This window comes from Humulus lupulus, chromosome 8 (genome assembly GCF_963169125.1).
Source record: "Humulus lupulus chromosome 8, drHumLupu1.1, whole genome shotgun sequence".
Classification (NCBI taxonomy): domain Eukaryota; kingdom Viridiplantae; phylum Streptophyta; class Magnoliopsida; order Rosales; family Cannabaceae; genus Humulus; species Humulus lupulus.
Genome location: NC_084800.1, coordinates 75780087 through 75852175, shown reverse-complemented (window position 1 = coordinate 75852175; position 72089 = coordinate 75780087). Strand labels below are relative to the sequence as shown.

The window sequence follows — 72089 nt, the reverse complement described above, 5'->3', positions numbered from 1 at the left end:
TAGGCTCAAGTATACCATAAGCATTCAAACCAAGCAACCTATCCCTTTAACTCAACTTCACATCCCATTGTTACTCTTTTTTTTTTTTCAAGATTGAGAAGAGTTGACTATTTATTCATCACACACATTTTTTTCAAACTACATTCCCCCAAACTTAGATTTTTCCGTAAATAACTTAAGGAATGTAGTTTATTCTGAATTTATAATTTCTTTTCTTCTTTTGTTTCTTTCTTCTTCAATCTTTTTTTTTAATTGCACTGAGTAACCACATATTTCTACATATGTCCCTTAAACATTCACTCCCCCTTCCAATCAAAAGATATGTTTTATGCTCATGGTATAGGACAAAGGGAATAATGAATATATGAATACAAGTATGGGCTCAAAACATGTGTTAAGCAATGAAAAAGGTCAATTGTAAGGCTCAAATAGGGTAACTAGGGATAAAAATATATAAGGGTTAGCTTGAAAGGCTCAAACGTTCCAAATATGGCCTATATCCTCTTCTTAAGTGTGTATTGTTTAGGATTTCGTCTCAAATAGCAAGCAAGCAAGTTCTAGAAAAATTTCAACTTGTACAATCCACAATCCAAATTCAACATGCATATACAAAGTTCAACTCCCACATTTACAACTATGAGCAATAGTTCAAACAAGTATCCAATTAACTACAGTGAAGTGACAAAGTATTTCAATCAAGCACACAGATTTTTTATATGCACAACTCTTCCTTCGGATTATACAACACAGCAATCATTCAATCTCATTGGCAAACAATTATCAAATTGGTTTACACTCTAACAACCCCGTGAAAACTAGACTCAAACACAATAACAACTAATACTAAACTTGAAAAACAACAAATAGCAACAAAGCTAAAAAAAAAAAAATCCCTTCGTCCAAACTTAAGACTAACATTGTCCCCAATGCTAAACTCAAATAAAAAGAAAAGACTTACCTGGAATGGGAGTCGTGCTAAAAAATTCTGATGGAAACCCTTAAATTGCGTTTCTAGGCCCAATTGGCGTCGCAGCGCTAGTGTTTAGAGCTGCGGCTCCAATTCAAATTTTCTGGCACTTCCCCTTCTGATCACATTAGAGTTGCAGCTCTAATTCAACTTTTGTGCTATTTTGCTGCTTTTTTTTTCACGTTTTTCACGGTTCTAATTACATAAAACATTAAAAAAAAACTAAACAAAAATAAAATAAAATAGAATTGTTCAACTAAAAAAAGAATAAAAATAAAAATAAACACGAAAACATAAACATAAACTTGAGATGCCTCTCAAGGGCGCTGTCGTTAACGTCATTTAGCCGGACGCTGACCACTTTCTTAAATTCAACTTGGATCCAAACCACCCCTCATGTCCTTAAGAGCCATAATATCATGAGAAGACGCTCGCTTCTTGATATTGCACATTTTTGGAACTTTCCATCGCTCATGAAACAATCGAGCTTTCTCACTAAAGATCTTTTTCATTTTATGACGAATTGTTCGCTTGCCACCTTCAACCATAGATTTCTTCTTAGTAAATTTCAGCTTATCACCCTTACTTTCCACCACATCAACTCTACAACAAGTTGGAACCTCCGTTGCTGCAAAAACATTAAATGTTACCTCTTCTTTTTGCACTCGCAATTTCAACTCACCTTTTTGCACATCTATTAAGGCCCTACCAGTTGCTAAAAATGGCCTTCCAAGAATAATTGGAATATTTTCATCTTCGTCCATATCAAGAATAATAAAATCTGCAGGAAAGATGAATCTATCGACCTTTACTAACACATCTTCTATGATCCCTCTTGGATGAGCGAGTGATCGATCCGCCATTTGCAAAGACACAGTAGTTGGCCGAGCTTCTCCCAATTTTAACTTTTGAAAAATAGATAGAGGCATTAGATTTATACTAGCCCCTAAATCACATAAAGCCTTTGTCACCATTGAACCCCCTATAGAGCATGGAATGTTGAAACTACCCGGATCTTTAAGCTTGGGAGGTAGCTTCTTTTGAAGTATCGCACTGCACTCCTCAGTAAGTGCCACCGTCTCATAATCCTCTAGTTTCCTTTTCTTAGTCAAAATTTCTTTCATAAACTTCACATAACTCGGCATCTGTTCAAGTGCTTCGGCAAAAGGAATGTTGATGTGTAGCTTTCGAAAGATATCCAAAAATTTAGAAAACTGCTTGTCAAGCTTATTCTTTTGAAGCCTCTGAGGATATGGGATCTTTATATGGTGATCTATGCTTATTTCTGGCTGCTTTGTCTCAAGGTTCTCATTAACTTCTTCAACTTTACCCCTTTTCTGCTTGTTCTCTGTGATAGGTGCCTGTTGATCCTGCTTCTGCTCAACTTTCTTCTCTATACTTGGTCCCTCATACACTGTTCCGCTCCTCAAGGTAATAGCTTGACACTGTTCATTAAGATTTCCCTTCGGATTCACTTCAGTAGTGCTTGGCAAGTTCCCTTGAGCTCGGTTTGCCATAAGCGTGGCCAACTGTCCAATCTGAGTTTCCAAGCTTCGAATAGATGCCCTCGTTTCTGTCATAAATTGAGTTAACACATCAGCCTGACCGTCTTGCTTTGCTTGCATCTGTTGCTGTGCAGGTCTTACTGGTTGCTGCTGATAAAACCCAGGAGGAGGTCGAGGATACTGTAGTTGATTTTGTTGAAACTGTTGCTGACTGCCCTGCCCAGTTGTCCACGAAAAGTTTGGGTGATTCCGCCACCCTGGATTGTAATTCATGGAATTTGGGTTGTTGGAAGGTCTTGGGAAGTTCCCTATTGCTTGCACTTGCTCCATAGGCATATTGTTAAAATCCATATTCGTGCATTGTTCAAATAAATGAGGCCCCCCACATAACTCACAAATTATCTGCATTTGCATCACTGGAGCCTGAGCATGAATGTTATTCTGCTGTAACTGTTTAGTTAATGTTGCTACTTGAGCGGACAACATTGAAATGGCATCCAATTCATGCACTCCAGCCACCTTCTTTTTGGTTTCTCTTTCTGATGGCCATTGATAGTTATTCATGGCCATTTCCTCCAACAGATCATAAGCTTAGTTAGCGCTTTTACTCATGAACGCTCCTCCAGACGCTGCATCTATGATTGTGCGAGTAGTACCACACAAACCATTGTAAAAAATATGGACTAGCATCCATTTTTTGATTCCATGATGGGGACATTTTCTCAACAGCTCCTTAAACCTCTCCCACGCATCATACAACGATTCACCATCTTTTTGGTGAAAATTGTTGATTTCACCTCTATACCTTGCAGAAGGCGATGGTGGGAAAAATTTCGCTAAATTTTTTTGAGTTAGCTCTTCCCATGTTGTTATAGAATTGGCTTCCAGAGAAATAAGCCAACTCTTTGCTCGGTCCCTCAGTGAAAACGGGAAAAGTCTCAATCTCACTGCATCATTTGTCACTCCATTCATCTTGAATGTGGTGCAGAGCTCTAGGAAATTAGCCAGATGTATGTTTGGGTCTTCCGTTGGCAATCCCCCAAACTGAACTGATGATTGTACCATTTGCAAAATAGCAGGCTTAATTTCAAAATTATTAGCCTCAACCGTTGGAGGTCTAATGCACGACTGTGCCCCCGTTACAGTAGGTAACACATAGTCCCGCAAACATCTTTGCATTGGTTGCTGAACTGGTGCAACTCCTATTCCTCCAACATTATCCGCTGCTATCCCAGCATTTCTATTCTCATCGTTACCATGGGCAATGTTGTCGACCCCTCCGTTACCTCTGTTCTGAGCCATTTTTTCTACCCTTTTCTGTTTCCGATTTCTTCTACAGGTTTTCTCAATTTCCGGATCAATAGGCACCCTTGACTCAGACCCCTGTCGTCGCATAAACTATATGAGTACCTGAAATCACAAAGTGCAACAGAAAACTAGAATGAGAATGGTAAGAAAGGTAACCAAATTAGAAAAAGAATTATTTTTTTGATATTAGTAAAAACAGTCCTCGGCAACGGCGCCAAAAACTTGTTCGTGTAAATTCGATACGCAAGTGCACGTAATCGTAACAAGTAATAAAGAGTAAGTGAAATCGTTCCCACGAGGACTGTATACTAAGTACCCAAACTTAATTCCTATTTCTATTTGGCTAACAATAATTGAGTCACAAGAATTAACTAAAATTGTAAAACAAAAATCTAAAATTAACTTTAATAACTGAAAATAAATAACGTTACGAAAATTCAATGGATTAAAGACTAGGGCAATTAATTTCATCAACCATCCTCTTTAATTTTCCTTAACACAAATCTTACTATTCAATTCTTCTCTTGTGATAGCAGGTCAACAATAATAACTTATATTCGTACTAGGATATATAAGTCTCAATCTTATGCAAATTTTCTACATCTCTGTGATAAATAAACATAAGATAGGTATTAAGATTAACAACCCTAAAACTACACAGACCACACAGGTACTCTCGTCCTAATATGAAATCTATGTTTATTCAATTACAGCATATTCAATTCTCATTTTTCAGATTTCGAATCAAAACCATATATTTCATGTTAATGGTGATCAATCATTCACAAGCATTATGTTCGAATTGAATAAATCACAAGATAAAATTGAAATCATAAAACTTGCATTAATTTAAAATAAAGGTTCAGGAGAATCCATTAACACCCTAGAAAATTAGTTTAGTTCATGATCAAATCCATAATAACCACAGAAGAAATAAAAGACATCCAAAATACAGAAAATCAAAGTAGAAAAGAAGAAAAACTGTGATGAGTTCTTCAATTCCGCGTGCAATCCTCTACAATGTGTCTTCAGCCGTCTCCTTAGGTTAATCTCCTCTAAAAACGTCATTAAGAAAGCTTTTATAATCCCTAATTAATTACGTGCGAAAGGACAAAATTGCCCTTGAAAAATGCCCTAACTTCGGCTTCCGTACGGACTGGCGCCGCGGCTCCACTTGATAGAGCCGCAGCTCTAGTGTATTTCGCAACCCGGATTTCCTCTCTGACTTCATGTAGCGCCGCAGCTCTACTTGATAGAGCCGCAGCTCTAATTCAGATTTTAATAGAGCCTCAGCTCTATCTGATAGAGCCTCAGCTCTAATGCTGACAGATTTGTTTTTCCTTCTCTGTAACTCATAGGGCCGCGGCTCTACACCATAGAGCCGCGGCTCTAATTCCAAATTTTCACCAAATCATCAATTTAACCCCCGGTTTCGCCTAGTTTCCATTCCTTAGCCCGTTTAACACCGTTTCTTCAAAAATTAAGCACTTTTCCTCCAATTTCAAGCTATTTCTTCCATAACCACACTTAATCCTGAAAACACAATAAACACCGGCATAATATCGCACAAAACCAAATAAAAGATTAAAATTGCATCTTAAAACACGCCATAAAAACATACCAAAACTAGTCCTAACAGTAATCATTCTTGAAATCTTCATGGTTCACTACATCCTTAACAATCTTCCACCTCAATATGGGCCTTTCAAAATTTCCTACAACACACATAAGGACAAATGGAGTATCAATGAACTCATAACCATGTGTGCTCAAGAAGAAGCAAGGCTCCTATAGGAACAAGGTGAAGATCTCACATGGCAAACCATCCAAGAAGGACAAGGTGAAAATTAAGTACCTCCCCAAGGAAAAATAAAGTGCCTATATGGTCAATTCAGTGCTAATGTGTTGACCACTTTATTTTCTTTAACACGTTCTCTCACGGCTAAGTACTTTATGTCAATGTGCTTGCTTCGACTACCACTTTTGTTGTTCTTAGCCATGAATACAACAACTGAATTTTCACAAAACATTCTCAATGGCCTAGATATATAATCTACAACTCTAAGGCCTCAAAAGAAACTCTTTAGCCAAAAACCATGCGATGTAGCCTCAAAACATGAAACGAACTCGGCTACATAGTAGAAGTAGCAGTCAAGGTCTGTTTGTTACTCCTCCATGATATAGCTCCACCAGCGAAATAAAGTGCCTATATGGTCATAAATACTTCATCTCCTTCATAGATGATTATTCATGTTACATGTATATCTACTTACTTCATAACAAAAGTGAAGGGTTAGATGCCTTTAAGATATTTACAGCTGAAGTAGAGAAACAATGCAAAAAGCAAATTAAGATGGTGAGATTAGATAGAGGTGGAGAATATTATGGTGGATACACCGAAGATGGACAAGCACCTGGCCCTTTTGCAAAGTTTCTTCAAGAAAATGAGATAATTGCCCAATATACCATGCCAGGTACACCCGAGAAAAATAGTGTTGCAGAAAGGAGAAACCAAACATTGATGGACATGGTGTGGAGTATGCTTAGCAGCAACCTTAATCTTCCTAAATCCTCATGGACTGAAGCTCTAAAGACATCTGTATACATATTAAACTGAGTTCCAACCAAGGCAGTCTCAAAAACTCCTTTTGAATTATGGAAAGGTTGGAAACCGAGTTTGCAACATGTACGCATTTGGGGATGCCCATCTGAAGTTAGGATATACAATCCACAAGAGAAGAAACTGGACTCAAGGGCCATAAGTGGATACTTTATTCGATATGCTGAAAGGTCTAAATGTTACAATTTTTATTGTCCATCTCATAGAGCTAGGATTGTGGAATCAAGGAATGCAAAATTTCTTGAAAATGCCTTGATTGGTGGGAGTGATCAATCAAAGGACTTAGGTTCTTCGAAAGATCCTTTATAACCCTCCACCTCAAGAGCAAGATTGATTGTGGTTCATAATACCCCTGAAGGCTGAATGGATGTTGAACCACCACAACCAATTGTTGAAGATCCACAAGTCAATGATGAAGTTCAAATGGATCAAATTGTTCGGGAGTTGCCTATAATTGCTGAACAACAAGCTGAACCACCCACTCCCCACAAGCCTTCTGGTGTAGCCTTAAGAAGATCCACTAGGGCAAAAAAATTGGCGATACCTAATGACTACATTGTGTATTTGCAAGAATCTTACTACAATATTGGAGCCGAAAATGATCCAAAAACATTTTCACAAGCTATGAATAACAAAGAATCGAAACTGTGGTACAATGCCATGAATGAAGAAATGAATTCTATGAAGAGCAATGGAGTCTAGGATCTTGTTGAGTTGCCTAATGGGGCGAGGGCTATTGGGTGTAAATGGGTCTTCAAAACAAAGAAAGACTCATTAGGCAACATTGAGAGACACAAAGCAAGACTCGTTGCTAAGGGATTTACTAAAAAAATAAGGAATTGACTACACGGAGACTGTAATGCCCCGAAATCCCTAATGCGGTTTAGTGGCTAGATTAGTAGACTGGGAGGGCCATAACTGTTTAATTATGCCATTAAATGATTATGTGCATGTTTATGTGAATTATATTATAATATGATGTTAAATGCATGCATGTGGGTCCACATTTAATTTCAGGGGTGTTTTGGTAATTTGGCCCGTTGAGGCTGTAATTGTATATTTGTATGCATGTTGGTGATATATTGTTGAGACCACATTATAATGTGGGTTTGTTCGAGCTATTTGGCATGAGACGATCTTGGAATATTGATTAGCGGTCTAGTTATAACAGGTTTAAGTTCGGGTCTCGGGGTGAGTCTCGGGGTGATTTTAATGATTAGAGTGTTGCCAGGAATTAAAGGGTAATGTGATATGAATTATTGATGTTTGAGATTATCGAGAATAGCGGGAATTGGAGAGCGTTAATTATGATTAATGAGATAAGTGGGAAATACCAATTTTGCCCTTGATAGCCTTTAGAAACCCTTAATTGACCTAGGGGTATTTTGGTCTTTTCACCCCTAGGATAGATATAAGCCATTAAGGTTGTAGAAGGTAGAGGAAAACAAAGTATCATTTGAAGCTTCTCCCGTACCTTTTCTCCTTCAGTTTTCTTTGTGATTTTTGAGCCATTCTTGAGGATTCAAGCTTCGGAAGTAAGTCTTGGGAGTTTGGGAGTGTGTTCCATCATTGAAGAGCATCATAATCTGAGCTTGAGGTAAGTTTCTAGCCATTAAAATCCTTGCTTTGCTCTGTTTTAGTTCTGATTTTCAGTTGGGATTTCTAGGTTGAATGAATGGTTTTGTTGGGAGTTTTGGCTAGGGTTCTTGTGGTTGTATGCTTGGGGTATGTGAGGATGGTTTTGAGTTCATTTGGCACCAAAAATGGGATTTGGAAGCATTGGAATCGAGTTAGAATTGAAGGAGTCGAAGAAGGAGGTTTCAGGGGAGATCTGTTCTGGGGGTAGCGCTACATCGCCCATCAGAGGGCGGTATAGCGCTACACAAGATTGCTGTTGGGCGGTTTGGGGTTCTGAGTACAGCGCTATAGCGCTACTCTGTTCCTTTAGAATCCCATTTTGAGTGTTTTAAGGGGTTTCTGGCTCGGGGTTTCAATCCTTAAGGCCCAGGATCGAATCTACTCACCGTGTGGGCATGTTTCGAGGTCCCGAGAGTGGGGTTTAGGTTAAGACCCTTTCATTGTTGATTTTCATTAATGGAGGTTATAATTGGTTGTGATTAGGTAACCACTAAGGAATCAAAAGGTCAATCGTTCTCAGGAGTTGTTCTTATTATTTTTCTCGCTCGAACCAGAGGTAAGAGAACTACACCACATATATGACATGCATGGTTGTTCATGAAGCATGTTGAATGTGTAAATGTGTAAATGTGGACATGGATTGATTATTGAATGCTTAGAAAATCTTGCTCACTTGTGCATGGTATTGATTAATTAGTCAGAATTGGCAAAGGTGTTAGTATCAATTGTGAAGCTGTGACTTATTAGTCAAGTTCGGCGGTGGTACTGAGCACTGGTCACATAGTGCTGACTTATAAGTCAGGAACGGCCTTAGTGTGTTCAACTCAAGCCAATAAAGATTAGATCTAATCGATATCTGCATTAAATGACTCAAAAGAGCGTTAATTCCAGACCGACCTCAAGTTCGATGAAAACTAAAAGCGCTTGTGTGACTTACCCATCAGTCACTCATCTGTTAAGTTAGAGACTTATGCATCAGTCTCTCATTTGTTAAGTTGGTGACTTACCCATCAGTCACTCATCTGTTAAGGCTAGTGACTTACCCAGCAGTCACTCATCTGCTTAAATTAGTGACTTGCTTGTCAGTCACTCAGTAGGGTTTACCAGAACCTCAAGTGTTGAATCACTCATCTGTTTAAGAGCTATAAGCTCTATGTGATTATAATAATAATCAGTTGTTAATATTTATATGCATTACTGTGTTTTCTTGCTGGGCTTTGGCTCATGGGTGCTGTGTGGTGCAGGTAAAGGGAAAGAAAAGCTCACCCAGCCTTAGGTGGTGATGTGTACATATGCGGCCGCTTGACCACCACGGCCAATGAGTTCTCAGAGGAACTAGGGGTTTACCCTATTTTTGCTGCTTAGGTCGGCGGGTTTGTAATTTTGAACAGTAATGACCGTTTTGAGTTGTAAATAACTTGTAAATGTTTTTTTTATGGGCCCATGAACAATTTTATGTATTAAATAAAATATATCTTTTCATTTTGATTGGTTTTCCACCTTAGCCTATTAATAACACTTAGATGCACGTTTTTAACCAAAGGACTCAGGTAGCGGGTCAAATTTCTGGTTCACCGTACCTGTTTTGGGGTAACCAGGGCGTTACAGAGACCTTTTCTTCAGTATCTAAGAAAGATTCCCTCAGATTTATCCTAGCATTAGTTGTTCATTTTGTTTTAGAGCTGTAGCAGATGGATGTGAAGACTACTTTCTTGAATGGTGACCTAGAGGATGAAGTATACATGAAACAACCAGAAAGATTCTCCTTTAGTGATGGTGAGCATTTGGTGTGCAAGCTTAAGAAGTCTATTTATGGTTTAAAACAAGCGTCCCACAAATGGTATTTAAAATTCCATGATGTTATCTCTTCTTTTGGATTTTAAGAGAATGTCACTGATCAATGTGTACACCAGAAGGTCAGTAGGAGTAAGATTTGTGTTCTTGTTTTATATGTGGACGATATTCTTCTTCCAACCAATGATAAGGGCATGCTATATGATGTGAAGTAATTTCTCGCAAAGAACTTTGAGATGAAGGATATGGGTGATGCGTCTTATGTCATTGGCATTAAGATCCATCAAGATGGATTCAAAGGTTTCTTAGGTCTATCTCAAGAAGCCTACATTAACAAATTTTTAGAGAGATTTCAGATGGAAAATTGGTCACCAAGTGTTGCTCCTATTGTTAAGGATGATAAATTAAATTTGAGTCAGTGTCGAAAGAATGATTTTGAAAATGATGAAATGGAGAACATCCCATATGCTTCTGCTGTTAGAAGCTTAATGTATGCTCAGGTGTGCACAAGACCTGACATTGCCTTTCTTGTCGAAGTGTTAGGAAGATTTCAGAGTAACCCGGGTTTAGACCATTGGAAAGCTGCAAAGAAATTTATGAGGTACATTCAGGGTACTAAGGATTGCAAACTCATGTTCAGACAAACCAACAACCTGGAAGTAATTGGCTACTCAGATTTAGACTTTGCTGGCTGTATTGATTCATGTAATTCAACCTCTGGTTACATGTTTATGTTTACTGGTGGAGCTATATCATGGAGGAGTAACAAACAGACCTTAACTGCTACTTCTACTATGGAAGCCGAGTTCGTTTCATGTTTTGAGGCTACATTGATTGGTGTATGGCTAAAGAGTTTAATTTCAGGCCTTAGAGTTGTAGATTCCATATCTAGGCCATTTATAATGTTCTGTGACAATTCAGCTGCTCTATTCATGGCTAAGAACAACAAAAGTGGTAGTCGAAGCAAGCACATTGACATAAAGTACTTAGCCGTGAGAGAACGTATTATAGAAAATAAAGTGGTCATTCAACACATTAGCACTGAATTGATGATTGCTGATCCTATGACGAAAGGCTTGCCACCTCATAAATTCAAGGATCATGTAGTGAGCATGAGACTTGGTTCCCTTATGTAAATTTATTGTACAAACTGAAGTTATTATCAATGAAACTCTTATTTTGACGTTTTCTCATATTTATGCGCATTTTAATTTTATTTGAGAAAATTTTATTTTCATAGGACTTGAATAAACATAGGGTTTATTCGTTTAAGTACAAAGCCACATAAATTACATTATTATGTAATAAATATATTGTAATACATGGAATATAATACTCGCCATAAACGAGGACCTTTCGCCATGATTCATGTATTTATAATCTAACATGGATAATCGTTGGTCTTAAATTATACATTAATTAAATGCTGACCAAGTGGGAGACTGTTAGAATATTTTTTAGGATATATTAAGAATCAATTTGTTACAACTATTTGATTTTATTCATTTTATATTTATCAAAGTTAATGGTCAACATTTGTTTGTTAAACCCAATTTGAATTTCCTAATTAAATGGAGGTTATATCTCTGTGCGCCCTGATTTTCCCACGGGCTGATTAGCGGGCTGAGATACGGCCTAATCATGACTACCACGTGGACAGTTTGGTGCTTTCATTGAGAGCAAGTTCGATTGGTGCCGTCGCAGACATCCAACTATGGTGACTACTCCATCCAGACACGGTAACGAGACAGAACAACATGATGTGCAGGAGGCTCATTATGTCGCCATCCCCGATGAACAAGTTCCTGAAGTCCAGCAGCGGCCGGGCAAGCAGCCGGTGGGCCATGATGACACTGGAAGTTCGGCACCCGGGCCACCTAATCCAAACCCAGGTTATTACACTGCGGTGGAGATGGAGAATGCTCAGCTGAGGAGCCAGCTAGCAACGGCAAATCAGCAGATCAAGGATGTGTTGGCCCGACTACCCCCTCTTACAACCGACGCTAACGTCGGAAAGAGGCAAGGCGAGACTCATAAGTCCCGCCGGGGTAATCGGTCCAGGCATAGCCGCTCAGACAAACTTCCGACAGCCAACTCTATTCCTTCATCGCACCATCGAGAGGCAAACTTCGGAGAAATGCCTAGAGCCGAACAACAACAGTACAGCCGTTCGGTCAGAACTTCAACTCCCAGCTCCCAACCAGCCTCGAGCGCGCCCAGGAGAGCTCGAGGAAATTCCAGAAGGAGATCTGGGGAGGGCTCACAGCATCAGCCCATCCCCAACAGCCGTCCTACGCCTCGTCCAGATCGCCAGGCGCGGGACCCGCAGGTTGCCAGGGCTGAAAGGCCCCCACCTAACTTGATCCGTCCTGACAGAACCAGGATCGCCTCCCCAGTCAGGCATCCTCCGTCTCCTATAAGATATCCATCTCCTCCTCAGCCCATCCGAGATATTCCAGCCTACGGAAGTAGCAGGAGAAACCCACCATCGGCCGGGCCTTCTCGACGTAGCAGGGCGCCAAGAGAAAGCCCGGATCCTCACCACCAAAGGCGGACTCCGAGCCTCTCTAACAGGAGCTACTGGACCGGCAGTCACCGGAGTGACCTTTCTGGCGGAGACCTGCGTCAGTGTTTAAGTTCGGCACAAAGTCCTCAAACCACCCAGGGGGGCGACCTACGAGATCGCCTTAACTCCCATAGAGGGGAGCCAGTAGGAGGTGACAGCCATGCTCGCTTAGGGGGAGCCCTGTCCGAAGTACATAACGGCGGGAATGCCCCAAATAACCTATCTCAAGATAGGAGGGGCAATAACCCACCAAATATGTACAATGGATCCGGAGCTGTTGAACAGCCCCGGAATAACCAAGGAATTCAGGACAAAACCCTCGACCGCCTGGCTCAGATAGAGGAGTTGATGAGGAAGCTCCTGTCGGAGAAAGAGAAAGATGAATATGATTCAGGGGACGAGATGGAGCTCTTCGCCCCCAGAATAGCAGCAACGGCTTACCCACCCGGTTTCCGTATGCCGCACCTTTCCAAATTCAATGGAGATGGAGATCCGTCGGATCATCTGGGGATGTTCAACACCCTGATGATGGCCCACAACATCGGCCCCGAGCTGAGGTGTTTGATATTTCCTTCCACACTGACTGGACCAGCCAGGCAGTGGTTCAAGCAAGGCAAAAGACAGTCAATCAGCTCCTGGAAAACTTTATCAGCTGACTTCAAAAGGGCATTCCGAGCCTCCCAGGCTGCCCGCGTCAAGGCCGACTCTCTGGCTAACGTGAGGCAGCAGCCCGACGAAACTCTGAAGGCTTACCTGAGCAGGTTCGCGAACGTCGCTGCTCGGGCCAGAGACGCGGATGACAGCTCCAAGCTCATGGCCATGAGAACCGGAATCCTCGTCGGAGGGGAACTCTAGAAAGATATACAAAGAAAGGAAGTTAGCTTGGTGAATGAATTCCTTAATAGAGCCCAGGAATGGATCAACTTGGAGGAGGCCGAAGCCTCAGCTGTAGGGACCAGCCAGGTCCCTGAACAGCCCGCTGGAGTGGGGACGGAGGTCGTGGCAGCAACCCAAAACGTCACACAGAACAACCAGCTCGGTGGGGGCAAACGAAAGGGGAACAGCGAGGGAAGCCAGCACGGCCCAAAAAAGAATAAGTCCGTAGACAAGTTCAAGCCCGTCTACACGACTTATGCAGAGCTCACCCAGTCTAGGGAGAATATCTTCCTAGCCAACTCTACTCGCTTCCCCTGGAAGAGGCCGGAGCCGTTGAAGCACCAAAAGGGGAAGAGAGACAATTCCAAGTTTTGCCGTTTTCACAACGATATTGGCCATAATACCGATGATTGTAGGCATTTGAAAGATGAGATCGCGACTCTCATCCAAGCCAGCCCCTTGGCCCAGTACGCGCGGAACAGGGTTCCAGCAAGTCGACCTGCTCCAGAAGTCCCGGTCAGTCAGCCTGGGTCTCAGGTAGATCAGGACGTCCCTCCTCTCGTGATAGGAGGAGAGATATCCACCATCTTTGGAGGTCTGCATATGGCTGGCACGAGCAGGGGTGCCCAGAAGAGGTACGTGAACGAACTCAAGGTGCAACAGTACTATCTCTTGGATGTAAATGTCTGCGTATTGGTCTGCTGTGTAAGAAGTCATAACAGGCAGGAAATGAGCCGACTTGGTTAGTCTATCTATTACTATCCAAGCGGAATCATGCTGCTTATTCGTCTTTGGCAGACCCGTCATGAAGTCCATGGCTATATCGTCCCACTTCCATTCTGGTATGCTAAGCGGTTGCAATAAACCTGCAGGCCGCTGATGCTCTGCTTTCACTTGCTGGCATATAAGACACTTAGATACATACTCTGCTATGTCCTTCTTCATCCCTGGCCACCAATAGATTGCCTTGACGTCATGAGTCATCTTGGTAGACCCTGGGTGAACTGAGTACGGGGTACTGTGCGCTTCTTCTAGAATCGTCTTCTTAATACTTTGATCATTTGGCACGCATACCCGATCCTTATATCTCAATAAGCCTTGGCTAGATATTGAGAAATCTGTAGTCTTGCCTTCTCCGACTGCATCGATATGAGTTGCCAGCGTGTCATCATGTCTCTGACCAATCCGTATGTCCTCTAGCAGATTTGATTGGATAGACAAGTTAGCCAGCTTGCCTATAACTACTTCTATTCCAGCACTGATCAGATCCTGTTGTAGCGGCTTTTCTATTCTGGCTAAAGCTGCTAAATTCCCATAACTTTTCCTGCTAAGTGCATCGGCAACTACGTTCGCCTTCCCCGGGTGGTATAGGATTTCGCAGTCGTAATCCTTTACTAACTCCAACCACCTGCGCGCCCTCATGTTGAGCTCCTTTTGAGTAAAGAAGTACTTTAAACTCATGTGGTCCGTATAAATCTCGTACCGTTCTCCGTAATGACAATGGCGCCAAATTTTTAACGCAAAGACCACCGCTGCCAACTCCATATCGTGAGTTGGATAGCGCTGTTCGTACTCCTTTAATTGTCGTGAGGCATAGGCTATCACTTTGTCATTTTGCATTAGTACTCAATCCAATCCTTGCTTCGATGCATCACAGTAGACAACGAACTTATCGTTGGGTGTTGGTACACTGAGTACTGGTGTTGAGCAAAGCTTATCCTTAAGCAACTGGAAGCTTTCTTCACACTTATCATTCCAGTTAAACTTTTGTCGCTTCCGGGTCAGGTTGGTGAGCGGAGTGGCTATTTTTGAAAAGCCCTCTACAAACTTCCTATAATAACCTGCTAGCCCTAGGAAGCTTCTTACTTCAGATGCATTCTTTGGTCTGGGCCAATCCTTCACGGCCTCTACCTTTGATGGGTTTACTGCAACTCCATCTTTCGATATAATGTGCCCTAGGAACGCCACTTGCGAAAGCCAAAATTCGCATTTCTTGAACTTGGCGTAGAGTTGATGTTCCTTCAATCGCGTCAAAATCAACCTCAAATGTTCCTCGTGCTCTACTTCACCCTTGGAGTATATCAAAATGTCATCGATGAACACAACGACGAACTTATCTAGGTAATCCTTGAAGACCATATTCATTAAGTCCATAAACGCGGCTGGTGTGTTAGTAAGACCAAATGACATAACCAAGAACTCGTAATGTCCATAACGAGTCCTAAAGGCTGTCTTAGGAATATCTTCTCCCTTTACTTTGAGCTGATGATACCCGGACCATAAATCGATCTTTGAAAATACAATCGCGCCTCGAAGTTGATCAAACAAATCATCAATCTGAGGTAGCGGGTACTTGTTCTTAATCGTTACTTTGTTCAACTCACGATAGTCTATGCACATCTGCATACTTCCGTCCTTCTTCTTCACGAATAGTAACGGAGCTCCCCATGGTGAATGGCTTGGCCTAATAAAACCCAAGTCTAGGAGTTCTTGTAGCTGCGTCTTTAACTCCTTGAGTTCCGTAGGTGCCATCCGGTATGGTGCCTTAGAGATAGGCTCGGTGCCTGGTACTAATTCTATCATGAAGTCTATTTCTCGAGTTGGCGGCAATCCTGGCAAGTCATCGGGAAATACCTCTGGAAATTCTTGTATAACACGGACGTCTCCAACCTTAAGTGGCGTCTCCCTTTCCACGTTCGTGATGCTGGCTAAGAATGCTTGACATCCTTTCTCCATAATTCTCTGAGCTTTGAGAGATGACACTAACGGGGTGCGTAACCCTGCAGCTTGTCCCATGAAGCATAGTCTCTGGCTGTCAGGAGTCTCGAACATCCCCTTCTTGCGTTTACAGTCGATGGTTGCGCCGTGCCGTGCTAGTCAATCCATGCCTAGTATCACATCAAAGTCCTTGATCACCAGTTCTATCAGGTCTCCTTCTAGTTCTATGTCCTCAATCTTGATCGGTACGCCTCGTACTATCCACGATGATAGAACTACTTTGCCCGAAGGCAACTCGGTTACAAACCTAGTTCTAAATCGTTCACAAGGTTTGCCTAGTTTTTCTATCATTCCTAACGAGATATACGAATGAGTGGCTCCCGAATCAAATAATATATAACGTAAGTTATTGAGGATAGAAACCTGACCTGTGACCACCTTGTTGCTAGCATCAACCTCTCATTGGGTTAAGGCAAAAACCCTAGTAGGAACCATCTTTTTGTCCTTCTTCCCATCTGGCTTCTGCTGAGGACAATCTCTTTTATGATGCCCTTCCTGACCACAGTTAAAGCATTCCTTGGTTTTTGCACGACATTCTCCAGGATGTTTTTTCTGACACTTAGCCCATGGCGGGTATTCTACATAGCCCGGCCTATTTCCTCCATTATTCATACGTGCCTTCTTATCACTGTCGAACTTCTTGTTATCCGAATGCCGTCTTTTCTGGCCGTTACCGTTGTTGCTGCACTGATTGTTGCCATTATGGTTGTTGCTCCGACTGGTCTGCGGTTGATTATGCTGTCTTGGTTCAGGCTTACTGGCTTCTTCTTTGCTTACATTGGCCTGCAACCTTTCTACTTCGATTGCCGTCTCAAGAATGTCGGCATGTGTAGTGTTTCCCGGGTTTGCTAGCTTAACCCCCATCTCGATCTTCGGTCGAAGTCCTCTAACAAACTTGTTCACCTTCAAAAAATCGGTTGGAACCATCTCGAAGGCGAACTTGGCTAAGCGGTCAAACTGACGAGCATATTCTACCACTGTAAATTACCTTGCTTCAAGTTGGCAAACTCCTCAACTCTTGAAGCGAGTACAGCTGAGTTGTAGTACTTTTTGTGGAAGAGCTCCACAAATCGGGTCCATGTCATGGTGGCAGCATCATGAGATTTCTGGACCAAGTCCCACCATATCCTGGCATCCTTCCTGAGTAAAGACGAGACACAGGATATGCTGTCCGCATTACTGAGGTTCATGTGCGTCAGAATTGGCTCCACATTCCTTAGCCACTCTTCTGCCTCAAAGGGGTCTGTAGTCCCTTCGAAGTTTGGAGCGTGTTGCTTGCGGAACCTCTCATACACTGGCTCCATGTTCAGTACTGGACACGGCGCGTAATTCTTCATTGGCCATCCCCCATATGGACCAACTTGTTGGGGTGCTGGGGCCATTTTTTGTGGCTGCGGTTGCTGCGAAGGCTGAGGTTGAGTTTGAGCCTGTTGGCGTTGTTGCTGCAGAAGTTCCTCGACTTGCTGCTGCAGTCTGGCGATCTCCGCCGTGTTGTCAGCTGGTGGTGCCGGCGTGTTGCGGTGGGTGGTAGCACGCACTCCCCTTCGGCGAACTGGAGGGACTTCATTGGTTGCTGGGACGACGTTGGAGGCATTTTCGTTTGTGCGTGCAAATCTTCGGAGCGACATCGTAGCAGAGTTCTAACAGTTGAAAGGAACATGTTAGAACTTTACCTAATAGGCTCTAAGGCAAAAACTTATTCTAAAACAAACATATCTCGGACTTATTTATTATGACTTCTTATGAAAAGTTATATAAGTCTTTATTTATTATTTAGAGTGGGTTTCTATACTTAGAAAAACAAGTCATCTTTATTTTCTAAGTGTGTTTCTAATCATCCTTTATGACTTAATTCTCAGGCTCGAAACTTATCTTTGTTCCAAAGTTAACCATATTGAGGGAGGGCTGGGATCAGTAAAATCGTTCCCACTACTATGGCCCCCTAACTCTCAATAAGGAAACTTGGTTCATTGATTTGTATCCACCCTCACCGAACTTAGTCATTATTCATTTTATTTATTACTTATTATGATTGCGAAAATAAAATCAAACTCATACATTGTAACGACCCAAATTTGCTAATATGGCTTAAGGGCCTTGATTAGTGTGCCTGGAAGGCATAATGGGCAGTATGTGTGAATTTAATGATTAAGATGCATGATTAAGATTTAAAGCATGTTATATGACTATTTGAGTATTTGAGATGCGTGACTATGTGTATTATGTTATGTGATAATTTTAGCCCGTTGAGGGCATAAACGTGATAATTATGTTATGTAATTTGTACCACGTGGGTGTGGTGATGTCGATGTGATGCACGTGCCGAGACGGTCCTAGAGAGCTAGATAACTCGAAAGTCACAACGGGATTTTATACCCTGCTCGGGAGGAGTTTAGGGGTATTTTGGGGATTTTGTAATTTAGCTCTTGTTAGATAATGGTAATTGGTAATTTGGTAACCTGTGTAACTGTTAGTAACCATAGAGAGTAACAGGTTTAGATGGAGAAATGGTAGAATTGTAAGGAAGTAGGAATGACAAAAAGGGCCTTGAGGTTTAGTTGGAATGGGAAATAGATGGAAGGGTAAAAGGGTCATTAGGCAAGGATTAGGATTACTTCAGCTGAAGGAGAAGGGAATACGTACTACACTTGATCACATTTTGGTTTATGCTGAATTTGGAAGAAAGAGCTAGAAAGAAAGGGGAAATGAAGAAGGGGCTGAACTTGTGACCTAGGAGGAGATTCAAAGGAGTTTGAGGCAACCAAAACTAGATTTAAGCTAGGATTGCTCAAAGGTAAGAATTGTGCTCTGTTTAAAGTTGAATTTAAGTCTGAATTTTCAGAGATTGAGTGGGAAAACTTAAAGGGAATATGGCTGGTTTTATTTGGAAATTCAATTAGGATAATCAAGAGGAAAGAGGTTGGGAGCTGGAATTGGGAGGAGTTTAAGCTGAGTTTGATTGAGGTAAGAATCTTTAGCATGTTTAATTTTTGTAATTGGTGTGGTTTAAGACTTTTAAGGCATGAATTATATTTTTGGAAGCCATGGTTAAAGTTTTAGGAATTTGAAACTCAAGATAAGATCTTGGGGTGTGCTTGTGTGATTGGGGTTGTTTATGACGTTTATGGGTCGTTAGAGGGTTCATTTGGGGTTCTGAATTGATTTTTGGGCTTAGGTATTTGTTTGGAATGATTTGGAATGGTTTAGGCTCGGGAAAAACGCAAGGAAAAACCCAGATTTCTGGGCTCGCGAAGGAGCACCGCGGCGCGAGGCTGTTTCTGGGCAGAGCAAGCTCTCTGACTTGCTGGGTGCCACGGCCCTATAGGGCAGAGCTGCGGCGCTAGGCCAATTTCAGAACATGGGATTTTGCAATTTTGAGCCTTTGCTCCGGGGGTTCGAGGGATGTCTTCGGTGCATTGTTTTAGGGATTTAGGGGTTCCGAGAGTGTGGGATTGGTTCCGGGAAGTAGTTTTGGATTGGTTGGTGATAAAGGATGTTTCATTTGTGTTGTGACTAGGTCTTTGGAGAGGCTCGGGATAGAGGACCGTGCTCGCGGCTTTGGGGCATCGGAAGCTCAGGATACAGGTAAGAAAGCTGCACCTGATTATGTGGCTAGGTTGGGACTAAGTGTTCCCTATGTTTGTATGCACTGTTATGTGAATGTGATTAACCATGTGGACACGATGGGACTAAGAGCTCCCTACATTTGTATATCCTGTCATGAGATGGTATTATTATGCCATGGGACATGCGATAACCGGCCTAAGAGTGTTGGAATCAATATTTGCGCACAGGGCGCGGCTCGGCCACTGGTAGCTGAGGCAGCTTATTTATCACTGAGCTCGGTTAATCTGGCCGGAGTCAGTGAGTATTACACTGGGGGCGGCCCTAGAGAGCCGAAGACAGTGTATTAAATAGAGGGTGCGACTAAGGGCGCTGACCCTGAGTATCAATTAATGATGTGATAAACTGTTGATTGTGAGCGTGAATATTGTGTTGTGAACGTGATTTGTTGGCTGTTTGGATGACAAACTGTTATTCTGTTGTGAGTTATTACTGATTGAATAAATGTTATGAAATGTTGAATTCCTGGTTGAACATTGTGAAATTTTTTATAAGTGTTGTTGATCTTGCTATGTTATCATGCTTTCTTGCTGGGCCTTGGCTCACAGGTGCTACGTGGTGCAGGTAAAGGCAAGGGTAGGTTGAATCAACCATGAGTTGGAGAGCTCTGGGGGCGAGGTGTACATTGCCAGCTGCTCGGCCGCCACGGTCGATAAATTGTACAGGAACAGAAACCTAAAATGTATATTTTGCCATTAGAGTGGCTTGAAATATTTGTAACTCTTGGAATTTGTTGTAACTAAGACGTCTAAATCCTGTTTTGAGTTTCCATGTATTAAACCATCATTTTTAATGAAAATAGCCTGTTTGTGACCAAAATCTTTTATTCCTACTCTGATGATGGTATAGAGTTCACACTTTGTTTAAATGACTTGATTTGCAAGTCTTGCACTATTTTAAACACACAGTGTAACGGTCTTGGTTATCCAGGGCGTTACATACATGATAATAAAATAGCATGTTATTCATTTGGAAAAAAAAAATTCACTTATTACAATCATAAAATAAAGAAAGAAATAAAACAAACAAAAACTACTATTCTAAAAATCGGGATCTTCTACATCCGATCCTTCATCTAGCATATCGTCATCTATCTCCTTATAATCATCATTGTCATGTGCATCAAAATGTCCTCTAGGAAGGTTTGTGAGAATCCTATGTTTTTGCTCATTTGTGAACTGAAACTCGAATTTTGCAGTGAACCTAACTAAGAGGAAATAATATCTCATCACTAATGGCAGTTCGTCCTCATCATTCATTGTTTCCCATATTTCTTCTAAGGCTATTATTATAGGATGGAAATCTTTAAATAGTCTAATTATTAATACATATTGTTCCGTTGATCTCAACATTATTTGCTTAGACTCTTGAAGGTGACCTATCTCTTGGTGGAACAAGAGCAATCTTCGAGTGATTCTTTCTAGTGCTCCTACAGTGTTTCTTGGCTCCCTTATTCTTTTTAAAGCCTTAATGGCTCGGATATCTTGATAGGTTAAAGCTCCGTTCATACTTAACTGAAAACATAAACACTAAAGTTGTTAGCTATACATATAAGCAAAATAACCATAACTTAAATACTTACTTGGCGGTCAGATTCGGAGCTTTTGAGTGTGTGTATCGAGGAGAACTTCATGCGAAGGAACCGTTGCTCTGATACCAACTGTAATGACCCAACTACTCTAGACTTTGGACCATTAACAAAAAATATACATAGACCCTAATCTTTAATAGAACTTACAAGTGAAAAAGATCATACTTTATTAAAAACTTGAAAAAACCAATGTTGAAATTTACATAACTCAAAGCAGGATATGGGATCCCATTGTTTTAAAAAGAAAACATATCTTAATTGAAATGAAAAGAGATTACATAAATAGGTGCGGAAAAATTACACATAAACCATAAATAAAAGACTACATCCTCGAAATCGAACTCTCGACTCCTTGAATCCATTCATCACCGATACACATTCCCCTAGCATCCACGAATCTTACCCGCCACTATAGCTATTTTCCTGCACATATAAACAAAAAGGAATGAGCCTAATGCCCAGCAAGGAAAATCTTTCACATAGTTCATATACATAAATTTCATAAGAAACATAAAAAAAAACATAACATAATACTTATATCATACACATACTATAATGGCCATTATTACTTGGGGTCCCATAGACTAAACAAGTCATATGCCCATTAGATTAGTGGGGTCCTACTAGCTAAGTAGGTCATATGCCCATAATCTGTTTGGGGCTTGTTAGTCATATGAGTCATATGCCCAAGCCTACATACATACATATCATAACACATTTCATAACATAAAAACATAAGATAACATAAGTATATAACATATAAATTCTATCCTATTTTCCTTACCAAAATACCGGGATAAGAGGACAGAGGTGGGACTTTGGAACACTCCTAAGAACCATTTGAAAAAGAGTGAGTATAGAGAAGAAGAGAATTGAAAGGAATGGAAGGACTAAACCATTGAGGAAAAATACTTACCAAAAACTTATGTGTGAGTTCTTAGATTTCCTAACCAAAATAAGAATAAGGTTAGAATAGGTAAAAGAATATGAGAACTTTTGAAGAAAAAGTACAGAAACGAACTAGAGTTTGGGTTACCTTGAAGACTTGTAAGACCAATCTAAACCTCGAACCGAAATACTATAAATCCTTACTTTCCCAAGTGTTTGATATGCTTATGATGATCAAGCTTATGATTTCCCCACCCAAGTGTTTACACTCTCACACTCACCTAACAACTTGCAGCCTCTGAACTTAGAGCAAAAGATGAATAATGGATGGGTACTAGGTCCTATTTATAGAGTTTAGGAATGAAAGGATCTTAATATTACTTGAATAAAAATAATGGCTTTTTAGGTGAAAATAATTTGAATTGTTGTTCACCAGAGGCTGAAGACTCCTTCAAAAAGGTGCTGGACTTATCAAGAGGTTGAAGGGCTGAATGGAAAACGATTTCAAAACTTTTCAAAATAAGCTAAAGGAGGCGATATATCGCCCCCTATAGGCGATATATCGCCTGGACCATTATGCCCGAGGCAAACGTGCATCGTTTCGTGTTTTCCGTATCTACGTGCTGCGATATATCGCCCCCTATAGCTGCGATATATCGGCATTTGCTGATTATTTAAACACGAAATTACACATTTTTAGCTTAATTCAAATTGAGTAAACAGCCTTGACTAAGCCCTCAAACGTATTCAAAGCTGCTGACTGACCTTAGAGCATTCAAACTTTACCCTTATTAAATTTAATCCTCAAAATACTTAATCCTTAATCACCCATACATAACATGTGCTTAAAATCCTATTGGTTCTTATCTAAACCTTATAGTATAATAAATATTATCCTCAATATCAGCCATATTAATCAAACCTTAGGTTAACATCAATATTCTTAAACTATAGGTTAAACTTAGAAAATCTACAAGTACTACTATGAGTGTCCAAATAATTCTCGGTCTGAACCAAAAATCCACAGTCATAAAGATAATTCTATAATTACTATAATACTACTATCTAACTAGCTAAGTAAAGTTCTTGGACTCTAGAAGTACGATGCTTTGCTGGCCGGGCTGAGGATAGCCCATGAGCTGAAGGCGAGCTCCGTCCAGTGCTTCAGTGACTCCCAGCTCGTGGTAAACCAGGTTCTGGGCGAGTATCAAGCACGGGAACCCAAGATGGCTGCCAACCTAGCGAAAGTAAAGGTTGAGCTGCCCGCATTTGGGCGAGGCTCGATCGAGCAGATACCTCAGGAGCAGAACGCTAACGTAGACGCTCTTTCCAAGCTCGCCACCTCCAGGGAGACAGAGACCTTGGGGTTAGTGCCGATAGAATTCTTGGAGAAACCAAGAATAGAAGAAGTCCGGACGGAGGTCGAGATGATCGATGCCAGGCCGACCTGGATGACCCCCATCCTCGAGTATCTCACCGAGGGAAAGCTACATGAAGGGCGTAATGATGCGCGGCGAGTGCTGTATCAAGCTCCCAGGTATACGATGGTAGACGGGGTGTTATACCGACGTGGACACTCCCTACCTCTCCTACGATGCGTTCTTCCAGGCGAAGCAAAGGCCATCCTGCAGGAGGTGCATGAGGTTTTTTGTGAAGATCACACTGGGGGGCAAAGCTTGGCCCTAAAGGTCCTGAGGCAAGGATATTACTGGCCCACTCTGTCCAAGGATTCAATCTCGTATGTCAAAAAGTGCGACAAGTGCCAGAGATTCACCTCCGTCGCCCGAGCTCCCCCAGTCGAGCTGAAGATGATCTCGTCCCCATGGCCGTTTGCAGTTTGGGGGATCGACTTGGTTGGCGCCCTCCCTATTGGAAAGGGTGGGGTCCGTTACGCCGTGGTGGCCATCGACTACTTTACGAAGTGGGCTGAGGCTGAACCTTTGGCAATGATAACTTCCAAAAAAGTCCTCAACTTCATGGTTAAGAGCATTATCTGCCGATTTGGGCTGCCCAAGATGATCGTTTCCGACAATGGGACTCAGTTCGACAGCGACCTGTTCACCGAGTTTTGTGAAAGGTACGGAATTGTGAAAAGTTTCTCCTCCGTGGCCTATCCTCAGGTGAATGGCCAGGTCGAGGCTGTCAACAAGACTTTAAAGGCGAGCCTCAAGAAGAGACTAGACGAAGCGAAGGGGGTCTGGCCAGAACAGCTCCCCCAGGTTCTATGGGCATACCGGACCTCGCATCGGACTCCTACGGGTCATACTCCTTTCTCCCTGACCTTTGGTAGTGAGGCAGTCCTCCCTGTGGAGATTAAGGTGCTTTCATTTAGGGTCCAGTCATATGACCAGGACCGCAACCACGAGCTACTTTGCGCTTCCCTTGACTTGGTTGATGAAATACGAGAAGATTTGCAACTCCAGCTCGCCCATTATCAGCAGAAAATCACTCGCTATTTCAACTCAAAAGTCAAAAAACGCGCCTTTAGCGTTGGCGACCTGGTCCTCGGGAGAGTTTTCTTGGCCGGTAAGGATCCCAAGGATGGAGTCTTGGGACTGAACTGGGAAGGGCCATATCAAGTCATCGAGGTAATTAAAGAGGGAATTTACAAATTAGCTCGGCTAGATGGAGGGGCAGTCCCACGAACTTGAAACGCCATCCATTTGAAGAGATATTATCAATGATTTCCTTGTAAGGCCTAAAAGGTCTTATTTTTTTATGTATTAAGCAATGAGAATTAACTTTTCGCTTATGATTGTACATGTTTACAAGTGTAATCTAAAGTAACCACGAAAGACCCTTTCCCAGTTACTTGGGGGGCATATGATACCTAGATTTAACCAGGTCTCCTTAAAGACTTAGAAGTTAATTCAAATCGATTGATCGTTGTTCTTCCTAAAGAGCACGAGATATTGATAAAAATTAACACGAAGTAAGTTTTCAAATTAAGTTCCTGGATATAACCGGGTCATAAAACTTAGAAGTTAATTTAAATCGATTGATCGTTGTTCTTCCTAAAGAGCACGAGATATTGATAAAAATTAACACGAACTAAGTTTTCAAATTAAGTTCCTGGATATAACCGGTTCATAAAACTTAGAAGTTAATTTAAATCGATTGATCGTTGTTCTTCCTAAAGAGCATGAGATATTGATAAAAATTAACACGAACTAAGTTTTCAAATTAAGTTCCTGGATATAACCGGGTCATAAAACTTAGAAGTTAATTTAAATCGATTGATCGTTGTTCTTCCTAAAGAGCACGGGATATTGATAAAAATTAACACGAACTAAGTTTTCAAATTAAGTTCCTGGATATAACCGGGTCATAAAACTTAGAAGTTAATTTAAATCGATTGATCGTTGTTCTTCCTAAAGAGCACGAGATATTGATAAAAATTAACACGAACTAAGTTTTCAAATTAAGTTCCTGGATATAACCGGGTCATAAAACTTAGAAGTTAATTTAAATCGATTGATCGTTGTTCTTCCTAAAGAGCACGAGATATTGATAAAAATTAACACGAACTAAGTTTTCGAATTAAGTTCCTGGAGTTAACCAGGTCATAAAACTTAGAAGTTAATTTAAATCGATTGATCATTGTTTTTCTTGAAGAACACGAGATATTGATAAAAATTAACGTGAACTAAGTTTTTGAAAAAATAGTAACTGAAATGCGTAGAGGCAAAAGGGAGTAAACCAATTAAAGGTAACAATTAATTGTCTCGAGGTGAAAACACCTCATGCAAAAGTTACAACAAAAAATAAGAATGATAAAATAGTGGGAGCAAAATGGAAAGGCCCTAGGCTCCACCGGTTGACCCCTTGGAGGTAACGGTCTCGCCCTGCTCAGCTGCGCCGGAGACTTCCCCGGCCTCGGAAGGCGCTTCTTTCTCGAGGCGAGCTTTTAACCCCTCCAGCAAAGGCTCCCAGATGTCCGCGGCCAAGAAGGAGAAGTCGGCGTCCGGGTTATAGGCCCAGCAATGGTAGAACATGTCCTCCATGGCAGTGCCTGAAGCTGCCTGCTCGGCCTCTAGGGCGACCTTGGCCTCAGCCTTTGCAGTATCAAGATCAGCCCGTGCAGCGGCCAGGGCGGCTTTGGTGGTCTCGAGCTCTTGTAGCTTGGGACGGGCCTCTTCCAGCTCGGCATGTGCGGCCTCCACGACATCCTTAGTCGTCTGCAAGGAAGTTTGGTGAGTGGCCACAACTGCCTGATGCTCGCTCCTCATATCCTCAAGCTGGGCCTTGGTCCTGGCTATGCTCTGGTGAAGGGCAACGGCGCTCTGCAAAAACGGAGAGGCAACTGCCTTAAAAAAAAAGAGAAGGGAGAAAGGAAAAACAGGGCAAGGCATGATAATCAAATACCATTAAAGGGCAAGGTCAGCTTACCGTTAGGGCAATGCCCAATGAAGATTCCCACACGCCCACCGGGCTCCTTGTTTCGATGGCTCTGAGCTCCCTCTTGTTGAATTTGTAGATGTGGCTAACGGCGTAGTTCACCGTCTCATACACCGTCCCCTGGAAGGCCTCTGGAATCTTCTCCAGGTCCTGGGGGTCAACCGGAATGCGCACCTCGGAAGGTGCAATTGCCGAAGCCCCGGGCTCCCCCCCTGTGTCCCGAACGAAGGCCGGAGTTCGCGGAGGGGGTGGGGGCATGCTGCTCCCCCCTGCAGCAGGAGGAACAGTTTCCACGACCTGGGCGGCTGGGGGCTGTTCCTTCTCCTTTGCAGGAGACTTGGTTGGGGTTCTGGCGGCTTTCTTCGACGCCCGGAGTTTTTTCATTTTGGGCCCGGAAGCCCCGGCGGAGGAGTTCCCTCCGGTGAACGCAACTCGGAGACTCCCTCCGGGCTGAAACATCTCTTCTGTCAAAACAAAGATATGGTTAGTACAAAAGTTAGCAGTCATGCAAAAACAAAAACAAATGGGAAAAAGAGAAATTCAAGTATATATATATATATATGTACTAAAGGGAATCCTACCCCCCGAGCTAGAAGAAGAACCTATGGTTACGACCATCGGCCCCGGAGCTCCTTTGGGAGAATCTAAGTCAATTACTTCTCGAGCTGGCGTGGGTTCCAGATCCGAGGCAGGCTCAGGGCTAGACTCTTCTACATATTTCCTAAGTCCCGGAGCTACGGTGCCCTCCCGGAGTGATGGCCATGACCAAAGGTTAGTCCCATACTCCTCGAATAAGACCGACCTAAAGGCTAGGGTGTTGTCTACAACTATGGTACCCCCAGGACGGCTACTCTTGTAATCCAACACGAGCCGGTCGACGCAGTGGAGCAGGGTCTCATCTAAGTTTGGGTCACTTCGGTGGCGGTGGACGATCTGTTTGGGATTATATCTAGCTAGCCGGGGGTCGGCAGTGGCCCTATCTAAGTTCCTAAACATGTAAGGGTTACCTTGGCCAGAAGGACCCGCGGCTGCTCCGGACTGGATCCTCTCCTCGTCCTCACGAGGGGCACTTCGTCCTCCTCGTCCTCCTCATCTTCATCCCCTGCGACCTCCTCCACGATGATAGGCCTAGTATCGCAGGCTGGGGGAAGCGTCCGGGGCCTCCTCAAGTTCAGAGTCTGGCCTGGGGAGATCAGCTTACAAGCCACCATCGTCTCGTCTGTCACGAGTTGATGGTAGTCCTTTTCACTGGGGGGCAAGCCCGCCAGTGTCTCGTACTGGCTCCCGAGGATCACAGACTTCTCTGTCCTCGCGAAGATAGCTGCAGAATAATTCAGTCAGAAATGGATATAGAGGGGCAGCTAACCGATACTTAATTTACAAGCTAAGATTGAAAGGCACTTACGAGGGCAGTTGAAGTAGTGAAGCTCGCAGTTTCGGAACCCCGTCGACATAAAGAATTGATCTTTGAAGTCGTTGGGGTGTTTGGGCAGCTCGATGACCGCAGCCATGTTGGGGAACCGGGTTAAGTAATAAAACCCGTCTCCTCGTCCCCGCTGCTCCGGGCTGGCCTTGAGGCAGAAGAAATAAAGAATGTCCACAGGAGTGGGGACCTCCCACTCCTGTTTCAAGAACAAATATCTTAACCCCGCCAACAAACGGTAAGAGTTGGGGGGGAGCTGGAATGGGGCCAACCTCACAAAGTTGAGAAAATCGGCGAAGTACTGGTCCAACGGGAGGAAGGCCCCCGCCTTGAAATGTTCGTCGCTCTAGGCCGAGAATGCCTCATCAAGCGGCGCGCAGCTCCGCTCGCCTTCCGCGGGAGGTCGGGCAATCATAGTTCCTTTCCCCAGCTCGATGTTATGGGAGAGGAATATTTTGTTTACCCTCGCCTGGTCGGTAATCTTTGAGACGAACCTCTCTGCCTCAAAGAACGCGTCGGGGGCCACCTCGAGCTCCCGTTCCACTGCTGGCCCGAAGTGGGGAATTGGGGATTCAGCCATCACCTCCTTTACTTTGTCTTGTTGGGAGGCCGAGCTGCCAGCGGTCCTCTTTGGAGCGTTCTTTTTGGGTGCCATCTGGTCGCCTGGCGAACAAAAGAAAAGATTTCAGAAAAGGCGACCTAAGCATAGGGAAGAATCAAAAGGAGTGTTCTTTGCACGAGCTGAGGTAAGCCCAGCCCGTGGAGAGTGAGACCACGCGGTTCTATGAACACGCGCCTATGCTCCCAACAGATCCCCGATTACTCGGAATTCGTGTGTCAGGAGGGTCAGGATAGCCTTGGAAGGAAAGTTTCAGTAGGCAGGGAAGGCAAAACCGCCTGTGAAGTGTGTCCCCTAAGCTACCCGGTTTTGCACCCAAAATACTGAATACTTTAAACCAGCATCCCAGAAATCCTACCCAGAAATTTTCCCCAGAAAATACATCCTGCAAACCATGCTTCTAAATGATTTTCTACTACAAACAATACCCTAACCTAAAAGGCTTTCACCCTTCATGTCCACAAAAAACCAGCAAACCCTTGCATGCAGCTACAGTAAAATATTTACCTAAGCTATAGTGAAAAACAATTTTAAAACATGCCCAGTCAGGAGACTTACAGAGTTTTCTAGTTGAGAAGAGGATGAAGGGATCGCCTGGGTTGGGGCTTCGTCTGAGTGTTTGGTTCCAAAGCTTCGAAGGAGCCCTTACGCCTGAACTTCTTGAGCGCTGGGAGTGGCGGTCGGAGAGAAGAGGGTTTTTCTTTTGAAGATGAAGAGAGAAAAAGAAGAAAATTTCTGAAAAATTTCAAATGAACGGGTGGCCCATGCGTAGGGTGGCCACCCCTTTTATATACGTGAAGTCTCATGTGAAGAGGGTCGTTGGATTGCCCTAATGTGGGATCCAAGGCCCCCCACTCGAAAGATGAAACGACGGCTGAGTATAGGCTAGGCCATTAAATGCAGTTCTCGGAAGACGTACCGTCACCAACCACGATGTTCCACGTATTCGGCGCCTGCGTAGAATGTGGAATATGAAGAGTTCTTGGGGAAGCCTAAAAGCCCCTACTGTGGCGCTACACGACGTCGTGTACCACGAGCAGGGGCTTGGGGGGCAGATGTACGGCCTGATTTTCCCACGGGCTGATTAGCGAGCTGAGACACGGCCTAATCATGACTACCACGTGGACATCCCCAAGGCCGGAGCTGCCATCGTAAGATCCTACCTCCTTAGCTCGAGGTAACCTAAGGGGTCGCCAAGATTGCTTAAGGACCGAATCTGGACTCTGAAGGCCACAGGTCGAGGGAAGCATCCAGTTCGTGGTACGAGCTGGGGTTGGAGGCTGTGACCTTTTATAAAGTCAACCACGCAAGGTAAACGTGCATATATCAGACATCACGTGTCTGATATATCCCTGACTTCTAGGACACGCAGCATGAACGTGCATATTCAGACACCCACGACTGGGTTGGGCCGCGCGGCCCATTATCCCCTTACTTATTGATTTGACCACACTTATGTGTCAGGTTTATGAATTAATCATGAATGTCACAGAGTTGACATGATAGGTAAGAAGGTCACGGGATGACCTTCTTACCAACTCCCAAGTGCCTTCTCCTATAAATATGGAGACCCTGGGAGTTACAAAGGGTTGGATTCTATTGTGTAAGAAATACCCTGTAAAAGAATACTAGGCATATAGCAATAATATTGGCTGGTGGAGTAGATGGATTTTAACCTTTGAACCACCTAAAAAACGTATTTTGTGTCACCATTTCATTTCCAAGATCATTCATCTGTTTCGGTTCAACATAAGCACTAATCCCTTCCTCTTTCTTTTCTTAATTACCTGTTGGCGAAGAACCGCATCAACAATCTCAATCTCTATAACTGTGGAAGAGACTTTGGTGGAATATCTCACTCTATAAATATAGAGTACCGGTCCCCAAGCTCACTGCTCATTCTGACTTTCAGTAACTCCATCTAAAGAGTTAGTGAGAGCTTGGAAGCTCGTATTCTCGTTCTAATTTCTGTTATTTTCTTTTGTAGATCTGAAGCTCATAGATCGAGATTATCAATAGCAATGACTGGATGTATATATTTTCGATCATCTTCGTGTATGTTCAATATATATATATATTAATTTTGCCTACATGTATAGAATTATTCATATGCCTATATTTCATTCACTCTAACAAGAAAATCTACCTTATGCTTGGTAGAGAAGAAAAGTTAGAGAAAAAAAATTAAGAGAAAAGTGGATAGAGAGCAAAATTTGAAGTTGTTTGCTAAGGGAGAAAAGAGAATAGAAAAAAAATTAGAGAAAAGAATATAGATAAAGTAGAATAAAAATTTATTTAAAACAATAATTAATAATATAAATAAAATGGTAAAAATTTAAATATATAATTTTTGTTCTTTTCGTATTTTCTCCATCTAAATTTTTCTATCTATCCTATTTTCATTCCAATCTACCAGTCATTGAGAGTTAGATGTAACCTACTATTCCAATGTAACGATTTATGACTTTTGATGACGGGAAAGATTGAAGATTGCTTACATCATGGGAGAAATAATTTTTCCATTCCCATCAAATATTTTATCTATGGTTTGAAAAACTATTTGATAAAATTTCAATTATTTCATTATTGTGCTAAGAGGTGACTGGCCTCATTTCTTAAATTTTGGATTGGGAAATTTATATATATATATATATATAAATATATACATATAATATACCATAATGATATCTGAACCAAAATTATGCATCAACACATTATATCATCAACTGACCTGATATTGTTTTTTAAAACAATGAGTCCCATCCAAAATAAATATAATTGGCTAAAAGAAACTGTCACGTCAGTAGATGTAATATTTTGATGCATAATTTTGAAAATACCTTAGAAAAATTTAATTACACAAATATTGTGTCATGTCAGCATAATATATTAGATTTTGAAAAAAAATAGGGAATTTCTGCTTCTCGAAATTTTTGGTTTTTCTGGATTGTAAAAAATTACACTTTGGTTGCTTATGATACCAATTTGTTACTTTTTTTTATTAAAAAAAATCTTTATTTTTGAATCATAATAATTAAGATACTTTTAGTTACCTCCAAAACTTATTTATAGACATCTTAATAGACCAATTAACTATTGTTAGGACATATTACGATATCTTATTATTTAAGATACATTTTGGTAACCTTCAAACTTATTTTAGAACCTAATAGGGTGTCTTATAGTATAACAAGTTATCATATTTAGTAAATTATTTTATTTAGTATGCTACATAGTAACTTTTTTTAAAATATATATATAATACATATTTTAGTTACCATTTTTTTTACATGTGAATCATAGATCGGTATCCATATATATATATTTGATTTATTAATGGTTATTTAAAAAAAAATAAAACAAATAATATAATTAAACAAATAAACATATAGTTAATTGATGATCAAATTAAAATAAACAAAAAAAGGCTTAAACTTAAACTTAAAATAAGTAAAAATAAAATATACCTAACCCTTATTTTTCTTTATCATATTTCTTCTTCCCTATTTGTTTTTTCGCTCAACCCTAACATTAATCCTAAGCCTCCATGACCCAAACGGTGCAGGAAGATCTAGGCTGACCAACATGGTGCCAAAAACGTTAATGACTGCTAAGTGTAGGCGATGAAGTATGCATGTAAGAATACATGGATGAGGAGGCACGAGAGGGGCCTGAAGCTCCATGATGGCTGAGAGTGGGTGAGTAGGTGTGAGTGTGGTTGAAGCTCGATGACAGGTGGCGAGGACGATGATGCTAGCGATTGGCAAGGACTACTAGGTCAACAAACAATAATGAGTCAACGGTGGGAGTGAGGGATGATGGGGTTGTTGTAATGTTTTTTGTTTCTTTAGGTTGTTAGAAGTTAAATGAAATTGTGATTTGGGTTGAATATTTGGGTATCAAAGATTTTTATGGCTGTGATTTGGGTTGAATATTTGGGTATCACAATTTCAATTAGTTTCTAACAACGTATAGAAAAAAACATCACAACAACCTCATCATCTCTCCACCCAAACACCATCTAAATACATAGGGTCGACCTTGGGCTAAGGTGGGTTAGGCCCACTCCTAAGGCCTCCTTAGCCCAAGGACCACATTTTTTAAAATATAATTTAAAATACTATATTTTGTTAACTTTTGTAATACTTTCTCATTAAAAAAGCATAAATTTTGTTTTTCTGCCCGGGCCGAATAAACTTTAGGACTACCTGCCTAAACAGTTAATTAAATGTAACCTCATTTCTCACTATCATACAATTATGTCATTTCTATATATTGACGCGGTTCTTCGCTAACAGGTAATTAAGAAAATAAGAGGAAGGGATTAGTGCTTAACTATGAACCGAAACAGATGAATGATCTTTTGGAAATGGACTGGTGACACAATTACGTTTTTTAGGTGGTTCAAAGGTTAAAATCCTTCTACTCCACCAGTTAATATTATTGATATATGCTTGGTATTCTTTTACAGGGTATTTCCTTACACAATAAAATCCAACCATTTGCAACTTCTAGGGTCTCCATATTTATAGGAGAGGGCACCTGAGAGTTGGTAAGAAGGTCATCCCGTGACCTTCTTACCTATCATGTCACTTCTGTGACATTCATGATTAATTCCTAAAACCTAACACATGAAGTGTGGTCTAATCAATAGGTAAGGGGGATAATGGGCCGCATGGCCCAACCTAGTCGTGGGCGCCTGAATACACACATTCATGCTGCGTGTCCGAGAAGTCAGAGATATATCAGACACGTGATGTCTAATATATGCACGTTACCCTGCGTGGTTGACTTTACAAAAGGTCACAGCCTCCAACTCTAGCTCGTACCACGAGCTGGATGCTTCCCTCGACCTGTGGCCTTCAGAGTCCAGACTCAGTCCTTAAGTAATCTTGGTGAACCCTTTGGATACCCGAGCTAACGAGGTAGGACCTGACGACAGCAGCTCCGGTCATGGGGGATCCACGTGGCTGATATGATTTAGGCCGTATCTCAGCTCGCTAATAGCCCGTGGGAAAATTAGGACGTACACTATATATATATATATATATGTAATGTATTCGAGGTAGAAAATCATCTTTCTATTGAAGAGTGAGGCCATCCTCTTATCATATAACATTACTCTATCGCGTTATATATCCCATCACATAAATATATATGTCTCCATATATTATAAATATAAGTTTAACCGAAACGGTTGTTCTTCGTTAAATTTAATATTTTTTTTATATTGTTTTGTAAAATCGATAGTTTTAAAGTCATTTAAATAAAGTAAATATTTTTTAAAAAAAATAAAAAATAATAAAACTATCTAAATAAGGTAAATAAATTGGAAAAAATAATAAGTAATAAATGAGCTGTAATAATTTCATATTAAAGTAATTAAATTACTCTATCAATTATGTTTTCAAAACTATAACTGAAAAATATTTATGTGTTTGAATTTATTATTTTATTTCTTTTATTAATTATTTATTTTGTCATTTGACTTATTTTGTTTATCCAAACATATATGTAATAATGAAATAAGACATAGATATACATATTTTTTTTATTTTGTGGTTTAGTTTGTTTAATTATAAATTACTAATTTTAATTGATCTAGCCATCAATTAAATAATATATTTATATATAAGTTTTTGTTGGCTTTAAATTTTTTTTAAATAAATAATTAAAATTTAAATTCATAGTTTTAATTTAGAATTTTTCAATATTTTATTATATTGAAATTTATAGGTATTTTTTCTAAAATAAAATTATTTAATTTTAAAATTAGACTATAACTTTATATATAAAAAATGTCTATGTAATGCATTCTTAGTTTAACTGTTTTTTTTAATAATCTTATTTTTTATTTTGTTTAAACTATAGACGATATTTAGATTTTAAAAAAATACATATGGTTATATCATTTTTTTATAATATATGACATTATTTATTTATTTAAAATTTATATAATATTAGAAAAATATAATAAAAATAAAATAATACAATTTCTTAATAAAACTAATTAATCTGCATGCATTGTATATTGATTTTACCTAGTAAAAATAAATATGGTGGGTATATAATAAGATAATAAAATTGGGCCAGTGGGATGTGGAGAAAAAAAGGAATAGAATGGGGCAATGGAGATGGTTGGCCTTAGGGTATTATTTGATGATATGGGAGCTGGCAGTCGGCTTATCGATTGGTGCTCTGCCGTGGAAAAGGTCATATAAAGAAATCATAAAGCAAATAAATGGTAAAGGACCTTATATTGGGCTTATCACTGTATATCCACCTGAAGAAGAGGCTTTCTTCTCTACTGGCTCTTTCGAACCAGACTCCGACTACCCCTTTCTAGATCTCTCAGGTAATATTATACCTTTATTATTTTGACCAGAATACCCATTAGCTAGGGATTAAAAATAGTGCATATTTCTCTTTTGCAGGCAGGCGATTTCGGGTGGGAAAAGTTTATGATAAGAGAGTCATTTATGTGAAGTGTGGAGTTGGACTGGTAATTAAACCTATTTATTTGGTGTATTCGTCTTTTTTTCATGTATTTATATGATTGAGTGGTTTTTCCTAAAATCTTGGGGATCATCTTCACAAACAAGCTTCTCTTTACAGTCACACACACTCGCATGATATTACATAGCTTGCTTGCCATTGGGGCAAAAATTTAGTGGGTGTTTAGTTCCTTAATTAAAAAAATATTAGTTTTTATTTTTAAAACTTAAAATCTGTGTTACGAAAACAAGTAGCAGTATTTGACATTGTTTTCAGAAAACAACTTTTAAAAAGAAAGTTACAAAAAACAAAATAGTTTGAGAAAAACAAAAAATTATTTTTAGTTATTCTTAATTTTTTTCTCTGATAACCTTTTCAATTATTATTATTATTATTATTATTTCACATTATTTTCTCTTTTCATTTTTTCTTGCTTCACTTTCTCTCTCATTACTTATTATCTCATTATTTTCTCTTTCATCACTTATTATCAAATTATTTTCTCTTTCGTCACTTCTTATATCATAATTTTCTCTCTCCTCATTTTTTTCTATCTCGCTATTTTCTCTCTATCATTTTTTTTCCTTGTATCAATTTCTCTCTTCTCAATTTTTCTTCCTCAAAATACTCTACGTACTTTCTATCTCCTTAATTTTTCATCACTTTTTCTTTCACATTACTTTATCTCATTATTTATTACAAACTTTAAAAAAAAATCTCTTTATAAATATATTTATTAAATTTTTATTTAAAAAAATAAAACTAAGAAATTACTTTTAGGAAACATTAACCAAACACCGGTTGTTTTTTTTAAACTACAAAAACTGATTTCTCATTTCTGAAAACACAATTTTGAAAACAAAAAATAGAAAATAATGTCAAATAGGCCCTGTTTTTTGTAGCTTTTTTTAATAGAGTGTGCAAAAATATGGATTTTTTAAAAAATAAAAGTTATCTATGACTTTTTTTTAAGAATTTTTACTTTTATGAGTTTATTTTCCTATATTTTTGTATAAAAGTTGGTTCATGTCATAATTTTACTCTTAATCAAGTTTTATTAATTAGGAAGGGTATGTATGTAATTTAATTATTATTTTTAGCTTATTTTTTTTTTATATTATTTTTATATAACTGATTTTATATTAAATTTTTCTTTGGTTGTTTTGTAATTTTTTTTCCTTTTTTTTTTTAACTATGAATTGTGTTAATTATTATTTCTTATTTATTGTAAACATTTTTTTTTTTAGATTGTACGTTTCTTTTTTCAAATACTGGGTAAGGTAACCAGTTACTTGATTGATCTTTAACAGTTATGTAAAAAGAAATCTAGAACTAGGTTAAATAACATGTACTAGGAGAGGTAACCTGTTACCTTAAGAGGAGTAACCTTCTGCCATAAAAGGGGTAACCAGTTAGCATAAGAGGGGTGATAGGTTACTCATATTAAATATCAAAAGAAAACATCAAATTTGAAGGAAAAATAGGAAGAACATTTCATTAAAAAAGGAATAAGTAACATAGGTAAAAACCTATAAATGTACATACACATCAGAACGTGAAGGTAACCAGTTACTCCCAGAAATATACACACAAAGAGAGAAAAGGTTTGTGTGGCTGGGGTTTGAGAGAGAGAGAGAATAGTGGAATGCTAATTTTACAATAGTACCCCTGTTTGGCTGATGTGCTTTGGTTTTAAATTTAGCTTCCATTTTTAGTTAGCTAGTAATTATGTTTTTCATATTTTATTTTTTCTTTAATAAATTTTTTCATACAAATTAACAAAAGTATAATTATCATATTTTTGTACAATGATGATATAAAAACCATATTTTTGAAAAATTCTTTTTTTTTTTTGACAAAAAGCTTTTGTAGCTTAAATATATATATAATATATTATTTCAAAATATTTTTTATTATATCATTATTATTTGTTATCATATATTTAAATATATATATTAAATTTTTATTTCACATTTTTTTATATAGTGAGGAAAGGGGAATCAAACTTGATACTTACTTTTTGTAAAGAGAAAGTTAGTACCACTTGCTTATAGCTATAACCACCACTTCTTATTTCATCACCTTATTAAAAATGCATGTTGGTACTTCTATGGTAGGAGATAGAAAAATAGTTTTATCGATTAGTGGTGAGCGTCCGATCCAATCTAACTTTTTTATATTATTCTAATCCAAGGTTCAGTTTTTTAATTGGATTTTGAGCTGAAATCTTTTTTTTTTTTTTTGAAAATGAGTTGAAACTTTATTTTTATTATTAACTTAAAAATATACAAAAAAAAAATCACTTAAAAATTAAACAATATCATTCATTTAGGTTCAAACTACATAAAATTATCAACCTACAAATTTAATCCAACTAAAAGCTTTAAGTATTATTGAAAATAAGAGGAGGGGAATAGATGCCTATTTTTAGTATTTTCTTCTCTAATTAGATGTGGAATTGTATAGGGGAAGACTAATAGTTAGTTAATAATAATGTATTAAAAGAAATATAAATATTTTTTTAATATATATAAAGAAGTATAAATAATTAAATATTTTTAATATATATTATATGTAATTGGATTAGATCGTTTTTAATTGGATTTTGACAATGTCATCCACTATCCAATCAAATCCAATTAAAATCAAATTATTCAAATCTAATCAAATCCAATTGTAACTGGATATCCAATCGTAATTGGATATCCAATTTTTTGTAATTAGATTGGATTTGATTGATTTGGATGTTGCTCACCCCTATTACCAGTGTGACTCTTTTGTGTTATTGACTCATGAACAGTTTTTGACACGATTTTTTTTTATGACCGTGTATATTGTAGTTATTTAGAACATCTTGCAAATTTTCAGAAAATTCTAAATAATTAACCGTATCGAAAACTAGGTCCAAACATACTATCTTTCACTCGCATAAAAAAAATTAGTCACGCATGCAACAACTTTTTTTAAACTAGTTTTAGGCAATGTAAATTATTCAGAATTTTTCGAAAATTTTCAGAATTCTCTAAATAACTACAATATACACAATCATAAAAAAAATCGTGTCAAAAACTATTTACGGGTAGATAACACAAAATAGTCCCACTAATAATGATCTTTTCTTGCCCCTACAATAGAAACTCCCAATGCATTAAATGTGTAAAGATATTTATTTAAAAAAAAAAAAGCGTAATATTGGTATTATATATTTGGTGGATTTAATTTGGTCGTTGGCTTGCTCAATCCAACCACAAATCAACCCCAACTGCCCTTCCCTTTTTATTTGTTTGACTACTTGGAGTAATAGAATGCAATAAAAGAATGGGAAAAAAATCAATTGATTTTGTCCGTTCTAATTTAATGTGAAAAGTACACTTTTTTTTGCCATTTAATTATATTTGATGACTTATTTTTTCAGTTTTCAAATACATGTCTTAAATTCTCACATAACTGTATAAGTTAATAAATTTGTAAAATTTGAAATTTAATTATTTAAAGTATCGTATATTATATATATATATATTTTTTAAAACTTTAATTTGAGAAAGCTAGTGATATGGTAAACTTATATTTTTATCTATTAGTTTTCTTTAAAAAAAATTCTGTAATTTAAGTTATATAAACATTTCTATTTTTTCCCTATTTCGATATGGAATGAAATTTCATTAGGAATGTATGGATAATTAGGAATCACTAATTTGTAAAATTTATAAGTATCGTTATAAAACACCTTAAAGTGTCCTGCGTCATTTAATACATATAGGGTATGTTCGGCATGCTGTATAAGGTGATCTTATTGCATTAGATAAGTGGAACACTATGATTTGGAATAAATTTTGTATTGTATTTATTATTACAATTACAAATTTTGATATAATATCAATCATATTATTGAATATATGAGAAATTGTATGTGTTAGCTTGTATTGTAATATTTTTGAAATTAGGTTGTATTGTGGTAAGGTCCGAGTTCAGGGTCGGTGCCGAGGCCTGGGGTCAAGGTCAAGGGCAGTGGCCAGGGTCGGAGGTCTGGGTTAGGGCCTGGGTTCGGGTTCAGGGTCGGGGGTTTGGGTCGGGGTCGGGAGCCAGGGTCGGGGTCGGGGTCGAGAGCCAGGGTCGGGGTCGGGGGTAGAGGTCGGGAGTCGGGGCCGTGGCCAGGGGCAAGGGCTAGGGTCGGACAATGGGCTGTGGCCAGGGCCGGAGTGGGGGCCCGGATCAAGGCTGGATTTGGGGTCGGGACCGAGATAGTATCACATATGATATTGTTTTGAAATATTTATTTTATTTTGTTTTAATTAATACAATATAATTGCGGCCAAACATAATATAATATAATACAAGTGAATATCAAACATAGTGTTGTATTAAACTAATATTATACAATACAATATAGGTTGGTGTACCAAACAATTTTTTTTTAATATATTTATATTTGTTCTAATCGATATGAGAGAAAATTAAATATTTTTTTCTAAAAGAGAATATGGATCAATGACTATAAACACTGTGTGTGTGTGTGTTTTTTTGTATATAAATAGATCAATGCAGCTGCTACAACGCAACAATTGTTAGATGTATTTGACATGAAGGGCATTATCCATTTTGGTATTGCTGGTAATATCAACAACTCCATGTCCATCGGTGATGTTACTATCCCCAAAGAGTTTGCCGATACTGGCATTTGGCATTGGCTGGTAATTAATTCATTAATCATTCCATTTATATATTGATTATTTTTGTCTATATTATAAAAATGTTATAATTAATAAAACAATATGTATTAATTAATTAATTGGCAGAACCCGAATGCCACGGTGGATAGCGATTATATTGCAGGGTTGGATGTGAAGAACTATAACGTACCAAAAGAAGGAGAAAATCTATTGGGACATATTGGATTCAAGTTTGAGCAATTCTACTCAGATTTTGGGAAGCCAAACACTCCACAACCCTTGGTTTGGGCTCAGGTTAATCAACAATGGCTTCATGTTGCTTCTAAACTTCAGGTTTGGACTTAGAAATTAATTGTATGTCAAATTATTATTTTGCCCTCTTGGTTTAAGTATTTGAGTTTTTTTTTTAAAAACTAAAAAAATAATACTATATTAAGAGTGATGATTAAAACACACTCAAATCACATTCAATATTTATGTGATGTGTCATGAGATGTAAATATATGATTTAAAATAATGCGTACCACATAAAAATATTTAAAAGGTTCATATTGATGACAGGTCACTATAATTTTTGTGTAATTTAAGTATATATCTAGCATTAATCTTATTATAAATATTAATTGAATAATGCTAAGTACACATAATTTTAAACATTTAAAATACATATAATGACGTAACAAACATTTTAAATCTCTCATAAGTCCCTTAACTATAATATATTTGATAGTTTAAAATGTATGTCAACATCCATGTGTAAAATCATTATGTTTCATATCGATGTAAGGTGGGGCTTGGTTCCAAAACAAAAATGAAAAATAAATGGTAATAGTAATAGGAATAGGAATGTAATGAAAAATAAATAAGATTATCTTTTTTGTTTAAGTTTTGGAATGGAAACCAAAAAGATAAAGGAAGAATAAATTTTTCACAAATATACCCCTACTATATTTTAATAAATATATTTTTAGATAAAATAAAAAATAAATATAAGGCAGGTACTATTACTTATCATATCTTCATATACCATATTAAAAATAGAGTAATTAAATTTTTCGTTCAAAGAATGAGTAATTATTAAAATTTCAATTTATTTAGATTGATTTTTTATTTTGCTTGTTATTGTATTACTCTTTATTTATATTAATTTATATATATCTTCTATATAATAAGTATGTAGATAACGGAAATACTTGGTTTTAAATATTTTTTATTTTTTTTGTTAACTTTAACAAATATTCGTACATATAACATAATATTTTTATATTTAACGGTAGATTGTAAACATGATTTAAACTTAAATCAAATTAAATAAATAAATAATTAAACAAATTAAAATATGATATTTTTGAGATATTTTTCAATGACAATTATTTAAAAATAATAAAACCATAAGTTTTATAACTTAAATAAAATTTAATTAAATTTAAACTTCATGTATTAGAATAATATCATATTAAACATATAACATAATATAATCTACTATCAACTAGAAACAAACTTCTTTTTTCTAAAAAAAAAAAAACTAGCAACAAACTTAAATTTAAAATCCATATATAATATTAATATGATTGAAGCTCTTTTTCTTCATCAAATTCACCAAAGAACATTGCGAGTTACGTTAGAAACTAAAAATAGTTTATGCATATATATTACTTTACATTATGACTTTTCTATTTTTATTTTATTCTATTATTAATTTCTTTTTAAATATTATTGTAATTTATATATATATCATGTAGCCATGTAAATATATATATGTCAATGTTGTGTTTAGATGATATATATGTAGAGATTATTGATATAAATCTTTATATATACTATACTATAGAACTGTAATTTATTCTATTATAAATTGAAAAAAAAAAGTGAACATGTTTTTATTAAAATTATAGACAATGTTTTGTCCTAATTTTTTAATACATTTATGTTATACATTATATTAAACATAGTTTATTTATTTTTATGATATTGTTTATTTATTTAAAATTTATATGATAATTAAAAAATAATAAAAATAAATACATATTTGAATAAACATGTTTATAACTTCAAAACTAAGCAAATATGTATTGCACATTATTTTTACCTAATATATATGTATATATATGTGTGTGTTGTAGAAGGTGTCACGTTGCCCGTCTTAAATTGAAGCAAATAATAATGGTGGCGTTTGGTAAAAATTTTGTTTTTTAATTTTTTAAACACAAAAATAGAAATATTTTTTTTGTTTTGTTATTTGATTTTAAAAAAATAAAAATGTGTTTTTGTAACCATTTTTATTTTTTATTTTTGAAAACAAAAAACACAAAATGAGTTTGGAAACTTTTATTTTTATTCAAAAAAAAATAAAGTTCCCCAAACCTTTTTATTTTACACACCATATCCCACTTTCCCTAGAAACAAACATCTTCAGCATATAACACGTTCTAGTATTACATGATTGGCATGATGTGCTGATGACCAATATTGATCAAAACAACAATTAAACGACCAGTACCAACGCTTACAACCATGGAACACAGCAAGATCACGACCGCGATCACGAAGAACAATTCCGCAACATCCATTCGCTGACTCCACCCACGCGTCGCTTCCTCTGGTGTTGGGTAATCGTGCCGGACGCCGGAGAGACACTGCCTGGGAGACGAGCAGCCACCGTTCGTCGTCGATTCATTGGGTAGCGAAATAGGAGCCCTCAACGAAAACTTCACGACCATGAGTAGGGAATTCAGTGCGTTGGTTCTCGCCGGCTCCACCTTCGACGGAGAATGAAATTAAAAGACAAAGAAGAATGAGAAAGTGTGTACCAAATTATAGCACGAAGTAGAGAAGAAAGAGACGTCATGGAAGAGGAAGAAGAGAGAGTCATAGATCGTGAAGAGTAATGTCGAGAAAACAAATCTGTTCAAATTTTATTTTGTTTTGAGAAATCTGTTTTAAAAAAATTTAGAAGCAAGGAATTTCTATTTTCAAAATTTAGTACATTTTAATTAAAATTTTAAAAAGTAAAAAGTAAAAATCGGTTACCGAACACAATTTTTAATTTTATTTTCAAAATTTTTATTAAATAAATAGAAAACTGATTTTTTAATGGTTACCGAACATGGCCAATAATAACAAAAAAAAAACTTGCAAGACGCCCGAAAGTGCATATAAATGAGGGTGAAAATGGAATATAAGAGTATATTAGTGAGAGAATAATTATAATTACTTACTTTTGTTGAAAAGTCATTCAAATGGAAAATAAATTTCTAAGCAAAAATTGAAACCAAACAAGGGAAAAAGATTTTATCCCATTCAAGAAGATTCCTATCAAACAAACATTACCTAATTGTGTAAAAGACAACTATACTTGTTTTTAGTCCATTTGTTTAATATAAAAATGTATTCACTCAATATACATATATATTAATTAACAAAGTTCAAAATAAATTAAAATGTTTTTTAATACAAAAACTATATTTGTCGTTTTTTGTACACTAGTATATTTATAATTTTTTGAAACAATATGTAAAATTGATCGACAAAACTTAAAATTCAATAAATAAAATTTAAAACTAAAACAAATATAATGTTCCTAAAAAAACAAATATATATATTTTTTAATTTACTGGGATATTTATGTTAAAAATATCAAATTTTTGTTGATAGTTATACTTAAATACTAATTTTGTATTTTGACAATAATAATACAAAATATTTATTAATAGTTGTACTTAAATACCAATTATTTTCTATTTGGAGTTAAGTATCATTTTTTTTAATTTTTTTCACCAATAATATCAAATCTTTAGCATTAAAGCGACAAATATTCGTTAAATTCTGTTTAAAAAATGTATAAAATCAATTTTAATTTATAATGAAAAAATTATTTAAAAAATATTGGTACTTGACTGCAACTTGGAAATCCACCATATGATTGGTATTAGGCTTAATTCAGAGTAATTATTTAATTTAGTGTGTTGTCTGACGGTAACTATGTAATTGGAGATAATTGAGGGGTCTCAATTATAATTTCTAATTCTCATAACCCTTATGAGATAAGTATAATTACTAATTACTATTAATTTTAAATAATATTTATTATATAATATTATTTTAATATGTAATTATCAAATATTTTTCCAAACATAACAATAGGAATTCATAAGTACCATTTGACATCTAAACACACTTTGTATTTTAAAGAGTTTACACACTTTATATGAGAAATGTTAAATACACTCTATGTTACACTCTATTTTATACTCTCTTAAATCAATAAATGACACGTGAATTCCACTAATGATTTGAAAAAATATTAAGATATAAAAAATTAAATAATATTAACATGTCATGCATGAATAAAGGAGATTTGTAAACTCCTCTTAAAATATAATGTAATTACTCTATATGTAACTACTAGGGTAGTAATTACACAGTTGTTACCGTAAATATCTGGTATTTTTACGATAAATATTCCTAATTTATTATTCAATTTTATAAATTATTTCTTGTTATCTTTAACCTTTTTTGGAAATCCATAATTAAATTTGGTATTGAGCTTAAACATACGAGGCCAAGTGGTATCTTCCTTTATTTTATTGATTGAATTGTAAAATTTCAAAATATAATCTTGTCATGGTTTTCAGGGGATGGAACTGCAACAATGTGTAAATTCAACTTTATGTCTGGAAAACAAGCCCAAGTTAGTTGTGGGACTTAGGGGATCAACATCCGACATTTTTGTGGACAATGCATCCTACAGGGACTTCCTTTTTCATACATTTCAAGTTTCATCTTCAGACATGGAAAGTTTTGCTGTGGTTATGGTAAGTTATTTTCTATTCATAAAAATTCTGATCAGGTTTAAGACTATATATAACTATATATATATATATTCATGGATAATAAATAAGCTAATAATTGGGGGGTTGTGTTTTTTGCAGACAAGTTTGTCCAATAGTTTCCCTGTGATTGTAATCCGAGGGCTATCTGATATAGCTGGAGGACAAGAAGGAACAAACACCATTGAGCTATTTGGCTCTCTTGCAGCTCTTAATACAGCCAACTCTGTTGTTCGGTTCTTGAAGGAATTGAAAGCTTTCGATGATTCTTCTAATAATTATATGTAGTTTTCTTTTAATTTCTAGTCCCTATGACAGTGATCTTGTCTTGTTTACGTTCCTAGTCAAAATAATGACACTTTTAATCATTGTTAATTTTAAATTAGGTCTCCACATTAATGAGTCCTCATGTAATTACTTGTCGGGAATCGACATTTGGAGCGTGTTTGGAAACAATTGTGTAATTATTAGCTCATGTTATCAAAGGAATTACAATATATTTTAAAATACAAAGTGTATTTAAATGTCAAGTGGTAATTACTTATGAATTCCTATTATTATGTTTGACAAAATAGTTAGTAATTACACATGAAAATAATATTATGTAATAAATACTATTTAAAATATAGAGTAATTAGTAATTACACTCAATTCTCATGGGGCTATGAGAATTGGCACTACAAAAAACAAAGTCTATACCGAGAACAAATGTCATCGGTATAAGCCTACATGTTCTCGGTAGACCTTATACCGAGAACATGTCGTCGGCAGTAAGTCCTCGGTACAGCCGCGTCGGTAGAAGTAAACTTCCACCGACGACAATCAACATGTTCTCAGTATAGGCTGTACTGAGGACAATGTCATCAGTATAGAGTGAAAAATGTCCGCGGCACAACCAACCCAAATTTGTCATCTTAATGGTATATACCGAGGACAATGTCCTCGGTATAGACTAAACCATAATTTTTTTAATATTTGTAATATTTATTCCCTTATTTATTTATTTATTTAATTTGAATTAAATATAAAACAATAGAATAAAATTAAAACACTTATATTAAACATATAAATAAAAACTGTTTGCTGAATCAAAATAAAGAGTTGTCTTAAACATGATAATGTAATAGTCCATTGTAATAAAATTCATACATAAGTCCTACTGAGTCGGTGCTCCAACATCGGGATCATCGGGTGGTGGTGGGGCACATTGAGATCCCGGGGTGATACAATGAGTCCGGACATGCTCCTCTAACTATCGAAGACGCTCTCTCATCTTAGACATCTCTTCATCTCTAGTTTGTGAAGGACGAAAATTAAATGGAGTTCGGTCCCTTATGTTAAGGATACGTCCATATCCTTTCTGGTGGCCACGTCGTTTTCCGAAGACAGTTTGTACCAAAGATATGTCTTCATCTTCAGGCGCACTCGAAACTGGTGTGGAACTCTCAGTATCAGTTGTCTGTGTCTGCTGTGTGTCGCGATATGCACGCAATTCCTCCTATGATACAATGTATAATGTAATTATGTTTTGTAAACAAACAATTAAAATTTTGAAAAATGTTAAAAAAAACTTAACGTACCCAAGTATTTTTGGCTGTCTCTGTCACCCACCCTGTGCCTGATTTATGGTGAGTATCCATCCAGCTATCCGGGATGGGCTCAAGTTGCCCAGTCTCTAAATTGCGCTGTCACGTACATATATTTTTATAAAATTTATAATTAAACGTAAATAAGAAAAAGAAACTAAAAAATAATTAATTTACTAACTTTTTTATAGCACAGCGCTGGGATTGACTGAGAACCTCCATAGCTAAGCTCTTTCAGTTTCTTCCTATTTTCCTTGTTGACCACAGAACGTTTCTGCAAAAAGTTATCGTTAGTAATATATTTAATTAAGATAGTTAAGTTTAGCAAGAAATTAATACCGTAATTTCTGGGCATCGGAAAAATTCAATGGCTTTTCGCCACTGCGTATCCGTGCAACCACCATCGACTGCATCTCGAGTCTGTACACCGGTCACCCATAATTCTTTTAACTCATCAATCAATAGTCTTAAGAAAACATCAAAATCTTTTCCTGGCGAATGAGGTCCCGGAATTAATAAGCTCGACATGAAATTAGTTTCTCGCATGCACAACCATGGTGGCAAGTTATATGTCGTCAACACAACCGGCCACATACTATAAGAAAGACTCATATTACCAAAGGGATTGAATCCATCTGCAGCCAATCCAAGCCGCACATTCCTGGGTTCCATTGCAAATGTTGGATTATTTTGGTCAAAGTCCTTCCAAGCTTTCCCATCAGCAGGATGACGCAATACACCATCTTCTTTTATACGTTGCTCGTGATGTCATCTCATATGTTGAGCAATGTGCCTCGATGCATATTTTCGCATTAACCTAGGGGTTAAAGGAAAATAACTCATCACTTTATGAGGCACTTTCTTTCCCTTGGTGTTCTTGTCCACCCATCGATCCTCCCCACAAACAGGACATTTGCTTTTTCCAGCATGTTCTTTCCAAAACAGTGCGCAATCATGCTTGCAGACATGGATTGACTCGTAGCCCAATCCAAGTTTCCGCAACAACATTTTCGCTGCATAATGCGATTTTGGAAGATTATTTGGGGCTGGAAATGCATCATGTAACAACTCTAGCATTCCATCAAATATTTTGTTGGGAATTTTGCCCAACACTTTGAAATGCATAACTTCACTAGGAAATTCAATGATGTGTAATTTTGACACCCGGGGAATAATGGAGCCTCGATCTCAACAAACAAATCGTTATAATGTTGCCCACCCCTGCAGTCTGTTATAGGTATCTCTTGATCGCGCTCATTCTCTTCGTATCCGTCATTGTCATTTTGCATAACATCATTGAGAACATCCATCATTTCATCTTCATCATTTTGATCTATCACTTTCCTCATTGGTATTATTTCATCCTCTCCATGCCAATGCCAATTGGTATATTTCCGTAGAAAACCATTTACAAAGAGATGATTTTCTAATACATCAATCGTCTGAAATTCAACGTTGACACACCTTCTACACGGACATTTCACCAATCCCCTTGAATCAACGCACTCCCAAGCTCTTTGGAGAAATCCATCACACCAGTCTCATACTCATTGGATAATCGATCTGTCAAATTAATCCAGCTCTTATCGATCGACATTGTATGAATGTAGCACTATACGGAACACTAATCATCAAACTTACAATCAAGTTGTGTGTGTGTCCTAATTCAGAGAGAGGCAAATTTAAGAGTCTTCAATGACTCACCCTCTCTGAACAGGTCTAAGGCTTCTTGTGATGAACACTAAAAAAATAAAAAATTATCATTAGGAGATAATAACACACTATCATATCTTTGGTAATAATCTCTTATTACCAAAGAAAAAAACAAATAAAATTAAATATTGTTTTTATAATGTCTTATGCTCTTTGAAGTTAATTATGTTGTTTTGTGATATCTAACTATAATATATTTGAGTGTAAATATTATTAAAATTATTTAAATTTGACATATTTTTTTTCTAACTTCAAATATTAATTTTAATTTTAATAATGATTAAAATTATGTTTAAAATTGGTTTTCTAATAATATATTTGTTAATTTTATTTAATCAGAACTAACAAATATTATTTTTTTACATATTAATTTAGTATTTATTAAATTACATATTTTACTTATGCTTTATTGAATAGTTTTATTAATTTAAACAAAATTTCTAAGATTTGTTTAAAATTTATTTAATTACTTTAGGATTTAATTATTACTTAAATTATTTAATTAATGCTTATTTTTATTAAAATTTAGTTGCATAATGTTAATGTTAATTTTTTTTAATCTTAATTTAAAAATATATTATTTTACTTATCAATTCACTATTTATTAAATTAGAAATTTTATTGAGTACTTCTACTAATATTCACAATATCTCTAAATTTTACAATTCTATAAAAAATTCGGCAGCATAACGACTATATTTTCATCTACCCCAAAATTTAAAATCCTGCAAATAACACATAAAAAATATCCAGACCCAGATCATGCAGAGAGCAATACAAATACATTTTAAATGACTATATAATTTATAATTACTAGTCTAAATTTTATTAATTATTCAATTTTCTAAGCAAAATATCAAAATTCTACTAAAAATTAACAACAACAAATCATCAATATTTATAAAATGTGATTTTTTACTACTAACATAACCAAAAAAATTAAAATTGACAACAACAACATACTAACATTAGCACCAAAATTTTCAAATTAATACTCAAATATTTAATATGTTTACTAATATGTTTAATACACATAAATTTCACCAAAACAACATAGAATCTATTTTAATAAAAAAAATACTAATTAATCATATAACAATTTTCTAATTCCTAATCTCATTTTTACTAATAAATATTTTTAAAACCTAAAAATAAATACATTCTATCTAATATAATAATTTTAGATTTTTATTAAAATTAATATTATTTTATTTATATAAAAAAACATAAATTATTCAAAAATTGAAAAAAAATTAAAAAAAAACAGAAAAATTAAAAACAACTTACCAACACCTTCAATTCCTAGCAAACTTTATCTGTAGTTCAACAAAAAAAGCAACCCAACCTTCAAACAAAAATTACAAAAAATCATTACCATTTCATAAATATATATATACATATATATATACATATATATATATATAAAATGAATAAATAAACCTTACCTTTAACAAATAGAGAGAAACTCCTTCACCTTTGGAAATTTTGGGCTTAAAACCAAAATTTTTGGGAAGAAAATGGAGGTTTTCGGCGGAGAGAGGCAGACGACGCGGAGAGACCAAAGGGAAACCAGAGAGGAAGGTGAAGGGGGTTCGGGGCTGTTGGGCATATTTATAAACCAGAGAGGAACATGTTCTCGGTATAAGAACTAACCCTATTTCAGAACTGCGAAAATGTCTAGCACATCTGAAATGTCTATACCGAGAACATGTTGTCGGTATAATGTTCTCAGTATAAAACCTTTTTTTTGTAGTGTGGAGAGAGTAATTGGAATCTTCAATTACCTCAAATTACATAGTTACTATATAATTACATTGTCAATCAGAAAAACACACCAAATCTAAACTGAGTAATTATTCCAAATTACACTAAATTCTAATTATCAAAACGCACCCTTGATTTATTAGAATTCTATAAACTTTGTCATTTAAAAAAAAAAATCAATACATTAGGCATACCAAAGCAAATTTACCATAACAATAAAAGATCATTCATAGCTCGATCTAAAAGAAACCATACGAACTTACATCTTCTATATAGTAAGTGTGTAGATAACGAAAATTCTTGGTTTTAACAATTTTTTTATTTTTTTTAATGTTAACTTTAACGGAATATTTTTATATATAACGGTAGTTTGTAAACACTTAAACTTAAACAAAATAAAATAAATAATTAAAAAAATCAAAATAGGATATTTTTTAGATATTTTACAATGATAATTATTTAAAAATAATAAATAATTAAACAAATTAAAATAAGATATTTTTGACATATTTTACAATGATAATTATTTAAAAATAATAAAATCATATGTTTTGTAACTTAAATAAAATTTAATTAAACTTAAACTCACTTATTAGAATAATATCATATTAAACATATAATATAATTTACTCTCAATTAGCAACAAATTGTTTTTTTTTTAAAATAGCAAGAAACTTAAATTTAAAATCCATGTATAATATTTAATATTACATTAAACATATAATGTATAATCTCTTGTTGTCACTCTCAAATTCAAAAACTAGAACAAACATAATCTTAAACAAAACTAAATAAATTATTTAATTAAAATGAGATATTTATTTAAAATTTATATAATATTAATATAAATTTAATAAAAATAATCAATAAATTCTATAAATAAAACTAATCAAACGGGGTAGTTGATTGTATCTAATAATATAATAAACTGTTGACGTCGTTTTTCGTCAACAGATAAAAGAAGAGAGCACGTAAACAATTAAAGACAATGGCCAAAAGAAACAAACGAATCAAACACACGGTTTTTTACGTGGTTCAGCAGTTAAATCTGCCTAGTCCACGAGTCTCTGTTATTAACCTCAAGATTATCTCTGAACAATTCTTTAGCATGAATTCTACAGAGTTTTCTCTCAAGGATCAGAATTTCGGTCCTTTACAATGGTGCATGACTTCTCTATTTATAGAGAAGGATGCAGAATACTATCCCACATATTTTGGGTAGTTACTCTTTTGTGAATAAAAATAAATGGCTTTAAATGCCAATAATCAGATATAAAAGGAAACGTCCCCCAAAGATCAGGGGGCGTATAACTGTATTAAATAATATCCCACAATTCTTGGGGATTTACATCAATTAATGAGGGCTACATCTCATAGTTATAATACTTGTAGATATTCAAGGTGGTTATAGCGTATCTTCAAGGCTCCAGCGTTTCTGGTCTCATGTCATTGTGCGAGCCACTGACATCTCCCGAGCTAACGTTTCTTTCGAGATGGGATATCGAGCTCAAGAACCATGCTCCGAAGTTCCCGAAGATGAAGGTGTTCTCGGAGCTACCTTTCAAGATCGAGGTCATTTCGAGATCACCGCATTCGAGATCATACATCATACTTTGCAGGCTCGACTTACAATCCTAGATCACTCTAATCCTCACGAGACCATTTGTTGCGAACTCAGCTTTCGAGATCATATTTACTATGGCTCGAAATCTGGGTATAACATTTTGCCCCCTCAAAAGTATTTGTTCGAATCCTAAGAGAAGGAAACTTTTGAACTACTCTTTCTGGGAACCATACCGTCACACTCTTGAAAATGGACACGTGCCAGATGGGTATTGCTCACTTTAGGTACTTGAGTACCTTGGGAACACGCCCACAATCGTTCGTCTGACAACTTTTCGGCGCCATCTTGTCACCGATTCCCATCCATTTGATCTGTTGAGGATTTTAACCAACGCTCCTGATCAATTTAGTTTTCCCACCTATATATATAAGACCTCCTCTTTGTCTTCTTCTTTACGTTTGTTCATCGTAAACCAGAAAGAAAAGAAAAACAAGAAAGCCAGAAACTTTCTTAAGAAGCTTCCGTCCCGTGCATGTTTTCTCGACCCAAAAAACAAAGGAATCCTGGTCTGTTCGAGTCAGTGAGTTCTTTCTTGCAACCTCTTCTCCGAACGACGATTTTGCTGCAATCACCATCACTGTGTAAGTATGCCATTTTTGTTTTTAGCTCTTCTTTTTTTTTATGTCGTACTTGTTGCGTATAATAGAATGATACGATAGGAGGTTTTGAATCAATAGGCTTTTATGTTTTCTGGATTTTCTTTCTGGATGTCCGCCTCTGGTTTATCCCCAGTTTTGTCCTTTGAACGGAGTTTCAACTTTCTGGGTTTTGAAAATTTTAGGCCATGTTTCTTGTACACTAAGTTTTCAGGTAAAAACCCTTGTTCTTGACAATTACACGAAACCCAAAAATGCCCTTTCCTGGCTAACCGCCACCTTTCTTTCCCTTGAATTTCGGGATTTTCAAAAAATCATCCACGTTCTTTTTCTTCCCCGTGGAACACGCGCTTTGACTCTTTAGTGAGGGTCTTAATACTTAGTTTCTTGTCCTTAGATATCCGAGCTCATCCCATCGAGCTCGTGATCCTTGCATGCATGACCCTCACCATTTTTTCTTTCTCGTTAGATGTCACAGAATCCGGAAAGACGGTGGGGGTCATTACGAGCAATCCCTTACGAGCCCAAATCTCCGAGCCCGGAATCGGTCTTTGCCCGGAACCAACGTCGGATAAAAGAATACGAGCTTGCGCGCGAGCAGGAGGACATCCGAGCCCACTATCATCGTCAGATAGACGAGGTCATTGAAAAGAGGAGAAAAGTCCTTCGGGAAGCCATCTATCCGGAGCCCAACCCAGGACCTAGGCCAATTCCCCTCGACCCAGCGTTAAAAGTCACGATTGCATACCACCCAGGGGAACTCCAGTTTTCCTTAATGACGGAGCCTTCGTCTTCACAGCCTAGGAGGGAGATGTTTGAAGCCGAATTCTACCAGAGCTCGGTTACCACCACTGACCAAATAACTGATATCTTGGCCCTCCATGGCCTTAGTTCGTTGGACACACTGAAGTGTCGAGCTCCGACAAGGCATGAACGGAGCTGTTTCGCCCCTAGGGGTCGCGATTCCAGTGTGAAATACGCGGCCTGGAGCCAGGAACATATAAGGGCAGGAGTTTTGCTGCCCCTGAAGTCCTTTTTCAGAGACTTCACTGATTTCGTTGGGTTGGCTCCATTCCAACTCAACACCAATTCATACAGGGTGCTGTCTGCCCTGAGGTCCTTGTTCCACGAGCTGGGGTGGACAGGGCCTTCTCCCCAAGAGATTTTATATCTCTTTTGTTTGAAGAGCAATCCCTCCCGAGCTCAGGGAGGAGATGGTTTTTACTATCTTTCGAGCTACCCCAAAGAGACAAAGATCTTTGAAGATCTTCCAAACCACCCTCCTGATTCCAAGAAGGATTTTTTCTGGACAGACGGTCTGTCCCCGTCTCGACATCATTCTTTCAGGCGAATTCGTAAGTTCTCTTGTTACTATATATTTTTAAGCTCAGAATTTTAGCCCTAAAATCCATATTTAGTTGAAGTGTACCTCGTCTTTCAGCTGACTTTCAGCGTCCCACCCCTGACGAAACAATGAAGGAGCACAGAGAGGCCCTGCTCCGACTTCCCTACGGCAAGAGGTCTCTCTCATTTCTATTACATGAGGACAAGCTACGAGCTTGTGGGTTGTTGGGACAGGGCCAGTCAACCTCTGACTGGTCCAGTAAAAAATATGAACGCTGGGAGGAAGTGCCACTGCCCACAGGCATCCTTCCTCCGAGGAGAGAAAGGAAAGCATCTCTCCCAATTCGCTCGAGAAGTCCGCGGTCGGGAAATAAGGCCACTGACGAAGCCTCGAGTTCGGACTCCGCTGGAGGTAAAACCCTTCCTACTTCGCGAATGTGGTCCCCCACTTTGTTAAAACACAGGCCCAATAGACTAGTCTCGTGCCCACAGGATAGATACCACTTCTACATATGGAGTTGGGTAGATGACTGTGTCCATAGGTTTGATAGTGGGCTCGGGAAATATGATACAATGTACACCACGGACGAGGTGTGGAATGGGATAGCGGTGCAGTATGGGACCAATGACTATAGGGACCTCTCGAGGTTATCACCAACTTATAGGGAAGGCACTCCCCCCACCTCTTCTGAAGACGGGGGAATTTCATGGTCCCCAAGCTCAAGCTCGGGGGAAAGTTCCAGTTAGGTTTTTTCTACCATCATTCTATACGTCTGTGATACTGAAGTAACTTGTACACCTTTTTTACTAACTCACTGCGTTGACTTGTGCAGGCGATATGGACTCCGACCTCGACGCCCTTATCGACAATGCGGGTGCCAAGAGGAGCAAACGCCCCAGGTCAGGGGGACTGAAAACCAGCCAGCCTGGGAAAGGCTCCAAGAGATCTAGGAAAACGCCTCCTCCTCCCCCGCCGGCTTCGAGCTCTGCTGCTGCGTCGACTGGCCAAACTAAAGCCCCCACGACGATGCCATCCTCGCAGGCCGTCGTCTCTGCGGTGGCACCGGCCTCGCAGGCTGGTGTCCCTGCCGTGGTCGAATCCCAACCTCCTGTGGCGGGTCAAACGTCTTCTGCTCAGCTCGCCAAAAGACCTTCTGCTTCTCGAGCTCAGAAGCTAACCATTTCCACCCATATGGACTCATATGTGGTGGATAATGTTGCCGGACCTCACGGATCTACGCTGATTTCGGACGTCATGTCCCGGATCGGCCAGAGCTACGGCAGTTTCGAGGCTCCTCAGTGGCAGTGCCTAACTGGCACCCGAGACCGCACTGTCCTGTATGAGAAGAGTATCGAGCACACTGCCGCGGTAAGTATCCTTCTATATTCCTTTCGCTTACATTCATACTGACTCGAGGCTAATGGTAGTTTCTTCCTTTTTTCAAGCTCTTGCTTTCACTGCCCAGCTCAATTACGAGCTGAACAACGAAATCCATTCGAGCAGGACTCTCGCCCAAGAGGAGAGGGACCTCCACCTTAGAGCGAATGATGATCTGAAGGCGGCGAATACTAAGCTCGAGGCAGTGGTTAAGGAGCGTGAGGAAATGGCCAAGGAGCTTGGAAAGCTGAAAACTGAACTCAAGGAGCAAAAGAAAGATAACACCCAGCTTCGAGAGACTAATAAGAAGCTCGAGGAAGAGAAGACCGCCACCTTCGACCTTATAGAGGATGTCAAAGCTCGCCTTACTGCCGAGTACAAAGAAAAGAAGGAGACGGCGGTCGACTCAGCCATGTACCGGATGTGGGCTTATAACGAAGAGCTGGACACCAGCTTTTTGGGTCCCCTCGAGGCGCCGTTTCTTGAACGATGGAATGCTCGGCTCGAGAAGGAAGAGGCTGAACGGCTTGAGAAGGAGAAGGCTGAGCAGCTCGAGAAGGAAAAGGCTGCTCCGGGGACCGTTTCGGAGGAAGCTCAGGAGGATAGTCATGCTATTCGTCCTGAGGGGTCCGGTGCCACTGATGCTGAGAAGGCCAAGGAGACTCCTCTTCACTGAATCTGACCTCAGGGAGATCAGTTATCGGGGCTGCGTCCCCTTACGTAATTATTGTAATTTATGCCCATGGGGCTGATACAATTTCTTTTAACTAATTCTTTTTCATGCTTTACATTTCTTGGCTCGAAATATTTTGCACATTTTAATAATTGATGAACCGGTTATGTTTATTTGTGCATACAAACATAGTTTGGATTTAGGCTCGAAATTCGATGCATTCATGCATAGTTTATTCGAATTATCCGTTTCCGACCTCGTTATTTATCAAGGTCGGATATTACTTCAACCATGAACTCGAAAGTACTTATATGGTATGTAATATGAATGATTTGGTTATCTTTTTAGTCACTTTTCCTCTTCCTCAGTATTTTGGCTCCGAGGTTACGAGTTCGAAACTATTTTTCTTTTTAAGATATTCCAGCCTCGATCTCGACATATTTCGCATAGGTTTAGGTTCACATTTATCATCGATCGATAATTTGGCTGGTTTGTTCCAAACCTGTTAAGCTTGCACATCTGGTTAACTCCAAACGTTTTAGGTTTTTGGTAGTTCGGTTATATCCGAACTATCTAAGCTGGTGTATTTGGTTATATCCAAATACTTCATGTTTAATAATTCGGTTGTGTCCGAACTACCTGAGCTCGCGTATTTGGTCATCTCCAAATACTTCATGTTTGACAATTCAGTTGTGTCCGAACTACCTAAGATCGCGTACTTGGTTATATCCAAATACTTTATATATTTTTTATTTTTTAAGCTGGAGGTATGTATACCAATGATGCCCCCCTTAATATCCTATGAGTGTGACCATAGGTTATTAAATTAAGAGAGTTTGCAAAAATAAAAATAAATTACATGTGAAACAAAGTTGACATTTTATTTGATGGAAATTCAAAAACAAACTAACATAGATAGAAAATCATGGTTACAGGCAACAATTTTCCTATACTATTGATAATAAGGTCTAAGGTGTTCGCCATTCCATGCTCGTGGTATGAGGCTCCCATCTAATCTCGCAAGTTTGTATACGCCAGGGTGGATGACTGATTCTATCTGGTATGGTCCTTCCCAGTTTGGCCCGAGTACTCCTGCTGCTGGATCTCGGGTTGCTAAGAATACGCGTCTCAATACCAGGTCTCCTACTCCGAACTTTCGATCTCGAACCCTTTTATTGAAATATCTTGTGGTTCGTTGCTGGTAAGCAGCGTTTCTCAGCTGAGCCTCTTCCCTTTTTTCTTCGATCAAGTCTAGGGTTTCTTCGAGCTGAGTATGATTGGAACTTTGGTCGTAAATCTGAGTTCGAATCGTTGGAATTTCGACCTCAATGGGCAACATTGCCTCGCAGACGTATGCTAGAGAAAATGGGGTATGTCCAGTTGATGTCCGAGCTGTAGTTCTATATCCCCAAAGGACTTGAGGTAATTCCTCAGGCCATCGTCCCTTTGCTTCTTCCAACTTTTTCTTCAAATAACTTTTGAGAGTTTTATTAACGGCTTCGACCTGACCATTCGCCTGAGGGTGAGCCACTGACGAAAAGCTCTTTATTATACCGTTCTTGTTACAAAAGTTGGTAAATAAGTCGCAATCAAACTGGGTTCCGTTGTCAGACACAATCTTTCTTGGCACTCCATATCGGCATACGATGTTCTCTACCACGAAATCTAGGATCTTCTTCGAAGTTATGGTCGCCAATGGTTCAGCCTCCGTCCATTTTGTGAAGTAATCAACCGCGACCACAGCATACTTTACTCCTCCTTTGCCAGTTGGGAGCGAGCCTATGAGGTCGATGCCCCACACCGCAAAAGGCCATGGGGATGTCAACATGGTCAGTTCGGAAGGTGGAGCTCGGGGTATCGTGGCGAATCTCTGGCATTTGTCGCATTTTTTCACGTACTCGAAAGAGTCCGTTTTAATGGTTGGCCAGAAATATCCTTGGCGTATAACCTTCTTGGACAGGCTATGCCCCCCGGTATGGTCTCCGCAGAACCCTTCATGAATTTCTTCAATAATCTTCTTTGCCTCGGGAGGAGTTACACATCTGAGCAATGGCATGGAATACCCTCTTCTGTATAGCCTTCCGTCCAGGATGGTGTAACGAGGAAGTTGATACATTAGTTTCCGAGCCTGATTTCGATCTTTTGGAAGAATTCCATTTTCGAGGTACTCAACTATCGGGCTCATCCAGGTCGGCTCTGTCTCGATCATACACACATCTTCCTCGTCAGGCTCAGTAATGCTGGGTGCTGACAGGTGTTCTACGGGTACAACATTCAGCTCCTCATTTTCGACGGAGGTGGCGAGCCGAGCTAAGGCATCTGCATTTGAGTTTTGTTCTCGGGGAACCTGTTCGATTGCATAAAACTCAAAAAACTCTAATGCGGACTTTGCCTTCTCCAGATAAGCTGCCATTTTTGTACCACGAGCCTGGTATTCTCCCAAGATTTGATTAACCACGAGCTTGGAGTCGCTGTAGCAATGTATAGCTTTGGCCTTGAGCTCTTTTGCTATTCGTAGTCCCGCAAGTAAAGCCTCGTACTCAGCTTCATTATTAGATGCTTTAAAGCCGAACCTTAACGCAGAGTGAAATTTGCTCCCTGCAGGGGTGATCAGAATAACTCCTGCCCCTGCTCCATTTTCATTTGATGACCCGTCGACGTAAAGTTTCCACAGCTCGTGGGTCGTGGTTGTTACCTCGTCGTCGGCTATGCCGGTGCACTCCACTATGAAATCCGCCAACGCTTGTGCCTTAACGGTCGTTCTCGGATGGTAGGTGATCTCGAATTGTCCGAGCTCAACAGCCCACTTTAGGAGTCGACCAGACGCCTCTGGTTTAGACAAGACTTGCCTTAATGGTTGATCTGTCAGTACATGGATAGGATGTGCCTGAAAGTAAGGGCGGAGCTTGCGAGATGAGTGGATTAGACTGAGGGCGAGCTTCTCCATCAGTGGATATCTTGATTCTGCCCCCAGTAATCTTTTACTGACATAGTAGACGGGTTTCTGTAATTTCTCTTCTTCTCGTACGAGCACCGCGCTTATCGCGTGTTCGGTAGTTGAGAGGTATAGGAACAGTATTTCCCCCGTCTCAGGCTTCGATAGGATGGGCGGTTCGGCTAAGTGCTTTTTGAGCTCCTGAAAGGCTAGCTCGCACTCATCTGTCCATTCGAACTTCTTACTTCCTTTTAATAAGTTGAAGAATGGGAGACCGCGGTCCGTTGACTTCGAGATGAACCTGCTCAAAGCTGCCATCCTGCCGGTCAAGCTTTGAACATCTTTATGTTTCCGAGGCAAAGGCATATCGATCAGGGCCTTTATTTTGTCGGGATTAGCCTCGATCCCACGAGAATTGACAATGAAACCCAGAAATTTTCCTGAAGACACCCCAAAAGTGCACTTCTGAGGATTCAACTTCATGTTGTATCTTCTGAGCACGCCAAAGCACTCTTCGAGGTCATCAACATGGTTCTTGTTAAGTTGAGACTTTACAAGCATGTCGTCAACATAAACTTCCATGTTGTTCCCTATTTGCTCTGAGAACATCATGTTTACGAGCCGCTGGTACGTGGCTCCGGCATTCTTGAGTCCGAATGGCATGACATTGTAGCAGTAGAGCCCTTTATCTGTGATGAAGCTCGTATGCTCTTGGTCGGGGGCATGCATGGGAATCTGGTTATATCCAGAATAGGCATCCATGAACGACATCAGACCATGCCCCGCCGTGGCGTCTACGAGCTGGTCAATTCTCGGCAGGGGAAAACAATCTTTCGGGCAGGCCTTGTTGAGGTCCGAGTAGTCAATGCACGTTCTCCACGTCCCATTGGGCTTCGGGACCAACACTGGATTGGCCACCCAGTCCGGGTAAAAAGCGTCCCTTATGAAATTATTTGATTTCAGCCTGTCCACCTCCTCCTTTAGTGCTTTCTTTCTGTCTTCATCCAGCTACCTTCGCTTTTGCTGCTTCGGGGGAAAGCTTGTGTCTATATTCAATGCGTGGCTCGCTACATTAGGGCTTATTCCCACCATGTCAGAGTGTGACCACGCGAAGACATCCTGGTTTTTCTTCAGAAAGCAAATTAATTTCTATTTTGATTCGTCTTGGAGGTGTTTCCCGACCTTCACCTTCTTTGAGGGATCAGCTTCCTCGAGCTGAACCTCTTCGAGCTCTTCCAAAGGTTGGAGGTCAACCTTTTCCTCAATCCTCGGATCGATTTCTAAAACTGTCCCATCTTTATTATGTATGACAACGAGTGCTTGAGCGCTCGTTTGTTTCTTTCCCCTTAAGGAAATGTTGTAGCACTCCCTTCCTGCCAATTGATCTCCTTTCAATGTTCCGACTCCGCTCGGAGTTGGGAACTTAAGGGCTAGATGCCTTACAGATGAAACTGCCCCCAGCCCGACCAGGGCGGGTCTCCCGAGCAATACATTGTAGGCAGATGGTAACTCTACTACCACGAACTCCATCATCTTGGTCACCGAGACTGGATAGTCTCCCAAGGTCACAGGGAGTTCGATGGACCCCATACAGGCGGTTCCTTCTCCAAAAAAGCCGTACAACGTGGTTGCACAAGCCTTCAGGTCACGAAGGGAGAGTCCCATTTTTTCTAGTGTTGCTTTATAGAGAATGTTAACTGAGCTCCCATTGTCTATGAGAACTCGGCGCACTCTTTTGTTGGCAAGCTGCAGGGTGATGACAAGTGGATCATGATGAGGGAACTGTACATGGGAGGCATCTTCTTCGGTGAAGGTTATAGGCTGAGTTTCAACCCTTTGGCTTTTTGGTGCCCTTGGTTCGGGTTCATAAGGAGACTCGTCCCCTGTCTTCAGCTCATTCACATATCGCTTTTGAGCATTTCTACCCCCTCCTGCGAGATGAGGACCTCCCGAGATGGTTATTACGTCCTCTCCATCTATCGGCGAAGGCCTGTCTTCTTCCCGAGATCGGGAGTTATTATTCTGTGCTGCCGGAAGTGCGGCTACTCTCTGGCTTGCAGTAGTCTGTCCAGTATTCTGGTTTTTGACATACTGCCGGAAATAACCTCTCGAGATCAACCCTTCGATCTCGTCCTTCAGCTGTCGGCACTCATCAGTTGTGTGTCCGGTGTCTCTATGAAACCGGCAATACTTGCTGGAATCCCTCTTGGACTTTTGATTCCTCATTGGGTCCGGACGCCTGAAGGGGACCTGGTTTTCATTAGCCAGGTATATATTTTCCCGAGACTCGTTGAGCTCGGTGTGTACTTTATATACGGAGTAATACCTTTCTCCTTTCTTTTTCTTTCCTCCTTCAGCCTCGGGGTTATTTCCCTCGCTCTTTTTCCTCTTAGAGGGATTCTCTGAGGTAGGCTGTGAAGCCGCTGGGTCAGCCGAGGTTGAGGCGGAGTTAATGTTTATCGTTGTAGTTTCGGTTTGCGAGGTTGCTTTTAGCGTTGACCTCGCCTCCTCTACATTGACAAATCTCTGCGCCTGCTTGTTAAACTCAGTTATTGACCTCACCGGTTTCCCTTGCATGTCATCCCAAAGGGCACTTCCAGGTAACACACCAGCTCGTATGGCCATCAAGCGCCCACTGTCATCCACGTCTCGAGCTCGGGCGACCTCTAGATTAAATCTTGTCAGGTAGCTTTTCAGTGTTTCGCCCGGTTGTTGTCGGACGTTAGTCAAAGTGGATGCTTCGGGTCTGACTCCCATCATAGCCCGGAACTGCTTCTTGAAGTCTCTAGACAATTGATCCCACGAAGTTATAGAATGTCTCTTGTACTTCTCGAACCAACTCTTGGCAGGTCCGGCCAATGATGTCGGAAACAACATGCATCTGAGCTCGTAACCTACGTTACTGGCTCTCATAATAGTGTTGAATGTACTCAGGTGGCTACATGGGTCGGTTTTTCCTTCAAACGCTGGGACGTGAGGAATCCGGAACCCTTGAGGAAACTGAGTGTTAGAAATATTGGGAGCAAACGGCTCTAGCTCCTCATCAGAGTCCTCATATCGACCACTCCCTCGCTCATTCTTCAAAAGCCTAAAGGCTTTTTCGAGCTGATCAATCCTTTCTTGGACTGGGTCCTTAGGGGGTGTCTGTAATTGATAGTCATTAATCGCGATCCCAGGCTCGCGTCTCCGTGAGGGATTTCTACGCCCGTTCAGATGATTCCTTAGATCCGGATTTGTCTGATCTCCTTTCCCCTTGCTCTGATTCAGATGATTTCGCAGGTCAGGATGGCTCTTGTGATTTCCAGTATTTTTACGACCCCGGTCGTGTTTACTGACGGACCTAGTTTCTTCGGACTCATCACTGGTGAAACTCATTGATCGGTCATTTCGTGGTGGATCCTTTCTACGTCGCCTTGTCTCCGCAGTGCGAGATCGGGACGTCTGACTCCTCTCAGATGGCGCGCCTCTCCGCCCCTGGAACGTCTCTATGTTTCCTTTTCTTTCCCCTGTACGCCCTTGATCCTGATCTCGACCAGGTTGAGCGTTTCTGCGGGGAGGTGAAGGATATCTTATGGGAGACGGAGGGAACCGTATAGGTGACGGTGGTTGTCGTCCTTGCCTCGGCCTGGAGGGTCCAGAATTTGCCCGAGATGGGCCAGTTGCGTTCGGTGCACTACCAGGAACCTGAGTCCGAGCCTCGGCAGGAGCTCGGTTGTTCTCAGTTCCTGCAGGCACTTCCACAGGTGGATTAGGCGGGACCCGAGCTCGGGTGCTCCTCTGAGGCCTAGAAGGAGCAGATGGCTCTGTTGGTGCTGGAGGTTGTGCTGGCCTCCTTGTGGCAGCATTTTTTCGTGGACGTCCACGGGGCCTCCGGGGAGGAACGTGCACGTCCCTTGGAGGAGGGACTTGGTCTTCGCGTGGAGGCGGGGGTTGAGCCACCTGCGCCTCTGCGGCTAACCTAGTCAACTCCTCATTACGTTTGTTGGCTTCTGCCAATAGCTGTTTCAGCTGCCGATTCTCCAATTCTACAATAGGGACATAACGCTCAGGGTTATAGTACATGTCCTCATCCCTTGGTTGTGGAGGTGGTCCCCGGGAATCAGAGGACCCACTCCTTTCATCAGCGTCCGGGTTCTCCATTGGCTGTTTTCCAGGACGCCTTGGGTAATTTTCTTCAGGAGTGTTCTGATTGTTTGCAGCCATGAATCTCTCAGGGATGGATGCTTGAGGCTCTCAATGAAAGCACCAAACTGTTGACGCCGTTTTTCGTCAACAGATAAAAGAAGAGAGCACGTAAACAATTAAAGACAATGGCCAAAAGAAACAAACGAATCAAACACACGGTTTTTTACGTGGTTCAGCAGTTAAATCTGCCTAGTCCACGAGTCTCTGTTATTAACCTCAAGATTATCTCTGAACAATTCTTTAGCATGAATTCTACAGAGTTTTCTCTCAAGGATCAGAATTTCGGTCCTTTACAATGGTGCATGACTTCTCTATTTATAGAGAAGGATGCAGAATACTATCCCACATATTTTGGGTAGTTACTCTTTTGTGAATAAAAATAAATGGCTTTAAATGCCAATAATCAGATATAAAAGGAAACGTCCCCCAAAGATCAGGGGGCGTATAACTGTATTAAATAATATCCCACAATTCTTGGGGATTTACATCAATTAATGAGGGCTACATCTCATAGTTATAATACTTGTAGATATTCAAGGTGGTTATAGCGTATCTTCAAGGCTCCAGCGTTTCTGGTCTCATGTCATTGTGCGAGCCACTGACATCTCCCGAGCTAACGTTTCTTTCGAGATGGGATATCGAGCTCAAGAACCATGCTCCGAAGTTCCCGAAGATGAAGGTGTTCTCGGAGCTACCTTTCGAGATCGAGGTCATTTCGAGATCACCGCATTCGAGATCATACATCATACTTTGCAGGCTCGACTTACAATCCTAGATCACTCTAATCCTCACGAGACCATTTGTTGCGAACTCAGCTTTCGAGATCATATTTACTATGGCTCGAAATCTGGGTATAACATAAACAATAAAAATTAAACAACATGTACCTACAAATGTCTAAGGACACGTGTCACTAGGTAGGTATCCATAGATTTGATTCTATAGTAACTTATAAATTCAAACATAGATAATTTTTTTTGGTCAGAAAACATAAATATACTAAAAACCTCATACATCTTTTTTTGTCAAAAAAAAAACTCATATCTTTTATTTTCATCTCCTTCACTTTTTTTTTTGGATGAAAATGTTGGTGAGAAAAATGATGATGGATAATAAGAAGAAAGAGGGTACTAAAATTAGAAAACACAGAAAGAATAAATGGCGGGAGAGAAAACAAATAAAGTAATTGCAAGATTACATGATCAAGAGTAAAGATTTGTGGGGGGAAAAATAGTGAATAAGAAATTAAGAATGAAAGATTGGCTAAAGAATAGTCCTTTTGAACTATACAAGAGACTTTCTCTCTACCCTTTCTTTACCTCCATTTTTTTTGGCTCATCTCTTCTCGATTGAGGGTGTTGTTGACGAAACTGATTGTGCATGTAGCGTGCCCTAGCTGAGAGATGATGCCATCATAGGGGATTTTCTCTCGAGGGGGATAGACTTCTTTCCCCTTACAGTTCGATGCTTAGGCTCATGGAGGTTCTACTAGGGTGTTGTTGTTCAATTCTTCTTTACCACTATGACCTCTCTTTGGCTCTCCAGTGGTTGGCTTCTTCTCCGGGCTTTAAGATCTAGTTGTCGGCACCACTTTTGCGGTAATCTAGAAGTGAAAAATATAACCTGTTATTCAGTATTTTGTCTTTTTTTATTGGCAAAAGTAATCTAGTGCTTGCAATTAACATTGATCATATTAAAAGTAACTTAGTACTTCAGAATTTATAAAAGTAATAGAGAGACAACAAGTAGAACCGGGTACTTTTTGGATACCATAAAAGTAATATATGGAACAATTAGGAACATAACAAAAATAACAACAAATAGTAGCTTCATATTTTGCAATCTATAAAAGTAACATAACAAAGACAACAATAAAGTAACTTGGTATTTTTTCTAACACCATAAAAATAACCTAGAACAACTACAAGCTTAACAAAGACAAATAAATGAACATACCATTTTAGATAAAGTACTAAAGTATTGAAATGGTTAATGGTAGCATACGTGTCCTTATGCACAGCAACTCTCTTAAATAGCCTATAAATTTATGCTTGTATAAATATAAATTTATACATATTGTCTTTTCTTGTAGTTTATCGCACTTTGAAATCTATTTTCAGCCTGCCTAGTGTCACGGGCCGACTATTTGGGTACTCCAACTAGACGGAACGTGCGGCACTTGCAGACTCTTCAAGCTAGCAAGTCAGCCTACAACACACACCTACGGGCAAACAAACTCAGCGATTAGCCACTTACACATCTCGGACATGCAACGGGCAATAACGAAGTATGAGCAAGCACAAAGCAAGTCATTCCTAGGAACATCCACACAACACAAAGCACACAACAAGGCAAATGGCACGCAGTGGCCCAACGAAGCTAACAAACAAGCAACACATAAGCAACAAAGAAGCACACAGGGGCAAGTATGGATAAATGTTATTTCATTAATATATAGCCTTGATAGGGCAAGGGAGTACACAGCTTTGGCCCCTATCTGCTGATGGCCATGGTGCTTCCCTAAGTCACCAGGTCACCTCCTCCTAAGGAGCCTTCTAGGGAAATAAAGTCCTCCCAGGAACATATATGATTTTTGTCTGGGAGACATATGCAATATTACAAAACTGCCACTACCCTATCCCCTGAGGTTGCTTGGTGCAAGACTTGACTAATGATCAAGCACCAAGGCATGCTCATTAACAAAATGGCCCCATGTGGGTGTGCCAAAGGGGCAGCACGCCACACTCTCCCCCACTTAATCTTTCGGCGCCCTCGACGAAGTAGCTTGTAGATCTTCTATCTTCTACGTGAGCTTCTTCAAGTCTTCCGCCCTCTCCCAGCTGATTTCGTCATCAGTGAGCCCCTTCCATTTTACCAGATATTCTTTATGCTTTTTACGGTCAGTGGTGACCGTTCTTTCCGCCAGGATTTCTTCAGGTTGACGCTTGCTCCTTGGCTGAACAATGACTCCTCCTCTGGTTGACTAGTTGCGCTCTGGATTTGCTGGATCTTCATGATACGGCTTCAAGTTGCTGACGTGAAGGACTGGGTGTATCTTCATCCAAGCTGGTAGGTCAACTTTGTATGAAGTTAGGCCAACTTTTGAGATGACTGAGACCGGACCCTCGTACTTGCGAACGAGTCTGATGTCTTTGTCCCCTCGGAATCTCAACTGTTCGGGCCTCCGCTTGATTAACACTAAGTCACCTGCTTTGAACTCCAGTGGTCTGCGCTTCTGATCTGCCCACTTCTTCATTCTTCTTGAGGCTTTTTCTAGATAAGCTCGTGCAATCTCTGTTGTTTTCTTCCAGTCTTTTGTGAAGTGAAAGGCTCGCGGGTTCCGACCGCGATATTCGTCCACTGTGTGGGGTAACAGTGGTTGTTGTCCATTAGCAACTTCAAAAGGGCTCTTATTTGACGAAGAACTCTTTTGAGAGTTAAAACAAAATTGAGCTACATCGAGTATTTGCAGCCAATTCTTTTGATTGGCATTGACAAAGTGGCGCAAGTACTCTTCCAACATCCCGTTAAATCTTTCTGTCTGCCCATCTGTCTGCGGATGGTAGCTCGAGGAAATATTCAGTTGTGACCCCAAGAGATTGAATAATTCGGACCAAAACGTCCCCGTGAATCTTCCATCTCGGTCACTGACGATGTTCTGGGGCACTCCCCAATATTTGACAATATGTTTGAAAAATTGTCTGGCTGTCTCTTCTGCTGAACAGTACTTCGACACTGGGATGAATGTTGCATACTTCGAGAATCTGTCCACGACCACCAAGATCGCACTTAGATCCCCTGTCTTCGGTAGACTGGTGATAAAGTCAAGTGGCACACTCTCCCATGGTCGGCTTGGGACTCGCAAGGGTTCCAACAAACCCGATGTCTTGTTCCTATCGACCTTGTCTTGTTGACAGACGAGACAGGTCTTGGTGTACTCCACTACATCATCTCGCATTTGTGGCCAGTAGTACCCCTGCTTCAAGAGTGCGTGGGTTCTCTGCCACCCTGGATGACCTGCCCACAGGGTGTCATGACACTCGCTTAGTAATGTCCTTCGCAAATCTCCAGCTTTCGGAACATACAAACGCCCCCCTTTTTCCCACAGAAGATCATCCTCCACCCAGAACTGGCGAGTCTTGCCTTCTTTTACGAGCTTCAGGATGGTCCTGACCACTGGGTCTTTCTCCAGGTTCTCTTTGATGCGTTCCTTGAGTGGAGTGTTCACCACGCTAGTCGAAAAACTAGCCAAGACCTTTAGAGTCGCCAACTCCACTTTACGACTCAAGGCGTCAGCTGCCTGGTTTAAGCGGCCTGCCCTGTGCTCAAAACGGAAGTCGAATTCCGCCACAAACTCCTGCCATCGAGCCTGCTTAGGGGTTAGTTTCGGCTGAGTAAGGAAATGACTCACAGCTGCATTATCCGTCTTCACTACGAACTTTGACCCCAGCAAGTAATGCCTCCACACTCGCAAGCAATGTATAACTGTGAGGAGATCCTTCTCCTGGGCAGTATACCTCCTCTCAGCTTCAGACAGCTTGCAACTTTCGTATGCGACCGGGTGGTCCTCTTGTACTAGTACCCCTCCCAGAGCATAATCTGATGCATCTGTCTGTACTTCGAAGGGCTTCCTAATAGTTGGCAAGGAAAGAACAGGATCCTTCATCATGGCTTCTTTCAAACTCCTGAACGCTTCAGCACACTTGTCAGTCCACGCCCAAATCACACCCTTTTTCAGAAGCTCGGTCAAGGGTGTTGCCCTTCTTGAGTAGCTGTCCACAAATCGTCTATAGTAATTGGATAGGCCTAAGAAGGAGCGGAGTTCTTTCACGCTTGTGGGGGCTTTCCATTCCTGGATTGCCCTCACCTTCTCCAGATCCATATGAATACGACCACGTTCCACCACGTGGCTTAAGAACTTGATGCTCTCCTGTGCAAACGAGCATTTCTCTTGCTTCACATATAGCTGGTTCTCTCTCAACTTCTGAAACACTTGAGCCAAGTGTTCTTGATGCTCTTCAATCGTGGCGCTATAAACCACGATATCATCCAAGTACACCACCACGAACTTATCTAGATACTCGTGGAATACTTGGTTCATTAGTGTATAGAAGGTAGCAGGTGCATTTGTCAACCCAAACGGCATTACCCGAAACTCAAATGCTCCGTATCGAGTAACACACGTAGTCTTTGGCACATCCCCATCTACAATCCTCACCTGATAGTAGCCCGATCTCAAGTCCAACTTCGTGAAGTATTTGGCTCCACTTAGCTGGTCGAACAAATCAGCGATCAGAGGGATGGGGTAGGTGTTGCGAACTGTCACCTTATTGAGAGCCCTATAGTCGATGCACAGTCTTAAGCTCCCATCGTGCTTCTTCTGGAATAGCACTGGTGCGCCAAACGACGCCTTCGATGGTCTAATGAAGCCTGCCTCCAATAACTCTTTTAATTGCTTCCTCAATTCTTCTAGCTCTGGGGGTGCCATTCTGTATGGCACTTTTGTTGGAGATTTCGCTCCGGGCACCAGCTCTATCTGGTGATCAATCCCCCTCTTTGGTGGCAAGGCTTTGGGGAGTTTATCTGGCATCACATCCCCATACATCTTTAAGACCCTCGTAATTTCTAGTGGAACAATTTCTTCCACTACTTCTTCGAACACGGTGGGTACAGCTACATAAGTGGGCTCCTGCTTCCTGACACCCTTCTTGAATTGTAAAGCTGAGAGAAGCTTCACACCAGGGGGTGGTTTCACCCTTGCAGGTACCATTGAAGGAGTCTCTCCCATTATGAGTAAGCTTCCAGTGGCAGGAATTGGAATGGCACCTTTCTCGGTTAGAAAGTCCATTCCCAAAACTACATCGAAGTCGTCCATATGGACGACCACCAAGTCAGTCTGCCCCTCCCACGTGTCAATTTTCACTTTTACCCCTTTAGCCACGCCAGTTGTGGCCAAGGCTTTGGAGTTGACCGCTTTCATGCGGCCTGCATCTTTCTCCAGCTTCAGTCCCAGTCGCTTTGCCTTGAGCTCAGAGATGAAGTTGTGGGTGGCGCCAGTATCAATCATCACGCTTTTGGCAGGCTTGCCATTGATAGCAGTATCCACGAACATTAGCCCTTTCCCCAGGGTCTTCTTCCCTTTCTCGCCATGCTTCTTGAGAGCGTTCAACAAGCGGACAGCGCCCATGTGTGCGTACTCTTCTTCTTCCTCTTCTCCTTCGCCCTGTTGTTCTTGGCCGATGAGGGCATTCAGCTTGCCCCGGAATTGGAAAACTGCCGACTTGTGTGGGCCTTTGCAAATCCAACAAGCTAGCGACTTCTTCCCTGCAGCAGCATCTGTCCCACTGGAAGAATTGGACTCAGCTATCCTCTTCTCTCCCCCACTCTTATTCTGCCAGGACTTCCCAGACTTCTTACTCCCGGCGCTACTTGAGCTGGCTGGAGGAGTAGCCATTTTTGGCAGGCTGCTCTCCGGAGTGTAGTCTGTTAAGCATTCGGCAACAGTTTGAGCGGTGGCCAGATCAGACACCCGCTATCTTTGAAGTTCTTGCTTGGCCCACGGTTTTAATCCCTCGAGGAAGCAGAAGAGCCTGTCCACTTCGGACATGTCTTTAATATCGAGCATCAGTCCCGAAAATCTCTTTACATATTCTCGGACTGTCCCGACTTGTTTAAGCTCTCGTAACTGGCGACGAGCTATGTAAGCTACATTTTCTGGCAGAAACTGCGTCTTTAATTCCCTCTTCAGGTCCGCCCAAGATGTGATGGTACACCTGCCATTCTCTATGTCATCATACTTGGTCCTCCACCACACCTTGGCATCCCTCGACAAATACATGGTAGCCATGGCGACCTTTCCGTCTTCTGAATCGGCCCGCACGACTCTAAAGTAATGTTCCATGTCAAAGAGGAAATTGTCCAAATCCTTAGCATCTCTGGCCCCATTATAGGGCCTCGGCTCGAGTACTTTGGCTCGGCCATACTCCATACCTATCGGCCCTGTTGCAGGGGCATTCCTAACCGCTCGCATGGTCAGGTTTACCTTGGCAGATAGCTCAGCCATTTCTTCTCTGAGCACACCGACTGCCTCCCTGCAATCTTCCGTCATGTCATTTATGGAAACTTCTTGTTCCTTCAGCATGCGCTCCACTGCCGCGATGCGCTTTTCCCACCGAGGGGAAACATAAGTACTTGTTGGAGTGTTTCTTTTCTCCAACGCGATAATTCTGGATAGAAGAACATCATTCTCCTTTTCCAACGCAGCTATGCAATTGTTTGCATCAGACGATCCCGAGTCCTGACTTGCAGAGGAAAGATCCCTGACCCTCTCGTTCAGGCCATCTAGTTCCCCTACTCGCTTCTCAAGAGCTTCGATCCTCTGAGTGTTGCTCACCATAGTGTGTTTTTTCCAAGCGCTTTCTAACTTGGCTCTGATACCAACTGTCACGGGCCGGCTATTTGGGTACTCCAACTAGACGGAACGTGCGGCACTTGCAGACTCTTCAAGCTAGCAAGTCAGCCTACAACACACACCTACAGGCAAACAAACTCAGTGGTTAGCCACATACACATCTCGGACAAGCAACGGGCAATAACGAAGTATGAGCAAGCACAAAGTAAGTCATTCCTAGGAACGTCCACACAACACAAAGCACACAACAAGGCAAATGGCACGCAGTGGCCCAACGAAGCTAACAAACAAGCAACACATAAGCAAAAAGGAAGCACACAGGGGCAAGTATGGATAAATGTTATTTCATTAATATATAGCCTTGATAGGGCAAGGGAGTACACAGCTTTGGCCCCTATCTGCTCATGGCCATGGTGCTTCCCTAAGTCCCCAGGTCACCTCCCCCTAAGGAGCCTTCTAGGGAAATAAAGTATTCCCAAGAACATATATGATTTTTGTCTGGGAGACATATGCAATATTACAAAACTGCCACTACCCTATCCCCTGAGGTTGCTTGGTGCAAGACTTGACTAATGATCAAGCACCAAGGCATGCTCATTAACAAAATGGCCCCATGTGGGTGTGCCAAAGGGGCAGCACGCCACACCTAGCATATTGGAGTTGGAGGCTAGAAAAGCACAAACTCACCATCATCTGGAAAGAATTCAGTCATGCGTTTCAGGAACACAAGCTCACCTCTAACACTAACTATTATGATTATGACTAGCGTGTTGAGACTAACTCTTTAATTTTTTAATTTAACCATTAGTTGTATTTATGTAGATTAAAGTTCTTATCATTTTTTTTTTTGTCTTTTCGAAGAGAAATGTTAGGAAAAATAATTGAAATTGTAACAAGGCACGTCAAGAAAAAAGTGAGGAACTAAATGGTCTATCAATTTTTTTACAATATATAAAGGTAAGATATGAAGATCTATTAAACGATAACGTGTCCTTAATTAGTTTTGCCAATTTTTTTTTGCAGTAATTAGTTTTGCCGTTATGACACTGAAAAAGAAGAGCTTAATATATATGATTCTGTTTTCAGTAATTACCAAATTAATTAAACCATGTGAATTAATTAAAGTGTGAAATGGTAATTAACTGTTTAAACAGATTGCAGTTCTGTCGGGACAGAATCCGAACTTATCACGACAGAAACTGAATACAATAAAAAGACAGTGCAAAACAATAAAGAACACAACAAATTTTTACAAGGTTCAGAAACCCTTTTGGATAACCTACTCCTTGGGGCCACACCCAGAGAATAAAACCAATTAATAAATAATCACAAGTACAAAATATTGACTTAAACAAAACAAGACTCCCTCTTGAGATTTGCCGCAACTTTGTTGCACTTTTCTTTACTAATCTGATCTTGATTGAAACGCTCAACCACTTGAACTCCCTTCAATGGCCAGCGAGTGCTTGCATCCTCCTGACGCAAGGCTTGTAAAAATCCTCTCCCGAAGACTTATAAAAGTTGTGTTGAAATTACAATGTGTATTCACTCATGAACGTGGTATAAACTCACCACAGAAACTAAACTCTCATATTTCTACAAGATCACGTGAATACAATGATCTTGAATACAAAGAAGGAACTCTCACAAATATTACAATACACTCACAAATTATGCATTTAAGAGTACACTTTTCTTACTGCCTTTAGAGCCCTATTTATAGAGTCATTTTTCGTGCTCATAAATGCTGAGAAATAATCTCCTAATAAAGGCAAGAATAATTGAAGATATTCTTGATTGATGAAGAGTTGCTTTTTTTAGAAGATGCTGATCCGATAGATACAATTTTGGTGAGGACAGCTCAGACCTGTGTCGAATAAAAAACATGCTCAAAATAGAACAATTAATGACATTAAATATTCAGTTTCCTGAATTTCAATTCTTGAGCTCCACGAAAATAAAATGTCAAATATTCCAATAAGGATTTTGAGTAAGTACTGAATATTTGCAAGATATTACTTCCCTTTATAATAAAATTGAGACAATATAAAGCTAAATAAGAAAGCTAATATAATCCAAAATTCACAAAAATGGAAAGTGAAATTATGAAAATTACAATAAAGGGAAACAGAAATTGATCTTTTAATTAAAAAGATATTTCTATAAAATATGCCAATTTTAGGATTTACAATCTCCTCCTTTGGAAATTTTATAGACAAAGCATATCTATTTTTAAAAGATCCTTGCAAAACACAAGTAAGTACTTAAAATCACAAGAGTCACAAAATGAC

The 72089-nt window shown here is 39.4% G+C and overlaps 2 protein-coding genes and 1 non-coding gene across 3 annotated transcripts; 2 read left to right on the top strand and 1 right to left on the bottom strand.

The window, feature by feature from the left end:
* Positions 1-3172: 3172 nt before the first annotated feature.
* LOC133798898 (small nucleolar RNA R71) lies at positions 3173-3279 on the top strand. Its single transcript, XR_009876114.1, has one exon. It is a non-coding gene; the product is annotated as a small nucleolar RNA R71 (small nucleolar RNA).
* A 31398-nt stretch (positions 3280-34677) lies between these two features.
* Positions 34678-45119, top strand: LOC133797847 (bark storage protein A-like). The gene is made up of 6 exons (XM_062235924.1): positions 34678-34950; positions 35030-35097; positions 39626-39781; positions 39887-40093; positions 44395-44574; positions 44692-45119. Exons 1-6 carry the CDS (start codon positions 34716-34718, stop codon positions 44875-44877), a joined length of 1032 nt encoding a protein of 343 aa, XP_062091908.1. The 5' UTR covers positions 34678-34715; the 3' UTR covers positions 44878-45119.
* A 553-nt stretch (positions 45120-45672) lies between these two features.
* On the bottom strand, positions 45673-46519 carry LOC133793896 (uncharacterized). Its single transcript, XM_062231138.1, has 3 exons — positions 46357-46519; positions 46170-46274; positions 45673-46087 (listed from the first exon to the last, which is right to left on the bottom strand). Exons 2-3 carry the CDS (start codon positions 46227-46229, stop codon positions 45842-45844), a joined length of 306 nt encoding a protein of 101 aa, XP_062087122.1. The 5' UTR covers positions 46230-46274; positions 46357-46519; the 3' UTR covers positions 45673-45841.
* Positions 46520-72089: the final 25570 nt, after the last annotated feature.

Excerpts from the sequence above, each read along its gene's own strand:
- LOC133797847 (XM_062235924.1), top strand. The coding sequence starts at position 34,716 with ATGGGGCAATGGAGATGGTTGGCCTTAGGGTATTATTTGATGATATGG. Across the intron at positions 34,951-35,029 it reads CCCCTTTCTAGATCTCTCAG|GCAGGCGATTTCGGGTGGGA; the intron begins GTAATATTATAC and ends TCTCTTTTGCAG. Across the intron at positions 39,782-39,886 it reads CTGGCATTTGGCATTGGCTG|AACCCGAATGCCACGGTGGA; the intron begins GTAATTAATTCA and ends ATTAATTGGCAG.
- LOC133793896 (XM_062231138.1), bottom strand. The coding sequence starts at position 46,229 with ATGGATACTCACCATAAATCAGGCACAGGGTGGGTGACAGAGACAGCC. Across the intron at positions 46,088-46,169 it reads AGACAGCCAAAAATACTTGG|GAGGAATTGCGTGCATATCG; the intron begins GTACGTTAAGTT and ends ATTGTATCATAG.